General features: G+C 39.4%; 1 protein-coding gene across 2 annotated transcripts; it reads right to left on the bottom strand.

The window, feature by feature from the left end:
- Positions 1-1,796: 1,796 nt before the first annotated feature.
- LOC139458168 (uncharacterized) lies at positions 1,797-38,814 on the bottom strand. Of its 2 annotated transcripts, none has more exons than XM_071239502.1 (7): positions 38,705-38,814; positions 33,894-33,966; positions 20,463-20,750; positions 17,576-17,869; positions 17,006-17,139; positions 16,567-16,589; positions 1,797-2,932 (listed from the first exon to the last, which is right to left on the bottom strand). In XM_071239502.1, exons 2-7 carry the CDS (start codon positions 33,964-33,966, stop codon positions 2,833-2,835), a joined length of 912 nt encoding a protein of 303 aa, XP_071095603.1. In that variant the 5' UTR covers positions 38,705-38,814; the 3' UTR covers positions 1,797-2,832. The 2 variants fall into 2 exon arrangements, with proteins under 2 accessions (XP_071095603.1, XP_071095601.1); XM_071239500.1 differs by having other exon boundaries at positions 17,006-17,145.
- Positions 38,815-72,089: the final 33,275 nt, after the last annotated feature.

Consider the following 72,089-nt stretch of genomic DNA (forward strand, 5'->3'; position numbering starts at 1 on the left):
ATAGACAACTGAACATCGTATAATCACGTCCTTACATATAGGTACATGTATGACCAATATAAACTTGAACATCACATAATTACGACATTAAACATACAACATGTTATATTGGTCCTGCAAACATCCAGAAAAATTAGAATTTATTCCAACGGTTTGCGGTTAAAATCAAATAGGAAAATACAGTTAATGTGTAACGAGTACAGTCGTATGCCATGTCGCAGTTTAACATGGGCACCCCACTCAGACACAGTCTGCTGACTCCGAGTCGACCAGTCCTTTATCCCCCTTATACCAAGCGCCATGCAGGGTCAAGTACCACCTTTTAATGTGTTTTGGTATGACGCGACCGGGTATTGAAACCCCGACCTCCCGCTGTCCAGGAAAACGCTCTTTCCACTGGACCACGGATGCGGTCTAACGATAATCAGAAACATATAAACAGAGAGAGAGAGAGAGAGAGAGAGAGAGAGAGAGGAGAGAGAGAGAGAGAGAGAGAGGAGAGAGAGAGAGAGAGAGAGAGAGAGAGAGAGAGAGAGAGAGAGAGAGAGAGAGAGAGAGAGAGAGAGAGAGAGAGAGAGAGAGGTTATTTTTTGTGTCACAAGCACAAGCAGTTATGGTAAAAACATTTGACATAATATGTGTTTCAAAACAAAAGCTTATAATAATAATAATTATTATTTTATATTTATATTATTATAATAATACTAATAATAATACTAATAATAATACTACTACTAATAATAATAATAATTCAAAAAAAATTAAACATATAAATAAATGCATAAATTGAATATTCTACATGTATATCTACAATACTAATAAAAATAAAAGTGGTGTTTTACTTCTTTTCATTTATTCAAACCAACTATATTACGCGGAGAGTTGCTTTGTCCGTGACGATATCCGTCGATCGAGGTAACTGAAGCGTAAAAATGAAATACATATGCATGGAACATTAGTCACACCGTTCCTAAGAAACTTTAAGAATTTTTTGCAAGTTGAGCATTAAATCTGAAACACTCTTTATATTACGGTGATACAAATACTGATACAAGTACAAAGAAAGCTTTCGCAGTCGCTGAAGTCTCCATAACGATTGAATTAGGTCAGGTGTCCCAGAAGACATGGATTTGTCGTTACAACACTACAATGTGACACAACTACTAATGTGTTCTGGAATAGAAAATATGCATCGATTTTTCCGCTCAGGTATAATGGTGGTAACACTATAGCATTGGCGTTGACGCAGGTTCGACTGTATGTACAGATCAACTTTAAAAACTCCCAACTGTTCGTGATTATTATGATTCTAAGAAACAAAAGCAATATTTCTTTAAATCACGAATATTAATAATTAATTTGATGATATAACACAGTTAAATGTTATTTAAAAAATATACGCTTGGACATCTCCTCCTCTCGATCCTTGTACAAACGCATATTTTCTAATTTCAATGTTAAATTCTTTCAAATAATGTTGTGTAATATCATTAACATGAGCCAAAGGCAAATATTAATTGTGTTTACATGATGGTGCTCGAGATCACAGGAAATGTTCATGAACATTTAGATTAGTCTGGATATTGATGAATATAATTATAATGTAGCTGTGAAGTGTACATCAAATCCTATACGCGAGAGTAGGTATTACCGCACGATACGGTAGCTGTAGATGACGCAATACAATTTGATAAACATATAGTCCGAAAATTAGATCACAGCGAACGACTGTATTGAACCTTATGGTGTCTAATTGTTGTACAAATATCATAAACAATTTTTTGTTTAGGCTCTGCTTGTGCTATTCATAATCGAAAAGTATGCAATAATTTAATTATTTTCAGTATACCAATTATATGAACGGATAATATTTATTTTCAGTAATCAACATTACTTGATTGACATAACCGAATGTTACACACTATTGACAGTTTGAGCATTCTAAATGCAAGATAACACAAATATAAGCTATTAAAATTAACACCAGTTGAAATTACCTATCCCTGAAATATTATAGATCATAATACGATATCTAATATGTTTATAGGTGCGGTCGGGTAGCTTGGTGGTTAAAGCGTTCGCTCTTCACGCCGAAGACCCCGGGTTCGATTCCCAACCCCGCCGTGATTATAATAGAATATTGCTAAAAGCGGTGTAAAACCATACTCACTCACTCACTAATATGTTTATATGTACATCTTGAACTGAAGCACAACCCCATAGTATATGTAATCATAATTTTGAGATTCAAATTGTTGACATAATTAATAAGATGATAAGTCGATGAGGGGTTTTACATTGAAAAAGAATGGCAATCTTATGCAAAGCAAAACTGCATCCTTATGTATTTGAAGTCACTGTTTGATAAGACAGATTAATATGTCTCTCCAGACTATTTCCATGATTGGACAGCTATAATGTCTCATGGTTAATTGGGTACTTACCATCTTTCACATGGAATAGCAGCGCTGGTTGTTATAATATTATAAATCAATCCATGATTGCTTAGCTGTTATTTCCCGTAGCTAGGTAGATAGATATCATCTTAAACGTGTAAAATTAGCGCTGGTTATCATAATAGTATACGTCTCTATAGACAATGTGCATGATTGGTAAGCTAGAATTTCGCGTAGCTAGGTAGGTACATATCATCTTCAACGTGTAAAACTAGCGCTGGTTATTACAATATCATAAGTTTCTATAAACAATGTGCATGATTGGTAACCTATTATTCCAAATGGCTAGTGATTTATTGTCATGTGATGAGGTATATCAGAGCTAGATATAATGAATTACTAATAAGTTGGAACCATTCAAAGACAATATATAGCTTTACACTTTCACTTCTGGATTGACCTGTGAATGGCCTTGCTCAGTTTGTTCGGGAGCCCCAGGTGTTGGGCCAAGCATCTTTGCCATTGCCGGCTGAATTCTGAAACAATTTGAAAGCGCAGCGTTATGCATTCATAGCGGAATCTTTAAAAAAAACACATGTGAGTTTGAGTATAATATTGCGGAATTATTGTAATGCGGATTATCAGTTCTCAGTGACATCAACGCTATTCAATCATCTATCTTTCATTCAGCGCTTTAAGACCCCGCATCTATAGTACATGTAAACATCGCTCTTCGTTGGAGTCATTGTACAATCATGGCCAATAGGTATTCAGCGCATGCTATTGTACTTCACTCTTTAATCAACACAATCTACAGCATATTGAAACACAAACTGTTCCTTTAAATTAAGTGCCTTTTGGTGTCACGTGGGAGCACGGGTGGCCCAGTCGTCGAAGGCGCCATGATTCGCTCTGCAGAGTTGAGTCCTTCGGCACGCCAGAAACCTATGATTGTTGGTTCGAATCCCCGTTCACCCCGATTACGTTTCTAGGTTTGTCAGCACTATACCCGTGCTCGTGGGTTTCACCGAAGTGGTAAACGTCTAAGACCTGCATCACTTTGGGCTTTCCTCCCACATTCAGCTGACACGCCGTGATATAACTGGAATACTGTTAAAGGGGGCGTTAAACCCAACTCACTCACTCACTCAATTGGGGTCACTTTTGTACAAAGTGACACCACTGACGGGGTGTTCCTGTAAGAATGTGTACGTCGTTCCTTCGAATGTCCAGTGAGACGGCTGGTAGGCATTGGTAATTGCATATCATCACACTACGTTGACTAGTCCGGTTTAGACTATTTACAGGCCGCTATGATATAGCTGGAATATTGTGTGGCGATAAAACAAATTACACCCACTCACTCATTGTGTCATTTTGTCGCACTGCAGTGAAGCATATGTAAATTATTATTCAAAGGTATTAATATGACTTGATAATCGTCTGGTAACTAAAGAATAACAATGTACTACTCACAAAATAAGAGTGAACCAAACCATAATACAATTGCTAATGAATATGAAAATTATAAATTCCTGTGTACCCCATGTTCTAGTAGCACAGAGGACTTGCTTCGATAACAAATATAGAAATGAATCAGGGCGGAAGGATGACAGTGTCATGTGAGTTCCTGTGACTGGATTTATCAGGACGTAGAGGTATACATTATGCGACATACAATCTTCACAAGGATATGCAACTGAATGTTCACATTACGTTTCGAAAAGAATAGTATATTTTATCGTTTCTTACATTTCCTCAAGTTAAATTAAGCTTGACACTTTCTAAAAAACACTTAATTATTTTATCTCTTCAAATACATGGTCATCTTATTCTATTTTTAAGTTTCGGAGATTTGCTCTATGGTTCAACAAGTAGCTGTACAATTATGTTTATGTGTGGTTGGGGGTGAGGGGTGTGAGTGCTCTTAGCTTCCACGAGTAGCTGTACAGTCTTGTCTATGTGTGGCTTGGGTGCGGGGTGGGGTGTGGGTGTTGGGAGTGCTCTAAGCTTCCACAAGTAGCTGTACAGTCTTGTCTATGTGTGGCTTGGGGTGCGGGGTGGGGTGTTGGGGGTGCTCTAAGCTTCCACTCGTAGCTGTACAGTCTTGTCTATGTGTGGCTTGGGGTGCGTGGTGGGGTGTTGGGAGTGCTCTTAGCTTCCACAAGTAGCTGTGCAGTCTTGTCTATCAGTGGCTTGGGGTGCGGGGTGGGGTGTTGGGAGTGCTCTAAGCTTCCACTCGTAGCTGTACAGTCTTGTCTATGTGTGGCTTGGGGTGCGGGATGGGGTGTTGGGAGTGCTCTAAGCTTCCACAAGTAGCTGTGCAGTCTTGTCTATTTGTGGCTTGGGGTGCGGGGTGGGATGTCGGCAGTGCTCTAAGCTTCCACTCGTAGCTGTACAGTCTTGTCTATGTGTGGCTTGGGGTGCGGGATGGGGTGTTGGGAGTGCTCTAAGCTTCCACAAGTAGCTGTGCAGTCTTGTCTATGTGTGGCTTGGGGTGCGGGGTGGGGTGTCGGGAGTGCTCTAAGCTTCCACAAGTAGCTGTGCAGTCTTGTCTATGTGTGGCTTGGGGTGCGGGGTGAGGTGTTGGGAGTGCTCTAAGCTTCCACCAGTAACTGTACAGTCTTGTCTATTTGTGGCTTGGGGTGCGGTATCTTGGGGAAGTGCTCTAAGCTTCCACTCGTAGCTGTGCAGTCTTGTCTATGTGTGGCTTGGGGTGCGGGGTGAGGTGTTGGGAGTGCTCTAAGCTTCCACCAGTAACTGTACAGTCTTGTCTATGTGTGGCTTGGGTACGGTATCTTGGAAGTGCTCTAAGCTTCCACTCGTAGCTGTGCAGTCTTGTCTATGTGTGGCTTGGGGTGCGGGGTGGGGTGTCGGGAGTGCTCTAAGCTTCCACTCGTAGCTGTACAGTCTTGTCTATGTGTGGCTTGGGGTGCGGGGTGGGGTGTCGGCAGTGCTCTAAGCTTCACAAGTAGCTGTGCAGTCTTGTCTATGTGTGGCTTGGGGTGCGGGGTGGGGTGTTGGGAGTGCTCTAAGCTTCCACAAGTAGCTGTGCAGTCTTGTCTATGTGTGGCTTGGGGTGCGGGGTGGGGTGTCGGGAGTGCTCTAAGCTTCCACAAGTAGCTGTGCAGTCTTGTCTATGAATGAATGAATGTCTTTATTTCCTCCAGATAAATCCGAAGATTCTCAAAACATCAAGATTATGTAATTAAATAATCAAATAGCACAATAATCAAACATATATACACACACACACACACATATATATATCAATGTCCCCTCATATTTACAGGCTATAAACAGTGAGAAATATTGGTAAGGTTACCACACGTTAGAGCTGTACAATTTTATGTCCCTCAGCCGTGATTTTTATCCAATAGGTGCCTTGACTGGTTTGATGTAAAATAGTTGAACGGTATTCACCACGATGCACAGAGGTTATCACGCGAGTGTTGGTTTGGATGATAAATTTCCTGTATTAAGAACACTCTTTGTATTGATTTTAGCTTTTTAGCAAACCTTGGCGAGATAAATACAAAGTGTTTATTCCGTATACAGGATACATTCCATCCAGAAGCACATACGTGAGATTACCTCTTATCCTATTACGTCAATCTTTATTACGTCGTCAAAAATATCTTTCACAAACGGTACCTTAGCTTTGCAAGTTTCCTTGGAAGATGTGCATTCATATATTATGTCACAAGCCCGGTGATTAGTCAGTCTGATTGTTTCAATTGAAAATTGTTGTTCAGTTTGTTTGTTTGCTTGCTTATTGTTTAACGCCGCACTCAGCAATACTCCAGCTATATGGCGGCGGTCTGTAAATAATCGAGTTTGGACCAGACAATCAAGTGTTTGACATCATGAGCATCGATCCACGCAATTGGGATACGATGGCATGCATTAACCAAGTCAGCCAGCCTGACCACCCCATCCTGTGAGTCGCCTCTTACGACAAGCATAATAGCCTTTACGTTCAAGCATGGATTGCTGAAGACCTATTCTACCCGGACCTTCTAAGTGCATACCCAGGTACCCAATTGTAAAGACACTGGTGAATCGACGAGTAGCAGTGCAAAAGCTTAGAAGGTGGACAGTGAAACGTTTGAGTTTGGGCACGAAACTATAGATTTGAACTGATACCCTTGGCTTATTAGTAAGAAGTAAGAGACAAAATCTAGTTCCTTGTTAACTGTAGGATATTCTGAAATTAATGTCGAAATTATTTAAATCTATCAATTGTAAGCAAACAACGAACATAGTTACTGTAGAACAATCAGAGCATACATACGCTCAGGGCATTTCTCGTTGTCAGGAGTTATAAATGTACTTCCGCGTTAATGTGTATACATATTGGTATATATTTGTATACACGTTACTGTGTATACCGATGGGTATATATATATACACACACTTTAATGTGCATACAAATTGGTATATATAACTACACTCGTTAATGTGTATACACGTGGGTATGTATACACACACGTTAATGTGTATACACATTGGTATATATATATATGCACACACGTTAATGTGTATATACCAATTCTTTATTCATGTACATGTGTAGGCCAACGGCCCATGGTACAATATTTGGTCCATCATTAACATTTATAGGCTTAGTGTTTGGAGTCTAACATTCATGGCATGGTATATACGTATATACAAGTTGGAATATTTCTAATAACAGTTTCAGTGCTTACCGCCATAAGCATATTGAATTTAGCAAGAGTAGGATGTACAAAATACTTCTGTGGTAAATACTGAAGACGAAGTTCATCATAAGCGTTACAAATTAATAAAAAATGATATTCATTCTCGACATATCTTTGATTGCAACTATTGCACAATCTCTGCTCTCGTGGAGTATTAACGTATCTACCTGTCTCAATGTGGAGAGTGTGGGAGCTACAGCGAAACTGGGCTAGTGCAACACGACACATTGGTATACATGCACACACGTTAATGTGTATAGACATTGGTATATATATCCACACACGTTAATGTGTATACACATTGGTATATATATGCACACACGTTAATGTGTATACACATTGGTATATATATGCACACACGTTAATGTGTATACACATTGGTATATATATATGCACACACGTTAATGTGTATACACATTGGTATATATATGCACACACGTTAATGTGTATACACATTTGTATATATATGCACACACGTTAATGTGTATACATATTGGTATATAAATGTACAAACGTTAACGTGTATACACATTGGTATATATATGGACATACGTTAATGTGTATACACATTGGTACATACAACATGTATATGCACACATGTTAATGTGTATACACATTGGTATATATATGGACACATGTTAATGTGTATACACATTGGTATATATATGGACACACGTTAATGTGTATACACATTGGTATATATATGCACACATGTTAATGTGTATACACATTGGTATATATATATATGCACACACGTTAATGTGTATATACATGGGTGTATATATATACACACACACATTAATGTATATACACATTGGTATATATATACACACACATTAATGTATATACACATGGGTATATATATACACATACATTAATGTGTATACACAAGGGTAATTATATACACACACATTAATATATATACACATGGGTTTATATATGCACACACGTTAATTTTTGAAGTTGAAAAAAATGACACTTTATCACGCACACAGACATATACCACACAGTTTTGGATTCTACGGAAATTTCTTTATCCTGTGACATCATCATTTTAGGAAGAACAAAATTACTGAAAACCGACTACTATCGCTACTTTTGATAGTTTACTCAATCACCATTCACAGCGTTATGTTTCATGTATTTTTCTAAATCTAAATATCGAGTATTCACAGGAGAATTCCAAAACGTTCATTCCTAAACGTCGCCGAAAACCCTAGAATTTGTTACGATGTTTTAGGAAATACGTCAACACAAACGCTGAAGTAAACTTTCCTCCATATTGGAAAGTGTTTACAAAACCACGTTTCCCGCATGCCGACTATGATAGGCCTATTACACATATATTTCACACTCAACTGCAACACACACATCCCTGAATTCCTCATACAGTTGAGCATCAAATATACAAATGTCTTTGTCACTAATACAATTAATATAGATGGAATAAAGAGAAATATATTAGGTGTGAAATCGCTGTGCTATGAAACCATTATTCTTTGATAACGAAAATCGGAGCGACAAAACCCTTTCCATATTCATAAGACATTTCGATTGTACGATTTTTACTATATCATTAGCAAGTCTATGAATCACTATCAGACAGAAATGCGTGAGCCCACCGGAGGCAGCAACATTCAGATTCTACAATGTGAAGCAGTTTCTCTTATATTGATATATCAATTCGTCTATTCATTGCATGAAATGGATCAATATCTTGAGAATATACCTGGGAAGAGTAGCGAAGCACGAATAATATAATTACAAATATATCCATTGCAAAGATTCGGTAAATTCAAAGATGAAGGGAAATATCCACATATTAATGGGCATATACACATCTAATATTAAACTTATATCTGTATGTTTTGAACTATTCTTTGAGTGAGTGAGTGAGTGTGGTTTTACGCCGCTTTTAGCAATATTCCAGCAATATCACGGCGGGGAACTATTCTTTGAGTATGTGATTGAAGTAAAATAGATCGACACTATGCACTATCGACCTAATTGTTTTATCTTATGTGCCTAAAAACTTTCTGTTTTATAAATATATAACAATGTCGTCTTCCTCCGACTTCGCCAAAGACATAAAACAAGCCGTTACTAAAACATTCAAATTTTCAATAAATCATAAATTTTGGAAATAAGGCCGGTGTCCCGGTATAAACTCTCCCCCGTTCAAATTCTCCCTATACCGGTACAGATTCTACCCCGGAGAATCTGTTCTGAAATAAAATCTCCCCCAGGCGGATATATTTCGCGCCCCTCTCAGTATAAAGTCTCCCCCCCACCCTGATTATTCGGTTTGTTGCAATATCTTTAAGTTCTATATTCTTTAAATAGGTATCTTTAATGTAAGGAGGGTTACTTTAAAAAATAGATTATGAAATATGGTCATTATGAATTGATATTTCAGCATATTTTATTTGGTAACTGTACCTTCCATCCTAAAATAATTATAATACATATATCATACCAAACAAATTTGAATGAAATGACTTAATGTGACAAATACATGTACGGTTACTGTTGTAACTGAATTCAGAAATCTTATTAATCCTCGCAAACATTCGGTTTCAACACTAACTACGTAAAAACTGTCAACATATCCACGCGCGCCTCCAGCTCAGGCTGTCCGTTATACTCTGATTTTAGATCTAAAATATATTCCTTAATACAGGCTACGATTTGAAAATGGTATCAGTGTAATATCAGTGGCTAGAATATCCTGGTGCAACCAGGTTTCTGTTAAACAACCCCACACCTACAAGTAACTAAATGTATATTTAGATAAATATATAACCCAGAAATGATAAAGGAGAGAAAACAATAAATAAAAAAAATACATAAACAAATAAACATTAAAACCTTGAGGAATATGAAAAGCCAATGTGTAATGCTAAAGCACGAAGACACGATAAACTGTACCAACATTACAATGTTCCCCCATATGCATGCTTTACCTGGGTTACATACGGGTGATCTAAGTTAGAAATATATGACTGATATAAATTCTTTAAACACGGTTATATCGAATATGCTTGGATTATCTTCTTTTTTCAAATGTACACCATTCAGGAAAATTATATAGAATTATGTATTTACTCTCCCCCATGTATTTTGCTCTTTTATGTAAAGACTTTTTACACCTTACACATTTTAATTACAGATTCCTTTGTTTTGATTTTAATGCAAACAAACCAGGCTTTACAATGTATTTTGTTTCAACAGATTTTTATATATAAGTATATGAATGGGGATTGACAAACAAGCTTTACTGGCTTATGTAAAAGCTGAGTTTCCATTGTGCGCGGTATTTATAGAGGTATCAGGGGTCATTTCAACTTGCAAAATGATTGACATAGTCCTTTATAGAGCGAGGATTGGGCTGTTTTCCAACCCGATTGACTGATATTACAACATTCACATGGTTTAGAAAGGTACAATGAATGGTAAAGCATGCAAATTACACTATTACGCGATATTTCATAAGAAATATCATATATATACATATTGATATAAGACTTTATCACTGTATTCAATTCCAAAATTTTAGATGTAAACTTTCGGACTCTTCAGTTCAAAATTCTTCAACGATTAATACATCACAGGATTTGTAGCTGGACGACGGGAATCTACAAACAGCTGAACGCATTCTTACCACATACACTATCTTATCTAGTATTTAGGTCTATCACAAAATAACACACAGACACTGCATAGCATAGGCATTTAATAAACCTAAAATTATTGAACTGCATGACAAGTCTGTATAAATAATCGGAGGGAGAAAATATTCTAGGGTTTGATTGGTAGCTAACCCTTGAGAATCTACAAATAGGAGAACACTTTTGTACCACTTACATTCCCTTAATTGGCATTTTAATTTTAATACCTCTAGTTAGTACCGTTTTAAGTTTAGGATCCAGTGAAATGCCTAAATACTGCTTTTGCTTACAAAAACAAGAAATCCACTGAACCCGAAACTGACTCACTTAAATTTATGCATGCCAACAGCCATGCACGCAAGTAAAAGTTGTTCAGAAGCTGATATTCTCCATCAAAATAAACCAAAAAGACACCACATAGCAAAAGCATTTTTAAACAATTACAATTGTTGAACTGCATGACAAGTCTATATATATAGTTCAGGGGAGAAAATATTCCGTGAGTCCTCGTAGAAAAGTCAGTGTCTTGACTGTGTGTTTTCTTTGATGAGAATGTTTCTCACCGACCTTAGCGTGTAGGGGTGTGATGTCCTGGGCAGGAAATGACAGTGTTTTGACTATTCGTCTTTCATTAATTAACGTGTTGGGCATCCCTAATTAACCTTTACTAATTCATGTTAATCCAACACAGGATGTTTTCTGGAAGTGGACAATCGCGAATGTCATAGGGCTGACGTGACACGTGTTAATAACTGTCCTAGAACTTCTATAGTTACTAAACATTCTTTATATCTAACGACTAGTATTATATCTACCTATATACCACTTTATTGTCTCATATTGCGGTAGTCAAAGAAAACACAGTGCTCAAAGTGAAGCCCTTTCCACTCCACATTCTCAACATCGTCACTATCAGAAGTGTTTGGCTTGTCTATAGATGTAAACACATTGGTGATACATCTGTGTGTTTAAAGTGGATTTTGACAGTCCGGGCCAAGTCGGACCCAACACAAGCCAAACAAAAGTATTTATAAAACGACCGGGGGGGGGGAAATATTCTGTTGGGAGATTTTATTTCGTAGGGTGGGGAAGAGTTTATTTCGAGAGGGGCGGAACTTTACCGGTATAAATTCGCCGGGGGGGGGGGGGGGGGGATTTTATTCTGGGGGCAAATATATTTCGTGACACCGGCACTCCCTTAATTATGGTGCAACAATAGCAAATTCAATTTCCACGAGCTGGTGAATGCGGAGGTTTAAGCCTAGTTCTACCGGTCAGATAGCGTCATACATTTCGCTATTACGTCCGTTCTAATGTTTGTTTGTTCAACGCCGCACTCAGAAATATTCCAGCTGTTTGACGACGGTCTGTAAATAATCGAGTCTGGAACAGACAATCCAGTGGTTGACATGAGCATGAGCATTGATCCACTCAATTGGGATCGATGACATGCATCAACCAAGTCGGCGAGCGTGACCACCCGATCCCGTTAGTCGCCTCTTACGACAAACATAGTCGCCTTTTACGGCAAGCATGGGTTGCTGAAGATCTATTCTACCCCGGATCTCCACGGTTCCCTTTCTTATATAGTAACATTTCCTATGATTTGTGATTGTACGAAAACGTATACGGTTTCAATGTCCAAATTTGCGCTGGAATAATTCAGTTCCTCGTTATCCACAGCACATTCCATGTGAGCTGAGATGGACTGAGTCTAAACGTAGCGGAGTTATGCCCTCTGTTGGTGTGATTGTCTATTGTCGCCTTTTAACGTCATGGGTAAAAAACCGATTTTCTTCATATATGGCAAGCTATGTTTCGTTTCGAATATATAACGTTATACATACGCATGGAAATTCATTTGATATATCATTATGTCGTTTATTAATATGGCACTAGCTTGTTAACTCATGGTTTCCGTAAAGCCGCATTGTAATGTCATCGGTATACGACGAAAAGCGGTGAGATTTGTTGGGGTTATTTTTTTCAAAACTCGGACAAAACTTAGCTCTGTCTCTTTTTAAACCGGTTTGATATTTGCATTTAAATCTACGCCATCATATAGGAAATATAATAATGTACATCCCTGCATAAATGCATTGTCGGAGGTAGACCAATCGCTCAATGTTAACTTTTCAGATCATATGAAAATGTGCGTTAGAAAAATAACTCAGCATCCAGAGGGTCAAACTGATCACAAAACCGGTCATACATGTTCTTATATCAAGGCTCATTGTTCCGATCACTCCCTAAGGTTCTGGAAATAAACGTTTAAATGAATCATGATATGAATCTCTGCAGCAAATAACGAAATTGTCTCAGGACGCAAACGAGATACACTCACGTGCAAAAGAAACGTCCCCAAACTTAGAATTATATTATAATTGTTGAATATAGTCACAACATCAAAAACAGTTCGGAACACATTGCCAAAACACACCAATGCATGATATCTCAAGGAAATTCACGTGCTGCATGTTAGAAGCGGGTTAAAATGACTTTATTCAAAGAAATTCCCTGCACGTGCTGGAAATCACCCGTATGAAGATCGGTTATAAAATCCGTTTGAAACTGTTCTTTGCAATCATCAGCGTCTGAAAAACCCTCAGAACATGCCTAGATTAACTGTGGAACAGAGACAAAGAGCGATTGGAATGTTGGAGATGGGGGCAACTCACGACCATGTTGCAAGAATCATGGGCAGCGCAAAAAAAACGATTGGCAGACAAGTCACACGTTACAGACAAACTGGCAGGACAGCAGACAGGCCAAGGAGCGGTCGACCTAAAGTCACTACACCACGAGAAGACCGTTATCTTCGTACGCTTCATTTAAGGAACAGATTCCTCACTGTGACGGCATCATCAGCGTATAGCCTTGGTCATCGTGTCAGCAGGAGACGACTCCGTGAGCGAGGAATCAGAGCCTACAGACCGTTCAAGGGCATGACGTTAACGCTGGAATATCAACGTCGAAGATTGGCATCGACAAGACGTGTTCGTCAGTGGCAGCAACGAAACTGGCAAAGAGTCCTTTTCAGCGATGAGAGTAGGTTCCAGTTGAACAGAGCTGACGGCCGAAGACGTGTCTACCGCCGGCGTGGGGAACGGACGGCACGTTGTTGCGTTCAGGAAACGGAACCATATGGCGGAGGGAGTGTGATGGTTTGGGTAGGCATTTGTAGGAACACCAAGACCGACCTCATGATAATCGATGGCAACCTGACAGCCCGTCGGTATTTTGATGAATTTCTGCAGCCCCATGTCCTGCCTTTCCTCCAGTAAAATCCAGGAACCTTGTTTCAGCAAGACAATACCACACCACACACCGCAGCTGTCACAACGGCCTTTCTCAACGCCAACAACGTGCCCGTCCTGCCTTGGCCACCAAGATTCCCAGACATGTCTCCGATAGAACACTTGTGGGACCATCTTGGACGTCGACAACTGCCACACCCTCCGTTGACAAGAAATGCACTGGCTCAGGCACTGCAGAGAGAATGGCGTCAGATCCCCAATCACGTGATCAGAAGACTTACACACTCGCCCCGACGACGTGTTCTGGCATGTATCGACCCTAGGGGTGGACATACGCGGTATTGAAAGTCTGCATTCCAATTTCAACCTCTGTGTTTTTGTGATTTGCCGCTTTGGCTTGTGCTCGAATACTGGACAATCGACCCCTTGTGATAACATTGACTCTACAGCTGTTCCATTTAACATGTTCTTTTTACTTCTGTCACACATGCTTTACATACCTTTTTGTTATTCATATACAACGTCATTATCTATTCGTGTTTGTGTTTGTGTTGTTTGTTAGTTGAAAAATGTTTGGAGAAGTCCCTTTTGCACGTGAGTTTATATTCGAACAGGTCAATCAGTACCCTTAATAACAAAAGGAATCATATGTCACAATGTCAAAGGTAATGTTCTCTAGAGGCGCAGTCTGTGACAACAATGTGGTCACTAGAAATTCGTTTGATTTTAACTGAATCTGCCTCCTGCCACCTTTCTACATGTTTATTTCAAATAACGTGTAAGTCCGGCCCAATGGTGACACTTCCCGTCCCGTCCCCTCCCGAAACGCATGCTTAATTCAACAGTAAAACGTCAAACCACTATAAATTGAAATGAACATCGGTCTGTTTCTGAACGTTTCTGATTTGCATGTGTAACATGGTCCAATATCGATATGAAAAGAGGGTAATCCACTGACTAAACATACTTACACCATTTTAATGACTCGAAACAAATGAAAGTACGCACGCAATTAACAATAAATGCTTAACGCTGACCTTGACCTTTGACATCATACCTTAATTTACGCAATTATCATTTACATAGTATATACTTTATTATTTCATTCTTTACAATTTATTTTGGTGATTCCCGTTTTCCACCAATGTCTAAGGCTACTAGAAACTCGGTCACGAGACGGGATTCATTCCCCCTGTCTGCGGCCAAATCGCGAAAACGCACCACATTTTCATGCTTGAGAAATACTCTGATAAAGCCAAATAAATATGTTTTTATTCAAGTTAGCGTCTTGTACCTGTTAATGTTGGCCTTCTCATGGCATTCGCCAAAAGCGCTACACATGGCATTGTGAAAGGAGATTAAGCACTTAATACCCATGACCTTTGAAGAAGAACATCGTCATCAAGCTCCGAAAAAAGAACTTAAATGAGTTTACGTTTAGTTGCGCACGGCCTCGAACAGGCTCCACGTGCGTCACTAATCGGATAATTTCGGGCATTCTCGGACACATATGTGTATTCATTCAAATTAAAAATAGAAGTCCAACTGACGGCGATATTTTGCTTGACAACGCATTGCATCAACGTTACTGATGCGCTCAGGACTCATCAAGGATGTTGTCCGTGCATCATCCTGCTACGGAAGGGTGTACCAACCAGTGGACATCAAATTCCACTCTAAACACGGGTAATATGAGGTAATAATATCCTACACACTCGCGACTATTAATCTGTATTCGGTAACTTCTGGGTACAACGAAGCGAACATGTTCTGCTTTTATACCAATCTATATCGACGTGGCATTTGTGTGTTCATATCTTTCGGCCATGGGAGCCGTACCATTTTACACTTGTCAGAGGGGTACACAAAGAACAATATCTAGACTACCATTTTTGTAGAAGCCTCGGTGGCTGAGTGGGTTAGATCGCTGCCTTGTGTGCTTTCAGCGTGGGTTCGAAAACCCCCATGAGACTCAACCCCCAAAAGTAGGAGAATCTGTACTTTACGGTGAAAGTGAGGTCCCAAAATATAACATTTGTTACATGAATCTAGCTCTATAACATTTGGAACAAGGAATGATTGATATTAAAACAACAGTTTGCCACTAACGTGGCCATATCCCCCGCCCCTGTTGCAGAATTTATGACTTAATTAAATCTAAACAAACCCTAACTTTTTTTAACCGAGGTGGAACTTCTCATGGAAATTGTAAAATAAAGAAGAGTTTGGAACCTGAGTCCATCTTGCTGCCATGGAAACGTAAAAGAATAAAAAATTCTAAAATTTATAAATAGCAAAAGGCCTCCAGTTCAGCATGTACCTGACAAACCTGCAAAGTTTCATGAAAAAATATTGAACGGTTTCTGAGTTATGCTCCGGAGACGAAACGTGACAGTCGGACGTAAAGACGGACGTACGGACGAAAGGAGCCCGTTTCTATATCCCCCGCCAACTTTGGGGGAAAATAACACGTGAGGTTTGACATACAAATTGCACCAACACGACATTTTGAAACTTGTCTTACCTTCCAATGAAATCCCTCAATTCCTGAAAGAAGAACGGGATGCATTAAATCACACTACATCAAAAAACAGTTCACTGCACTGAAGTTACATTAATGAAAACGCATCATTAATTATTAATTATGCTTGAGCCACTAACACGCGGTGTATGGCCAGGACCGTTACTGTTACAATGCACATGTGGTGATGATCAAGAGGCTTTATAGATAGGTGTCTCTGACGAGCTGTGTGGGCTTGTACACAATGACGTCGAGGTGTAGGACAATTAGATCTATCCTGTGACTGACAGGGACACGTATGACGTAACAAGCAAGTGACGTCACATCAGACTTTATGGCATGATGTCTGTACTGGCAGAGCAGCCGATTGGTAGTATTGTTTTACAAGACGGTGACTAGCCAATGAGATGTGTCAACAAGAGATGAACAACTTTTCATTTACCTCTCTTTTGAACACGATAACCCCCAGAAGAATGCATAGGAAGCTGGTGACGAAGAAGGTACCCACGACTGCAATGGCGATCTGTTCCCGATTGTCTTGAGGCAAGGGACACTTTGGAGGAGTTGGAGGAGTATCTGGAACTAGGTAAAATATTCCGTTTATTACCTTAATCACGAATAAGGAAACGCACATAACACGCCAGGTCATATTAAACGTGTATTAGAGAGAAATACATGTGATTTTCTGGAGATGACGGACCCCTGGCCTGCATGTTAATGAAATGAATGTAGCACGTGCAATATGTGTGTGACCAAATTGTATTGAACTGTAAGCATTCTCTCTGAATTACACGTCTCGGGACTTTCTCTTAGACGATAGATATTAAAACTATTATAACTTATGAATCAGAACAAACAATCGTGTAAGAATGTTGGACCGGCAGATGGTCAGTCTGTACCTATGGGGCGGTAGAGTGAAGCCCATTTCTGGTGTCCCCCGCCGTGATATTGCTGGACTATTGTTAAAAGCGGCGTAAAATCAAACTCACTTACTTATTCACTCTGTACTTACGGCCAGGGAAAGATGTAATGCCTTCACAGAAAATAGTCTCTTTCCCTTTGCAGATTAATTCCAGTTGTACATTCCCAAAGTGTGCTTTTGTCATATTGATTTCTTTGGTAGAGGTGATATTTGTAGGGCAAGTCACATGTAGAGCTGTAGACAGTGTCTCCCGAATGCTCCCGACAAGGAGTGAAACGTTGGAAGCTACAGAGCAATAGTAGTTCTGGATGGTAACTGTCAGTGATATCTTCCCATGCAGGAGAACTGGGCAGGTGTCAACGGTTATGCTGCATGTCGCGTTCTCTGAAAATTATGATACATAACAATCTAACATAAAACTTTCTGGAAGGAATGTTATCGGACGTTCACACTTTACAACTAGTTTTATACAATTTGTTGCATACAACACATGGTATGCCACTTGTTGTACGCGAGTGGTACAAAAAAAGTACATGCTCTATTTGCATACGACAAATTGTATGAACGCAGCCAATCAAAACGCCTATGAAATCACGTGGTATGTACACGTCCATTTGTAAAAAAATGGCGACTCCGATACACGTCGAAAACTTCGGCTTTTCGGTATCCAAAGAGGTACTACTCAGTAAAGGGCCTATTAAACTTAGGTACGTAGAATAACACTTTAAGAAATTATATATTTTGACATTTTCAACGGTCTAATTCTCAGGTTCAACTGTTCACAGAGTTATTTGAAACGGCAGGCCATGTGACTGTACACTGTGGGCCCAGATGAGATTAGGTCCATAATACGTTCTAATATTTTAAATACACCGCACACACAAATATAGGTCACAGTTTTTGGATTCTGTGGCACAGTATTTATTATGCGATGCCTTTAACATCTATTTTAATGGAAAGATATGCCTGCATGTTTATGAAATGAATGTAGTACGTGCAATATGTGTGTGACCAAATTGTATTGAACTGTATGCATTCTCTCTGAATTACACGTCTCGGGACTTTCTCTTAGACGATAGATATTGAAACTATTATAACTTATGAATCAGAACAAACAATCGTGTTAGAATGTTGGTCTGGCAGATGGTCATTCTGTACCTATGGGGGCGGTAGAGTAGTCTTGTGGTTAAAGCGTTCGCTCGTCACGTCGAAGACGCGGGTTCGATTACCGACATGAATACAATGTGTGAAGCCCATTTCTGGTGTCCCCCGCCGTGATATTGCTGCACTATTGCTAAAAGCGGCGTAAAATCAAACTCACTTACACACTCACTCACTGTACTTACGGCCATGGAAAGATGTAACGCCTTCACAGGAAATAGTCCTACTCTTTTGGCAGATTAATTCCAGTTGTACATTCCCAAAGTGTGCTTTTGTCATATTTATTTTTTTGGTAGAGGCGATACTTATAGATTGAGGCACATGTAGAGCTGTATGCAGTGTCTCCGAAACGCACCCGACACGGAGTGAAACGTTGGAAGCTGTAGAGCAATAGTAGTTCTGGATGGTTACTGTCAGTGATATCTTCTCATGCAGAACTGGAGAGCTGTCAACGGTTATGAGGCATGTTGTCTTCTCTGAAAATTATGATACATAACAATCTAACATAAAACTCTCTGGTAGGAATGTTATCGGACGTTCACACTTTACAACTAGTTTTATACAATTTGTTGCATACAACACATGGTATGCCACTTGTTGAACGCGAGTGGTACAAAAAAGTACATGCTCTATTTGCATACGACAAATTGTATGAACGCAGCCAATCAAAACGCCTATGAAATCACGTGGTATGTACACGTCCATTTGTAAAAAGAATGGCGACTCCGATACACGTCGAAAACTTCGGCTTTTCGGTATCCAAAGAGGTACTACTCAGTAAAGGGCCTATTAAACTTAGGTACGTAGAATGACACTTTAAGAAATTATATATTTTGACATTTTCAACGGTCTAATTCTCAGGTTCAACTGTTCACAGAGTTATTTGAAACGGCAGGCCATGTGACTGTACACTGTGGGCCCAGATGAGATTAGGTCCATAATACGTTTCTAATATTTTAAATACACCGCACACACAAATTTAGGTCACAGTTTTTGGATTCTGTGGCACAGTATTTATTATGCGATGCCTTTAACATCTATTTTAATGAAAATATATGTACAGCAAGCGACATAGGAAAATAGCGTATTGGTTTTTCTGTACTCTAGGTCATATCGCATATAACAAACATCATGACCTTCTTATTAACTGAAAATGTACAGGCTGAATATGTGGATGGAATATGACAATAGTATGTCACAGCCTATGTACTGCTTCTTATTTTTAGCACGTGACAGAAGAATATACTCATACATGGAGGAATATTTTTTTCGTTGAGTAAAATAATCTTCTGAACTCACCAATTTTCGTAACGCCACCACAGGTAAAAAGCGTACTATGTGAGCTGATAAATTCCAGTCTTACATACGAAAAGTCTGTTTGTGTCATATTTACTTCTGTAGAAGCGGTGACGTTTCTAGGTGTGTACACGGTGGCTCCTGAACGCTCCCGACAATAAGTGAGAATATAAAAGCTGCAGAACTATAGTAGTCCTGGATACTTGCCGTAAAAAGCGACTATGATCGATGCTCAGGATGTCAATCACTACATTTTCTGGTCCAGACTCGATTATTTACAGACCGCCGCCATACAGCTGGATTATTGCTGAGTGCGGCGTTAAACAACAAACAAACAAACAAACTGTACATATCAGGGGTATCGCATCATGTAGATGAACTGACCATGTCTCCCTGGTTATGCTGAATGATGAGTTCATCCTGAAAAATTAGATGTATTTGAACGCAATTTGTACATTTTGAAAAATGTCACGGTCATTCGTTCACCCCAAAATAAACATAAACCTTGCAAAGTACTTACTTTCAGCAACAACAAGCTTGCTATACTCAAAGTTATTGTCGCCATCAGCACATCCCCATTGTCCTGCATGTCTCTGTTGTACGCTCAGTATCGTTAGTTGAGTGCAAGATGAGTTTATAATATCTGCCTGGAATCCGCTGACAGGTGTGCAGCCCGTTTGTGAACACTGTGGACTGTTCCCAGTTGGAGCCTTGTAAATGATGTTAGAGTAGGCTTGAGATGTAGAGCAGGTCAGACTAGTAGTCTCATTCAGGTAGGATTCCACGGGGCACTGGATCTCAACCGTACCTGTGAGAAGGAACAGGAATATAACAACATAAACACGGACAGCTGGTCACTTGAATGCCTCATGTGATGCCAGTAATGTATAAGTGTGAGTGACTTAACGTTTACCGTCATTAATGTATATTGAGTGTGAATGAGTTGACATTTAACATCACTAATGTATTGAGTGTGTTAGTAAGTTAACATTTAACGTCTCTTATGTATAATGAGTGTGAGTGAGTTTACGTTTAACGTCACTATTGTATAATGTGTGTGAGTGATTTTACGTTTAACGTCACTAATGTATAATGAGTGTGAGTGAGGTAGAGGTTAACGTTACCTACGCATAATGAGTGTGAATAAGTTTAATTTTAACGTCACTAATGTATAATGAGTGTGAGTGAGTTTACGTTTAACGTCACTAATGTATAATAAGCGTGAATAGATAGGGTTTTACGTCACTTATGTATAATGAGTTTGAGTGAGTTAAAGTTTAACGTCATTAATGTATAATGAGTGTGAGAAGATGAAATTTAAAGTCACTAATATATAATGTATATGAGTTAACTAATAACGTCACTAATGCATATTGAGTATGAGTGAGTTAGCGTTTAACGTCACTAATGTATAATGTGTGTGAGTGAGTTTACATTTGACGTCACTTATATATAATGAGTGTGAGTGAGCATAAGTTTAACGTCACTGATCTATAATGGGTGTGAGTGAGTTAACGTTTAAAGTCACTTATGTATAATAAGTATGAATAGATAAAGTTTAACGTCACTTATATATAATGAGTGTGAGTGAGCATAAGTTTAACGTCACTGATCTATAATGGGTGTGAGTGAGTTAACGTTTAAAGTCACTTATGTATAATAAGTATGAATAGATAAAGTTTAACGTCACTTATGTATAATTAGTGTGAGTGGGCTAAAGTTTAACGATACTTATGTATAATGAGTGCGAGTGAGTTAAAGGTTAACGTCACTAATGTATAATGAGTGTGAGTGAGTTAAAGGTAAACGTCACTAATGTATAATGAGTGTGGGTGAGTTAAAGGTGAACGTCACTAATGCATACTAAGTGTGAGTGAGTGAAAGGTTAACGTCATTAATGTAAAATCAGTGGCAATGACTTAAAGGTTAACGTCACTAATGTATAATGAATGTGAGAGAGTTAACGTTTAAGGTCACTTATGCATCATGAGTGCGAGTCAGTTTAAGTTTAACGTCACTAATGTATAATGAGTGTGAGTGAGTTAACGTTTAACGTCACTAATATATAATGAGTGTGATTAAATGAAGTCTAACGTCACGAATGTATAATTAGTGTGAGTGATTTAAAGTTGAACTTCACTAATGTATAATGAGTGTGAGTGATTTAAAGTTTAACGTCACTAATGTATACTAAGTGTTTGTGAATTAAAGTTTAACGTCACTTATGTAAAATGAGTGTGAGTGTTTCAAGTCAATAATGTATAATAAGTGTGAGTGAGTTAAAGTTCAACGTCACTAATGCATAATGCGTGATGAGTGTGAGTGATTTAAAGTGTCAAGTCAATTATGTATAATTAGTGTGAGTGGGTAAAAGGTTAACGTCACTAATGTAAAATCAGTGGCAATGACTTGAAGGTTAACGCCACTAATGTATAATGAATGTGAGTGAGTTTCAGTTTAACGTCACTAATGTATAGCTAGTGTGAATGAGTTAATGTTTAACGTCACTAATGTATAGCCAGTGTGAATGAGTTAAAGGTTAACGTCACTAATGTTAAATGAGTGGCAATGACTTGAAGGTTAACGTCACTAATGTATAATGAATGTGAGCGAGTTTCAGTTTAACGTCACTAATGTATAGCTAGTGTGAATGAGTTTAAGTTGAACGTCACTAATTTATAATGAGTGTGAGTGAGTTAAAGGTTAACGTCACTAATGTATAATGAGTGTGAGTGAGTTAAAGGTTAACGTCACTAATTTATAATGAGTGTGAGTGAGTTAAAGGTTAACGTCACTAATGTTAAATGAGTGGGAATGAGTTAAAGGTTAACGTCACTAATGTATAATGTGTTTGAGTAGATAAAGATTAACGTCACTTATGTATGATGAGTGTGAGTGAGTTAAAGTTTAAGTTAAGCCTCATTTATCTATAATGAGTGTGTGATTTAAAGTTTAACGTCACTAATGTAAAATGAGTGTGTGGGAGTTTAAGTTTAACGTCACTTATGTATACTGAGTGTGGCATGCTGGGAAGGTGAACGGACGTGGCTGTCTGAGCTGTCACAAGAGAATGTGAAAAAAAAAGCTTAAACCTCCAAAAAGTGAGAGGGGATAATAAATAATTCAACAGTTATTGATATAAATATCGGATGAAGGTGGATTATCACTTGGATGGCATACTGTATTGGGATAAGAAACTGGATTGTGTTTGTCATTGTGACATTCGGATGGGAGGCCATATTGAACACGTCAAAGTGAGTACTATTTGAATACACTGATCATCATTCTAATGGTATTATCAACTAAATATCATATCTACACCATGACATTACTGTGAAAACGTGTGAATAATAACATTGATGTCAGACTCCCCATACCCAACAAAACGTCGACGTAGTTCGCCCGACTCGCCCCAAATTGAAGTGACAGACTCGTGCCAGATCACTGTCTGAAAGTTCTGTTTTTCTTGAAAACATTTGTGACAGTTCTGTTTTCCTGTATAACGCTCCCGACCTGGACACTCCAGTGATGTCAGGTGATCTCAAACCTCGCATTAATTCAGCTCACCTGAACTATTATCAAAGCTGGGTCAAGCTTTAGTCACCATACTGCTACCGGAGATTAACGCAAGTCATGATGACAAATTTCAATTAATGTGTGAGAAATACGTTCAGAGTAAAAGCAAAGTTAAAGATCTCGAAGAAAAAGTAACTGATCTGACCCAGTGGATGACATCAAAAGACGCTCAAATTGATGAACTGTACCAATATGGTCGACGTAACAACATCAGAGTGTCCTGCATACCACAGAAGCATGGTGAACATACAGACACTATAGTGCAAAACGGATTTAGAGATCTCGGTGTTAAGGTTGATCTTCGAGACATCGACCGTTCTCATAGAACTGGTGACCCTGCCAAATTCAACGAAAAGCCTCGCCCAATCTTGGTCAAGTTCGTCTCTTATCAGACAAAACGCGATCTAAACTGAAGGGTCGACAACCAAAGGTTTTCATTCATGATGATCTAACCCACGAGCGAACGAGTGTAGCTGCAGAAATCCGTAAGCTTGTAGCTGACAAACGCTTATCTGGAACATAGGTCCGTGACGGAGTGATATGTGTGGAGAAACTTGACGATAAAGTAGTCCTAATCACCAGGAGGTCCCAACTCACTACTTTAACCCAATCACTCAAACTTAATATGCGGTTCAAACTCACACAGGGAAACACAGGACCACCGGAATACTACACCGATGCCGACGACGACGATAATGATGATGCTATGATGTGATTGCCTGTTGTCAAATCAAACTCGTACCATTTTCAAGTATAAATATGGGTTATCAAAATCACTGAAAATGGCTAATGTGCATGTAGTCTTCGTAAACAATGATTATTTTAGCCATTGGAAGTAAATGCCTGAACTCATGATACAGGGATTCTGACATATGTATGTGCGTAGCAGGATGTCAGGGTGTATAAATACTCATTGGAACTGACTTAGTTGAGTGCCTTTCCATGCCATGCCATTCACGATATCACTTACACATAGGCCAGCGGCTAATATTGTGTGACATAGTATGACAATGTGTGACATTGTGTGACATGGAATAACATGTGTGACACTGAGTGACAATGAGTATGTGACGGGATGACCCCATACAACAAACTGTTGACCTAGAATATCAACGTTTATATATTACGATGTATACTGTGAGACTACCATTGTACTCGAACGTGTGACATGTTAACTATAAAATCAACGTTGATATATTACAATGTATATTGTGAGTTTACCATCAAACTCGAACGTGTGATGTGTTACCTATAAAATCAACGTTGATATATTACAACGTATATTGTGCGTCTACCATTATACTCGAACGTGTGATATGGTGACATGGTGACATATAAAATCAACGTTTATATATTACAATATATACTGTGAGTTTGCCATCATACTCGAACGTGTGATATGTGACCTTTAATATCAACGTTGATATATTACAATGTACATTGTGTTCTTACCATTGTGCTTGAATGTATAGGTCAACATTGTGTGCGGATGGGACCCACCTATATGACACTCACATGGCTTATGCGTTATGGCAGTTGGTACAAGTGGGCTACTTCTCGGTATGTGTCGTTATTGCCCTTCACTAGCCCTTCTTACTCGGTACAGCTATGCATGATTAACTATGTATACAATGTGCGTCGTCAACCCATATCATACTACAAGGGCCATGTGTATCTTCAAACGCAGAGCATTGCATAATTCCTAGTATTCTGGTCTTATTAGCAGATTAACTCTTAACTTACCTGGATATGGTCCGCCTGAACATTTGCTCCATCATGTCCTTAATCTTTAATTTGGTGCATATTCCTTGATATTTGAAGGATATCCCAACCTGTTAGAAGGCTAATTTTGATCGTTGTGGCTCGTTCATTTCATATGCACGTGCCGAGTCCGTGCAAATTAGCCGGGTGTGCGACACACAGTAGTCAGTCCATGTGCACGTGCCAAGGCCGTGCAATTAACCCAGGTGTGCCAGAACCTACTACTTCCGTTCACATTATCTGTTATGAAAACATATTTTATATTATTTCCCTCTCTCAGTTAGTTTCTCATTACTCTACACCAAACTATGGTGACTTTGATTTTATCCTTTCTTCTTATTGTTACCCAATTAATCTGCTTTTTTATTACTTTTCTACAACCGACAATTTCGGGTGATGTATATAGATTTTGTTTATGTTTCGAAAGTGCATTGTGTGTTGTGAGTGAGTGTTGTGACATTCTTTCTCTCTGTAGTTTTCATTCAGCTTTCTGTTGCCAGTTTTTGGTTATATATAGTGCACTTCAGCATTGCAAATTTATACTTCGCGCGTAACCTCCCCGCCTACCTCTATAGAAAACAAATATATTCTGTTAAAAAAAGATGCCGGTAGATATAACGCATTATAGACTGGCGGTCGGATTAATTGCTTCTAGTCATCATAGCAAGGCATCTTGCAAATTTACAAAGTACTTGCTGTTTCTCTCTTCCTGTTGTATCTATAAGCTGAGAACGTCTACTATAGTAGTGATACTTCTCTTATGTTGCGGGGATGTTCACCCAAACCATGGGCCAGTAAAATATGATAATTTAAAGATTGTTAATCTAAATGTAAGGAGTTTAAAGGACAAGGTAAATCTACTCTGCACTGAATTTCATTCATACGATATTATTTGCTTAACCGAAACTTGGCTGCATGACGGCATGCCTATTGTTGATATTTCAATTCCAGGTTTTCATTTGCCAATTAGAAAAGATCGACCAAGTCGAGGCAGGTGTGTAGCTGTATATGTAAAAAAACAATTGATATGTTAAAAACAGGGATCATCTGTGCGTAAATGACCTCGAAGCATATGGGTACAGGTAAGATGCAAGACCAGTAAATACGTAGTAGGGACATTCTATAGGGCAGATAAAAGCGAGGCTTACTGGGAGTTGATAGATCAGTCAGTTGATATTTATAGATTTGAATATACCAACTATTGTAGCTGGGGACTTTAATCTAGATATTCTTAGGGAAAATAAGAGTAAAATAGATCCTTTACAAGCAATATATGGGATGACCCAAATTATAACTGAGCCCACCAGGATTACACACCTACCTCCAGAACTCTGATTGTTTTACTGTTCGTAACTGATGCAGACAGTGTGTGGAGTTCGGGTGTATCCGATCCTATTTGCAGTGATCATTGTCCTATATTCGTAAAAAATAAGGCAAACATACCTAGCAATGCAACTTTTAAAAGAAAAATCTATAATTACAACATGGCTGATAATGAAAAAAATATTGATAGCTTAACTGAGGCAAAGTGGGATCATTTGTTTTCATCCAGAAATGTTGACGTTATGGCAGAATTTTTTACCCGTACAATTATTGACGTATGTAATAATCATATTCCTAACAAATGTGTAACGATTAGACCTAATGATCCACTATGGATCACTAGTGAGATACGTCGATTGATCAGGAAACGTAACAGAATTCATAAGGTTGCTAAAAAGCGTAACTTAGATTCTGACTGGACTAAATTTCGTCAAATAAGAAACCATGCTTTCTCCCATGTTCGCACTCCAATGATAAAATATGTACTCAAGACTGATAATAATATTAATGATGCGTACGGTGAAAAAGTATGGTGGCGGCTTGTTAAAAAATATCTGAGAGGCACCAGTAATACAAAATGTCCTACCATTAATTACCACGATATACTATATGATGATACAAGAGATATTGCAAATGTGATGAACAATTATTTCTCTGAGCAGGCATCTGTTAAATATCCTGATAAAACTCTCCCTTATATTAAGCTTAAAACAGAAGAATCGGTCTCTACTATCATTCTAACAACAAAGGAAGTTCAAGATGTTCTCCTGTCTGTTACTGTAACTAAAGCAACAGGGCCCGGCGGTATCGGCAATAGATTATTGAAATTAAGTGCTTCAGCGATATCGTATCCACTAGGTAAATTGTTTAATGTATCCCTGGATAAGTCTACTTTTCTGGTAAGTTGGAGAGAAGCTTCCGTTGTGCTTATTTATAAGAAAGGTAATATTAATGAATGAAGTAGTTGTAGCCCTATAGCTCTCACGTGTTGTGTGGCTACAATATTCGAAAAATGCGTTTTCAAATATGTTTTTAATTACTTATAAGATAATAATTTATTTACAAATCTTCAATCAGGTTTCATGCCAGGAGATTCTACCGCTAACCAGCTGACTTACTTATATGATTTTATTGCTAGAGAATTGGATAAATCAAGGAAATCAGAGCAGTCTCTTCCGACATTAGTAAGGCCTTTGATAAAGTCTGGCACAAAGGCATTATCCTATGGTAGTGAAGGAAAATTATTGAGATGGTTTGAAAGCTACCTCAAACATAGATGCCAACGGGTTGTTATCAATGGGTATAGTTCAGACTTACGGCCAGTTACGGCCGGAGTTCAACAAGGGTCGGTTTTAGAATCGCTACTGTTTTAATTTTAATAAACGACATTATAGACGATATTTATAGTAATATATGTCGTGGTAAATGACCCGAATACAGCAGCACATTGTCTGAATAATGATCTAAGTAGAATATCCTCTTTAGCAGAAAACTGGCAGGTCGATTTCAATCCTAATAAAACAGTATCTATCCAATTTTCCCGGAATATTCTTCGAAATGTAAAGCCTGTTTTGAAAATAAGTTACACTACTGTTCAGGAAGTTCATTCTCATAAACATCTAGGACTTACTCTCCAAGAAGATTGTATGTGGAACGATCACATTGATAGCCTAGTCAAGAAAGTCAGTCCAATGATTAACTGTCTCAGGAGTTTCAAGTATCGTTTAAATAGAAAAAAATTGGAAACTATGCATAAATCTTTCATATTACCGATATTTGATTATTGTTGCCACATATGGGACAACTGCACAAATGAACAGGCGTTACTACTTGAAAAATTAAATCTAGATGCACTCAGAACTATTTGTGGGGCTGTTCGTGGCACAATTCACGGTAAACTTTATAAAGAAACAAATCTTACGTCATTCTAAAAAGAAAGAAGGCATTTTCAAAATTTTAAATATGTTTTATAAAATGGTTAACAATCTAGTACCGGACTATCTCTCATCCTTAGTTCCAAAGAGAGTGTCTGATGCAAGTGATTTTAATTTGAGAAACTGCTCACAGCTGCAAACCACAAAGTGTAAATCAAATAATTATGCCAAATCATTTATTCCAGATGCAGTTAATATTTTGAACTCACTACCTATTGAATAAACCAATGCCAGTAGCTTAGGAAGTTTCAAAATTTTATAAAAACCAATGATATGAATGGTATACACTTTGATACAAGTTATGGATCAAGATTCTGTCAGGTATACACTCTCATCTCAGGCTTGGCTGCAGTGATCTAAACGCCGATAATTTTGACAGATTTATATCCGACAGCCCAAGATGTTGTTGTGGCTATCATACGGAAGATGCACTTCATTTCTTTCTTACGTGTCCCTTAAACAGTACAGTAAGGCAAAACGTGTATTATTTCGTAAAAAGCTACGATTTAAATTCAATTCTAAATGGTAATTCAAATGTAACGACAATAACAAATCTTGAAATTTTGAAATCGGTGCACAGTTTTATTCTATCTTCTTGCTGATTTAGAGATTTTGTCTGAGATGATGGCTTTGCTATATGATACTGCGATGGTGTTGTGCTGAATGTAAATAATAATGTAACTGTAGTTATGGAAAATTATCCAGTAATTAAACACTTACAGAATAATATTTACCTTAAATGCCAATTATACAATGTACGCTATTTCTCATGTCACTATCAATACATTGCTATTTGTACATGTATCATGTTTGAGAGAGGCATTCAGATAAGCAAAATTTGAGTGTTTGCCAATCCCTCCACTTCATGGAAATAAATATGTATATATCATGTATACTGAGTGTAAGTGTGTTAACGTTTAACGTCACTATTGTATAAGGAGTGTGATTGAGTTTATTTTAATATCACCAATGTATAATGAGTGTGTGTGAGTTAACGTTTAACGTCACTATTGTATAAGGAGTGTGAGTAGATAAAGTTTAACGTCACTAATGTATAATTTGTGTGAGTGAGTATAAGTTTAACGTCACTTATGTATAATGTGTGTGAGTGAGTAAATGTTTAACTTTACTTATGTATAATGAGTGTGATTAGCTTTAAGTTTAACGTCACTGATGTATAATGTGTGTGAGTAGATAAACTTTAACGTCATTAATGAATAATGAGTGTGAGTGAGTTAACGTTTAACATCATTTATCTGTAATGAGTGTCTGATTTAAAGTTTAACGTCACTAATGTATAATGAGTGAGAGTGAGTTTAATGTTAACATCACTAATTTATAATGAGTGTGAATGAGTTAAAGTTAAACGTCACTAAATTATAATGTGTGAGTGAGCTAAAGTTCAACGTCACTAATGTATAATGTATGTGAGTGAGTTTAATGTTAACATCACTAATAATGAGTGTGAATGAGTTAAATTTTAACGTCACTAATGTATAATGTATGTGGGTTAACGTTTAACGTTGCTTATGTATAATGAGTGTGAGTGAGTTTAAGTTTAACGTCACTAATGTATAATGTATGTGAGTGACTTTAAGTTTGAACATCACTTATCTACACTGAGTATGAGTGAGTTAAAGTTTAATGTCACTAATGTATAATGAGTATAAGAGAGTTAACGTTTAACGTCACTTATGGATGATGAGTGCGAGTGAGTTTAAGTTTAACGTCACTAATGTATAAAGAATGTGATTGAGTTTAAGTTTAGCGTCACCAATGTAAAATGAGTGTGAGAGAGTTAACGTTTAACGTCAGTTTAACGTCAGTTGTGTATAATGAGTGTGAGTCAGTTTCAATTTAACATCACTAAATTATAATGTGCGTGAGTGAGTTTGATTTTAACGTCACTTATCTATAATGAGTGTGAGTGAGTTAACGTTTAACGCTGCTTATATATAATGAGTGTGAGTGAGTTTAAGTTTAACGTCACCAATGTATAATGTATGTGAGTGAGTTTAAGTTTAACGTCACTTATCTATAATGAGTGTGAGTGAGTTAAAGTTTAACGTCACTAAGGTATAATGCGTGTGAGTGAGATTACGTTTAACGTCACTATTGTATAATGTGTGTGAGCGATTTTACGTTTAACGTCACTATTGTATAATGAGTGTGAGTGAGGTAAAGATTAACGTTACCTACGCATAATGAGTGTGCGTAAGTTTAAGTTTAATCTCACTAATGTATAATGAGTGTGAGTGAGTTTAAGTTTAACGTCACCAATGTATAATGTATGTGAGTGAGTTTAAGTTTAACGTCACTTATCTATAATGAGTGTGAGTGAGTTAAAGTTTAACGTCACTAAGGTATAATGCGTGTGAGTGAGATTACGTTTAACGTCACTATTGTATAATGTGTGTGAGCGATTTTACGTTTAACGTCACTATTGTATAATGAGTGTGAGTGAGGTAAAGATTAACGTTACCTACGCATAATGAGTGTGCGTAAGTTTAAGTTTAATCTCACTAATGTATAATGATTGTGAGTGAGTTTAAGGTTAACCTCACTGATGTATAATGTGTGTGAATAGATAAGGTTACACGTCACTTATGTATAATGAGTTTTGAGTGAGTTAAAGTTTAACGTCATTAATGTATAATGAGTGTGAGCAGATGAAATTTAAAGTCACTAATATATAATGTATATGAGTTAACTATTAACGTCACTAATGCATATTGAGTATGAGTGAGTTTACGTTTGACGTCACTTATGTATAATGAGTGCGAGTCAGTTAAAGTCTAACGTCACTAATGTATAATGAGTGTGAGTGAGTTAAAGTTTAACGTCACTTTTCTATAATGGGTGTGAGTGAGTTAACGTTTAACGTCACTTATATATAATGAGTGTGATTAAATTGAAGTTAAACTTCACTAATGTATAATGAGTGTGAGTTAGTTAACGTTTAACATCAGTAATGTAGAATGAGTATGAGTGTGTTAACGTTTAACGTCAGTTGTGTATGATGAGTGTGAGTGAGTTAAAGTTTAACGTCACTAATGTATAATAAGTGTTAATGAATTAAAGTTTAACGTCACTTATGTTAAATGAGTGTTAGTGATTTAGAGTTTCAAGTCAATAATGTATAATAAGTGTGAGGGAGTTAAAGTTTAACGTCACTAATGCATAATGCGTGATGAGTGTGAGTGAGTTCAAGTTTAACGTCACTAATGTATAATAAGTGTGAGTGAGTTCAAGTTTAACGTCACTAATGTATAATGAGTATGAATGAGTAAATGTGTAACGTCATTTATGTATAATGAGTGTGAGTGTGAGTGTGAGTTAGTTACCTTTTAATGTCACTTATGTATAATGTGTGTGAGGGATTAAAAGTGTAACGTGACTAATGTATGATGAGTTTGAGAGAATTAACGTTTAACGTCACTTATGCATAATGAGTGTGAGTAGATGAAGTTCAACGTCATTAATTTGTTATGAGTATTAGAGAGTTAACGTTTAACGTCACTTATGTATGATGAGTGTGAGTGAGTTAAAGTTTAAATCTCACTAATGTATAATGAGTGTGAGTGACTTTACGTTTAACGTCACTTATTGACAATGAAGACAAATGTTTGAGTGTATACATTCAAATGTTCTGAACCGTTATGTTCGGGTTGTTACACCGCTAATATAGTGCCTGTATTTATGTATTGATTTCATAGCATTTGATTGACTACATATGCAATTTCGTTTGCCTACGCGTTTCTATAAAACCTTGAATAAAAAGCCCCATCCGCTAGCGGACTAATGATTGGCTGATAATCGGGTGTGGCTACAGTTTTTGTGTGCATTTCAATGACAATAGCAATCTGTGAAGTTAGTATTGTTGAATTGTTCTTAAAAAGTGACTTGAATATGCTGTTTCGATTCTAGAGTTACGGACAGAAGGATGTACACAAGTTGCATTATCCGCTAACTCCATAAACATCTAAATACCTTCCCAAAATTATCTCTCCTCCAAAAATAATAAATAAATAATTTGTCTGCAGGTTTTATCAAAAAGGAAATGCTGGATTTCCAAGAAAAATAAATATTTTGGGCTCCTTTCACAGAGCTATATGGCGTATTTTGAATTTCTGCGCGATAGAAATTTCTCGTCTCCAAAGCTACAATAAAGTTTCATTGAAATAGTGATGGTCAAACGTACAAAGCGTACATATAATGGGACAGTACTGTACCGAGGCGTATTTCTGCGGATGTGTCAATGATCTTGAAACAAGAGTCCAGTTTGAAATGCCAGCAACGACGTTAAATTCAAAGACGTCATATCAAACTGGATAGTGTCGATGATATCCTCAGTAAGTATATGGATTTACTGCCTATAGATAGTACATGACCATCACTGTAATATCATTTAATCTCCTCCGTGAAATACTTTGCATGCGTTTCATTTAAATTTGAACCAATGGTAATAATTTCCACAGATTCATGTCGAATCAACAAAATAACAATATTTGAACAGTATTTCAGTTATATCACGGTTATCAGTCTAACGTGGGAGGAAAGCATAAGTGAGGCAGTTCTTAATACCAGTTTACTACTTTAGTAAAATCCACGAGCACGCTTTTAGACCTCACAAACAGAGAAACACACTCAGGGCGAATCTGGGACTAGAATCCACATCATAGGTTTCTGGCACGCCTAGGGGATGCAACTCTAGACAGCGAATTGCAGTGCGTTAGACGTCTTGGCCATACAAGAAGGTATTTTGAGAGCCAGGTAATGTATGGCATCAGAATAATATGTCATATTTACAATAAAAGTCTGAAATTATAACCCCATAATATACTTATTCTGCAGCCGTAGCGGGGACCGTCTATATAGCAAGAACATAAGCCTGTTGTGTCGAATGTTTTAGGGATGATTTTTGTATCATATTTTGTCAATCGATTGGAAATATGGCTACAGTTTTGCATTCGGTAATCGAAACGCCTGCTGCGCATGCAAATTGATGATAGTATAACAGTTCAAATCAGACAAAATAAAATTTTGCCAAAGTATTGATGCATTAAAGAAAATACAATAACAAAAACCTGTGCGACCTTTGTGAGATGGTTGTTTTGTTGCTTTTCCCGTGCAGGCAAAAACAACGTTCTCGTCGTAATCGAAATACGAACAAGGTGAAACTAGTCACATGCAGGATGAGGGAACAAGATAAAGCAATGCATGGTAAGTGCGTGAGTGAGTTGGGCTTTACGCCGCCTATGACAATATTCCAGCAACATCACGGCGGGGAAAAAATGTGATTTCGTGATTTGCCATAAATTAGTTATACCATCATATAAACAAAAATAGAAACCTACTGTCTGCGACATGCTTTGTGAGGTTTGCCAGGACGTAGAGGACACGGACAAGTCTGCTGATGGAAGACTTCATCTGTCAACATAAGACACGTGATATGTATTAATTTACTGCCACCATGCGAACTACCATGCTTTACATGTACACAAAACGCTCACATTGCCAGGATAATATCATTTTCAACCAGGCAAATAAAGACTACACGGAATTATTCATGTTGAAGTGAATTACAGGTATCTCAAATACGTATAATTATAGGTATCTGCAATTACTGATATCTTCCAAATACTTGCTGAGAACCAACATTCGATTTTTGATATGTTATATGACTTAAAGATATCAAACACTCATAATATCAGTCTCTTAATTCCTGAAGAGCGAGAGAGAGAGAAAGAGAGACAGATAAGGAAAGAGAGGGGGGGGGAGAGAGAGAGAAATCTGGGGAAAGAGAGAGAGAGGGGGAAAGAGAGAGAGAGAGAGAAAGAAAGGGGAGATAGAGAAAGAAGGAGGGGAAGAGAGAGAGGGGAGAGTTAAAGAGAGAGAAAGTTAGGGTGAGGGACACAAAGGAGAGAGATGGAGTAGGGAGAGATAGAGAAAGTGGGGGAAAGAGATAGATGAGTGAGTTACAGAGAGAGAGGTAGAGAGGTGAGAGAGAGAGAAAGAGAGAGAGAGAGAGAGAGAGAGAGAAGGAAAGAGAGGGATACGGAGAGAGAGAAGAGAGAGAGGGAGATATAGAGAGAGACGGTGAAAAAGAGAGAGAGGAGAAGTTAGAGAGGGAGAAAGAGAGGGCGAGGGAGACAGAGAGAGGGAAAGAGAGAGAGAGGAAGAAAGAGAGAGAGCGGGTGGGGAGAGGATGAGAGAGAGAAAGAGAGGATGAGGGAGAGAGGGGGGAAGAGAGGGGAGAGTTAAAGAGGGAGAATGAGAGGGTGAGGGAGACACAGAGAGAAAAGGAAAGAGAGAGTGAGAAGGATAGAGAGGGAGAGATAGAGATAGAAAGAGAGAGAATGAGAAAGAGAGAGATAGAAGGAAAGAGAGGGAGAGATAGAGAAAGGGAAATAGATAGAGGATGGGGAGAGTATGAGAGAGAGAAAGAGAGGGTGAGGGAGACGGGGGGAAAAGAGAGATAGAAGGAACGAGAGGGAGAAATAGAGAAAGAGGTATAGAGAGGGGAGAATTAAGGAGAGAGAAAGAGAGGGTGGGAGAGATAGAAGGAAAGAGAGGGAGAGATAGAGAAAGGGAAATAGATAGAGGATGGGGAGAGTATGAGAGAGAGAAAGAGAGGGTGAGGGAGACGGGGGGGAAAGAGAGATAGAAGGAACGAGAGGGAGAAATAGAGAAAGAGGTATAGAGAGGGGAGAATTAAGGAGAGAGAAAGAGAGGGTGGGAGAGATAGAAGGAAAGAGAGGGAGAGATAGAGAAAGGGAAATAGATAGAGGATGGGGAGAGTATGAGAGAGAGAAAGAGAGGGTGAGGGAGACGGGGGGAAAGAGAGATAGAAGGAACGAGAGGGAGAAATAGAGAAAGAGGTATAGAGAGGGGAGAATTAAGGAGAGAGAAAGAGAGGGTGGGAGAGATAGAAGGAAAGAGAGGGAGAGATAGAGAAAGGGAAAGAGAGAGAGGATGGGGAGAGTATGAGAGAGAGAAAGAGAGGGTGAGGGAGACCGAGAGAAGGGGGGGAGGGGAGAGAGATAGAAGGAAAGAGAGGGAGAACTAGAGAAAGATATATAGAGAGGGGAGAATTAAGGAGAGAGAAAGAGAGGTCGAGAGAGACAAAGGAGAGAGATAGGGAGAGAGAGAGAAATAAGAGAGAGAGAGGGGAGAGGTAAAGAGAGAAAAAAAGAGGTTGGGGAGATAAAGGAGGGGGACATAGAGAGAGACACAGAGAAAGAGAGATAAGGAAAGAGAGGGAGAGGAGAGAGAGAAGAGTGAGGGAGGGGTAGAGAGAGAGGGGGGAGTTAAAAAGAGAGAAAGAGACGGCGAGGGAGACAACGGAGAGAGAGAAAGGGGAGATAGAGAGAAGGGTGACAGAGAGATAGAGATAGAGACAGTTAGAGGGGAAGATAGAGAGAGGGAGAAAGAGAGATATGGGAGAGTTAAAACGATAGAAATAGAGGTTGTGAGAGAGAGAAGTAAATAGAGGGGCACAGAGAAGAGAGAGGGAGAGATAGAGAGAGAGGGGAAGAGAGATAGATAGAGAGAGTTAGAGAGAGAGAGAGGGGGAAGCTAAAGAGAGAGAAAGAGGGGGTGTGAGAGAGAGAAGGAAAGAGTGGAGAGAGAGGAGGAGGAACTGAGAGAGAGAGAGAAGGCAAGAGAGGGAGAGATAGAGAGAGGGGACAGTTAAAGAAAGAGGAAGAGAGGGTGAGAGAGACAAAGGAGAGAGAGGGAGAGAAGGAGGGAAAGAGATGGCTACTGTACAGGTCACAGATATGTTATCATGTAGTCCTTGATGGCTACTGTACGGGTCAGGGATATCTTATCATTTAGTCCTGGTTGGCTACTGTACAGGTCAGGGATATAGAGGTTATCTCGAGTGTCTGTTTGGGGATGGTAAATATCCTGCATTAGGAATAAACATTGTATTTAGACAGACAATTAACTCAGCTGCGACCAATTAGCACCCGAGTCAATTAACTCAACGGTCTAATGAGTGAATTGTCTCAGCTGGGTTAAATAACGTGAAATAAACACAGAGGCCCTATCCCTCAAATACGCCATTTGGACAAATAAAATACAGAACAACGTCTGAATGTCAAACTATTCCAATAGACTAAAGACTCAACGACTTTGACTGTGAAAGGAATTTTAAACTTCACCCAAAACTAGACAATCACGGGAAGGTTGGTTATCCACGGATTACTACAAAACGCAGTATGAAAAACCCTAGCCCAAGTTTTAGGTTCGTAGTAATTCAAGTCTGCCCCGTAATCATTTCGAATGACCCGTCAGTATTAACCCGTTAACGGTCTAACGAAGCCTGACACAACACATGTATTCAAATAATGTCGCCATCTGATGAGAACGGTATGTTAAGAACTACCTGAGTAAGTCAGTCACTATGACAGGACGTCGCAATAGATTTACATCAAGTACAAGACGTCAAAATGCCAGACACGATAAAAGTGAGGGAAGAAGTCCGTCAGTGTTTACGTCATTTCAAGGACATTGTCTACCTCTCGCCGAGTGGAAAAAACAGGTTATTGTGGAAACTTAAAACTAAACAAATATTCATGATTAAACGTAGAAAACAGAATAGAATAACACTGTATTGCATCATTAACAAAAAAAAACAGCGTTATCGCTATGTGTTAACAAGTGGAGGACATTTCCTTATTTGCCAAATCAGTGACACAAATCCATTATTTTGACCATACGTTCCCGTGTTTTTGTCCAGGTGAACAATTGCCTTTGCATGTGACCTTGGCCTCGTACAATCGACTCTGCTTCTGGCAGATATATCTTACGAAAATAGAAAGGTTTTGCCGCTTTTATTTGTGCTGGTTCAATAGTTTTCGAAGACACCTATTTTTTTCCTATCGAATGCAGTGTGTACCAAGTTCATTCACATGACGCAAAGGCCATAACAATACTAAATAGACAATACTACACGCATAATTAGAAAGTTCACGCGTTTCCTAATAATGGTATCTTACGAGAATGAGTGTGGTATTTTATTTATTACCCATGTTAACTATGTATTAAAGTGTAAATACATAACAGCTTTCGTTCGTTAACAGATCAAACTGAAACCGGTTGCAAATCTTGTTGCGCATGGATATTGACATATGCCCATATATGGGCATTGTTGACATGTCTATGCATACGCCTTCAGAACATGTTCCTGCTGTTGTGTGAGCAAATATGACAGCACCAACGCTGAAGTTTGTTTTAAAAGAATATCTTCAAGTTATGCAAGCGCATTGTACACAGGACAACTGTAAAAAAACTTAAAAAGTAAATATTCGCGCCGCGCTTTGAATCTTGGACCAACAGTCGGTCACTCCCACCGACAGGGTCCCGGCTGTACAATCACAATGGTTCGGATTCCTTGATCAATCAGCAGAATGTATATCCTGTCCGTATCATTTTGGAAGAGGGAAATCAGAGTGTTCGCCAAAGACGTTTACATGTATGTTAAGTATACGACCCTATGCTGAAGACGTGAGAATCCACAAACTCAACTCTAATCTTGTGTCAGTGACAGCTTCGACCGAAGGACAAGGTCATCATCGGAATATGAAAAGACAACCGTAATCAACCCACTGCGTTTTACGATAATGTTTAGGATGGTTTGTATCAGAACTTTTCACTTTAACTGATCTGGTCGTGTATGTTCATGCACACTCAATGTTACAAAATGTCACAAAATACGCTTCGAAGCGGACACTGCTGGTACAACCGGAGCATCTAACGTAACTCTAAATATCTGTCAGGATAGTTTAAACTGACTTCATTTCACAACACTTTTCCTTTTACGTTAAATCAAATCGGCGGACTATGAATAATCGAATCTGGACCAGACAATCCAGTGATTGACATCGTGAGCATTGGTCTATGAAATTGGTATACGATGCCATGCGTCTACCATTTCAGCGAGTCTGACCACCCGATCGCGTAGTCGCCTCTCACAAGCATAGTCGCCTTTTAGGCAAGCATGCGTTGCTGAAGACCTATTCAAACCCCCATCTTCATAGATAGATTCATTATGAGACGGGTATTATTTAATTATTTAATAAATATCGACATATAACACCGCTCACATACGGATGACATGTGTAACAACATCGCGACAGCATAAACACAAATCTTAACATACCTTTTTGTCCAGAAAAGTGCTAGTTCCTCGACAGGACTGACGACTTACTTATTCCAACAAAGATTATAAAGTCACCAGCTGAGCATGAGCTCAGTGCATAAAATGCATGCCTTATCTGCTCACATCTACGTCACAACACTTTGATCAATCGTATAACTCATTACCATGAGCCTGAATAGATTCTGACGTCCCATTCTCGAAGAAACGTAATCCAACGTAATCGCTTAGAATATTGTCGTCCAGACACCTTGCCTGTGAAGTTAAAAATAGTCTCTCGTACAAGTTGAATCACATGGATCCGGGCTTTTCAATTCTGTCAATGTATTCGCGAGAAACCCGACCGAACGCCTATGTTACTGTTGTCAATGCGAGCATACGCTATTTGTTGCGGAATTAGCCACGCACACCGCACCCTTTCTGCTCACGCGTATCGTCATGCACAGGGCATTTAACGACTTTCATGCATATTCATTGTCCAAACTACCCTTTGAAACCGAAGGCCGAGAATGAATGAAACAGCAAACGTGCAGGCTCGCTCGCCTGTTTTTTTCCCGCTTGCCTCGGTTCAACTTTCATGTCTTCGGGTTTCTTTCTAACTTGCATTTCTCCAACTGTTTTACCGTAATCAGGGAAGTAATGTTTGAATCACGCAGTAAATGACCATGTTATTTGAAACAGCCGCCTTCTCTCGGACATATTTCTTCCGGTTCGTTACAGTCTGACTGTTGCAGTTATTTTCGCCTCTTGCCTTAATTGACAGGTTCAATAAACATTGTTTTGATCCCACTCTCCGTTGATTGGTTACTGACTGTGTAGGCGCGTCAAGTTATGTGCATAAATTAAACGATCATCTGATTCATGTCACGCCACTGTATGTATTCCTACACCTGGAATGTTTATCAAAGTCGTCATTTTTCTCTGTTTTGATATTTGCAACTGTTCTGGGTTAAACTATTGTAGATAAAACGTGTTTTACGTTGTCGAAGTTAATTATAAGCATTGACTGTGTATTTGTTTCGGTTCATTGAGGTGTGAATCGAAAAACCGATGTGCAAACTGTATGAATCCGCGTAGCGGATTCTTACAAAAGTTTGCACAGCAGTTTTTCGATACACAGTCAATCCTTCAATAATAATTGATTGGAAATCATCCAGATTTCCACACATTTATAGACATACTGATGTGAATAGATACTTACTTCATAATAACTTCATTAGCTGCCACAATGCTACCAGCACGTCTAGTGTACCCCCGGCTTAGTGATGTCACATGACTTTGATACATTTAAGTTTACTAGTCACATTTATCACTAACTTCAACCCATGACCATGTGTAGATCGTTCATCATCCCTGATTCCCTGCCTCGCCAATCTCGGAACTTTAACAGCTGCCGGCGCTGGGTGAATATAGTGCCATTGGCATTGCTGTAATTTGTGATGGTTAGCCAACATGATGATTTTTTGTAATACATTTGTTGATTGTCTATCACGACCACTTGTTTTTAATTCTGTATTTACGTACAGATTTATTGGTTGACATATTGTTTCAATTTGGTATTCGATACGTAACACTGTCCCAATTACGTAGATCGAAGCTCATGATGTCAAGCACCTGATCGTCTTGTCCAGATAGTTTAAAGACAGCCGTCATTGCAGTTTTGGTAATTAAATACCTGAAGTAAAGCGAGTTCTATGGATGAACAACTTCTTTATTACAATCGGTGCGACGTTTCAAGCAAGTGCTGAAGGTGTTAGGATCTACGACGAAACGTCGCACCAATTGTAATAACGAAGTTGTTCATCCATAGAACTCGCCTTACTTCATAACACCAACTTCTAAAAGCCACTGACAGAAATTAAATACCTTCTGTTAGAAATGAAAATGTCCGAACAAACTTTAACTATGTTTTAACTCACATAGACAGTATATATTCATGATGCATCGGGAAACAAATATGTAAATCAGTAAAAATATGTACGCGTAATTCACACAGGAAGAGCAATACTATACTGGGTTCCTGCGTAAAATATATACGAGTAGATGGACACTTTCTCGCCGGTGTCATGGTTAGACAATAGTTACGGTATTTTAATATTAATATAATTCCTAGAATGTGAATATAATGTGCGAACTGTAACTGCCCGTCTGTCATTCATTGCAAATATTTTATATTGTTCTCAATGCATTTTAACTGTAAATCTCTTATTAAGTTAATCAAGGACAGAAGTAGGCTTGAAAGGGATTAGTCTGTCACAAAAACATTATTTTTCAGGCAACGTTTGTCGGCGGTGAATATTTCAGGGTAGTCGCTGCTATCATCACCAGTTCATAGTGAATTACTGACACATAGACACATGCTCATGATCTAGTCGGAAACGTCCAATTGATTCTTTTTTCGGGAGGTATTTAGAAGATAAATACTATGTGTGTGTCTATTTCCGGGATTTTATCGAGTATTTGCATCTAGGGAATTCATCTCGAGACCCGAAAGCGTTAGCGTTTATTAGTCTTTTTTGTATTCGTAAATATTTAGGCATGAAGAATTCAATATTGACAGTACGTTCTGCAGTATGTTTTACGAAAGCATCTATAGGTAATGTTGTTGTTTTTTTATTTTGTTTAGCATATTATTCATGTATATATATATATATATGTAATCCACCTTATTATTACAGAGTAATTTATCTCATTTAGAATTTCATTGCAATTATTTTTAAAAAAGGAATTGAGGTCGTTTTTCTTTATTTTTTGGCAAACGGGAAGGGCCATACCTCTAATTTGTTGTCATCACTGTAATTGTAAACAATCTTACGCCGGAAGATTTTCACGGCCCAATTAGTACTTCTTTATGTGTTTTTTGCAGTTGTTTCTGTCATTAATTGTTGCAGTTTGGTGTCATCAGTTTGACAAATTCGTCCAGTGGGGGCTTCACATTTTGGAAGAGCCAGGGGAACATCTGGCTGACGGGACGCTGAACCGGGCAACGTAGCGTCATCATATGCTGTGTTCAAGACGTTGTCAAGACCTTCAGAGTCTGTAAATATATTCATGTTTTAATAGAATAAAATTTTCATATCGTTAAAAAGAATTTTTATCATTTATAGGGGTGGAATGGATCCATTATGATTAAAATTGTTTAGGAAAATGCCAGCACAGCAAGATGACAGATGACTTTTGACAGGTGTCAATCATGGTTTTGTGAAAAAATCCAAATAGGCTTTTAAAGTGAAACAAAAATATGAATTTTACAATCATACGATAAGAGTTGTTGCAAAACAGATTCATCCATTTCTGCAAATATTTCTTCTGCTGAAGGCAGCGAGAAATTAATTTCCTGAGTCAGCTGAGCCATGGCATCCATTGTTAATTAGTATGCAAAAAATGCTGAGTAATTATGTATTCCTACACAGTGATTCGGTCGCTTGCTTCAGGGAATGCGAATCACATTTTCACCCTTTGACATTTTGTCATGTGACCAAAATTAGCCAATCACATCACAGAACACACTTTCTATAGGTTTACAATTCAAATTATATTTAATTTACATTAACTTTATATGACATACTGTGCATCCTCACGGGATATTCATCTCTTTCCCTTCATCAGACGAAGGGAAAGACAAAGGGAAAGACGTGACAGGAAGATGAATTGCAAGAGATGACAGAAATCTGAAGGGAAAGATATGACGGGAAGATGAAAGGACAAAGATGACAGGAAGATGATGGGAAAAGGAAGACAGGAAGATGACGGGAAAGACATGACAGGAAGATGAAGGGACACAGATGACAGGAAGATGAAGGGACAAAGATGACAGGAAGATGAAGGGACAAAGATGACAGGAAGATGAAGGGACAAAGATGACAGGAAGATGAAGGGACAAAGATGACAGGAAGATGAAGGGAAAGACATGACAGGAAGATGAAGGGACAAAGATGACAGGAAGATGAAGGGACAAAGATGACAGGAAGATGAAGGGACAAAGATGACAGGAAGATGTAGGGAATGAGATCACAGGAAGATGAAGGGACAAAGATGACAGGAAGATGAAGGGAAAGGCATTAATGAAGAAATGTATGAAGAAAAATAGCTGATATGAAGATGAAGGGAAAGAGATGACAGAAAGATGAAGGAAAATATATTATAGGAAGATGAATGGACAAAAATAACATGAAGATGAAGGGAAAGATGACTGGAAAATGAAGAGATGATAGAAAAATAAAGGGAGAAAGATGACAGAAAGATGAAGGGGAAAAGATGAAAGAAAGATGAAGGAAAAGAGATAACAGAAACATGAAGGAAAATATATACTCTTCATCAAAAGAAAGATGACTAAGAAGAAGGAAGATAGATTACAGGAAGACAAAGGGACAGAGATGATAGGAAGGTGAAGGGAAAGATATGACAGTAAGATGAAGGGAAAGAGATCACGGGAAGATGAAGGGACAAAGATGACATGAAGATGATGGGAAAGACATGAGAGGAAGATGAAGGGAAATATGTAATGGGAAGATGAAGGTAAAGATGACAAGAAGATGAAGGGAAAGAAATCACAGGAAGATGAAGGGAAAGAGATGACAGAAACATGAAGGGGCAAATATGTTAGGAAGATGATGAGAAAAAGATGACAGGGAGATGAAGGGAAAGAAACGAAAGGAAGATGAAGGGAAATAAGACAAGAAGATGATGGGACAAAGATGACAGGAAGATGATGGGAACAAGATGACATGAAGATGAAGGGAAAGACATGAGAGGAAGATGAAGGGAATGAGATCACAGGAAGATGAAGGGACAAAGATGACAGGAAGATGAAGGGACAAAGATGACAGGAAGATGAAGGGAAAGACATGACAGGAAGATGAAGAGAAAGAGACGAAAGGAAGATGAAGGGAAATAAGACAGGATGATGATGGTAAAGAAATGACAGGAAGGTGAAGGGAAAAAGATGACAGGATGATGAAGGGACAAAAATGACAGGGAGATGAAGAAAAATAGCTGATATGAAGATGAAGGGAAAGAGATAACAGAAACATGAAGGAAAATATATACTCTTCATCAAAAGAAACTTGACACTGACTTTTAAAATGTAATATAATGCGATTGTTTCAAAATAGGACACAGAAACCATAATTGAAGCACTGTTTGAAGATCAATGTACATAATGTTCAAAACATTAATCGTGTCACCTAGACAGACACACGTACACGATACAGTTAATGTCACAGGGGTACAGAAAATGTCAGTATCGGTTGTGCCCACCACGTGCATCAATCACCGCTTGACACCGACGACCCATAGATGCAATCAAGTTGGCAATAACACGCTGCTGTATGTGCTGCCATTCATGCTGAAGTGCATCAAGAAACGCCGGAAGTGTTTGAGGCGGTGGATTCCTTCTGCGAACGCCTCGATCCAACTCGTCCCACAGATGCTCAGTCGGGGACAAATATCTGGTGACCGGGCTGGCCAAGGTGATGTCTGGATGTTGTTTTGCTGTAAGAAGTCCTGACAAACACGTGCGTTGTCCTGCTGGAACTGTCCGCCATGAACGTTGACGTGAGGAAGAACGTAAGGCTGTAGGATCAAGTCTCTGTAACGCAGACCTGTCAATGCACCTGCCACATGCACGAGAGGCGTCCTACCACCGTGATGAATTCCGGCCCATACCATGACACTCCCGCCCCCTAATGGGACAACCTGCTACACACAGTTGGGGGTGTAACGTTCACCCCGACGTCTGTAGACACGTGCGCGCCCATCAGAGTGTGAGTAGGAAACGGGACTCGTCAGTAAACAGTACATTTCTCCACCTTGCACGTGCCCATCAGTAGATAACATTTAATAACTACCCATCCACAAATCCACATTTGATGACGTCACAAGTGCACCTAGTAACCTCACGTGACTGATGACGTCACATAACCTTGACCTTGGGGGTGGGGGGTGGGGGTGGGGTGTTGTCAATGTCATTGCCTCATTAATATGCAGAATAACTCATTAATATGCAAATGTATGCATGACGTCACAGGTCAATTAGGTTAATAAAGGGTCAACTGACCAAATGCAATCATGCAATTAATGACTTGATCATTCGTTAACCGTAGAACACGGGATAGTAATGAATGTCCCTATATGGACATGATACTACGACCGGGGTTGGGTTGGGTCTTGACTCACGCGGAATGGAATGTCATTGTGAGACCATTTTGGCGCGAGAACATGTGGTGAACATTTGAACCTTTTGCTTTGAAGACATTTCTCTGTGTACATTCGGTGGCCGGCTATGTGTGGTAGGATTAAAAAAATTGCCCAGGAACAGGTTCATGTAGAAAGATCTCCCGACATTCAATTACATTCATTAAGGGTCAACTGACCGGATGCAATCATGCAATTAATTACTTGACCATTCGTTAACCGTAGAACAACTCGTGTCTAAAAACAAGATGGCGGACGTTGCCATGAACGCTCACGGGCTGTCACGTGTCCTCGGTTTGAATCTCGCGCCTGACCTACAAGTCAGTTCTATGAGGTCCCCTTCCACATCTCAGGCTACGTTGATCCATAAGTGCCATAACTCATTCATTGTGAAATATAATCATGACGTCACAGGTCAGAAAGAGTAATGAGAGGTCTGTTGTTCCAATGCACGAAGGAAATGTGTTAATGAGTCCTTCATTAAGTGAGAACAAAGCATAGTAATGAGTGTCCCTATATGGAAGAGGCTACTACGAGGTTCAAATGTGATTCACGGGGAAAGGAATGTCATTGTTAGACATATTCCATTGATGCATGTATTTCGTGTAGTTATGACTGTCACATGTGGCAAAGAGGGGTGTGAGTTGAATTTCCATAGAAACCACATGTCCAGTTCTTAACTCTTCTAGTGTTACCTCTTATAAGTTCCTTTTAACATTCAGTTGTCATGACAACTAAATAAAAAAATAAGGGTTAACAGTCTTGACTCCAAGAGGTCAGCTCTGAGAAATATAGAGTCGGTATCGCGAAACCCGTGTGTTGAAGACTGCAAAGTATGCCAGTCTGGTCTGAGACGTTTTAATACTGTAAAATTACATTCTTTTTCTAAAAGATGTTTGGAGTTCAAAATGTCCATTCAGTTTCCTTTTTTCAATGGAAAAATACTCGTTTAACCCATACCCAGAATCATTTTCATGAGAAAAAATAGAGTGAAATAACGTAGTTTAGTGGATAACTTCTAAGAGATAAGATTACTTGAGCATTCATTAACAAAGAACAATGAATAGTAATGAATATCCTTATATGGAAACTTAGGTCACCAATCCCTCATTAATATGCAAGATAACTCATTAATGTGTAAATGTATAAGTGATGTATCAGGTGAATTAGATGAATACAGGGTCAACTGACCAGATGCAATTTACTTACATTAACAAAGAACACTCGATAGTAAAGAATATCATCATATGGAAAACTTGACATCGCACGCGAAATGGAATGTTATTGCGACTGAATTTTGCCGCCTTTTTGCACCTTTTCTCCATGCTCATTCGGGGGGCTGCGTCTGCTGAGATTATCAGCCCAGGAATAAGAGTGTGATCTATGTCCATATGTGTTATAAAACTCAACGGTCGTGTTGAGTGACTGACATTTACACTCTAACCTTGCTGACAGATAAGACGTCCGTTTTCAAAATGAAGAGAGTTTCAGAGGATATATTTGGACCTACAGTCATTTTCACAAAGCATAGCAAGACCAAGTCGAGAAAAGTGTGCACCACAAATGACGTCCCATTGAAGAACCATCATAATTAAGAGACATAGTGATGTAGTTACCTTTACCTATGTGCTCTTTAATAAAGTCAGACATCGATCAATGTATTCTTAAATTGTCTTTTTTTATCTCTTTTTACAAAACAGTTACGATTAATCTTAAGGTTTTAAAAAGGTGATCTTAGCATAGTGTTAGTTAACCATTCTCATGATACATTTCTATGACTCGAGATAAAGTTAGAATATTCTGAATTTAGCATGATTAGCTTTTTAGAACCTTAAGATTAATCGTTTGGTGTATTGTGTCCTCTATCAGTGGTCAGGAAGATAACCCGATGATCAATTCAACGCAAGCTTCACCAAGTACATATTCGCTGGGGAGTCACGTGATCACCTTCTTTACAACGCTCAATGGGCATAGTACTATTTCCATATTTAGTTAGTGTACTATGTACACAGTTGACGACGCATCTAACAGTAGATCATATTACTTATATGGTAACAAGTGAGGTTTATTTTACAACACTCCGAATGAGTTGGTATATGTTATACACATAACACCTTGTTTTGTCCGTGTCGCTGTTTTGTGATATACTGACTAGAGAGCCTCCTGAGATTGAGGTCACCACATGCCATTTATCGTGAGCCTGCTTATGAATGGAGGGGGTTGGTTAACCACAGCTCCACTCCGTTGTAGAAAGTTCACATATGGTATGAGTTACTATACACATGCTATTCAATAAAGGCATGATGAATACTAAGAATATCAGGATCTAATTTTGTAAAAGAACAACACTAATTATATGAAAAAACACCAATTCGCCTGTGTGAAATTTACAACCATATCCTTTAACTCTGCAAAGCATGAATTTGCAAAATCATTGTGTAATATTTCATGATAGTTTTAACTGACCATGTAACCATTGTTTGCTAATTACATATTATAATACCGCGATAGCTAGCCAACGGAATGGTCGTTGCCTGATAACTTGGAAGTCAATTTGATAATTATTGGAAATTAATTCAGAGCATGGGGTGTTAGCTGGAAACTTCACCTCTGTGTGTTATAACAAAATCAAGTGGGAAACATGATATTCGGTGGGAGAATACTGTGTTTTGCACGAGAAATTAAAGTCGGAGAGAGGATGTCTTCCAAAGAATGTGTCTATTATGCCTTATTCAGAGTAGTTGTAATTACAGGAGAAACCAACGAACGACTATTTCACGAGTTGAAATTCGAGCATTTTACTTCAAACACTGCCCGAATGCATCTGACCCTTGACCTACTTACAGTATGATTGTATATTCGTGTTAATTTGCAGTGATAAGAATAATTTTCGTTAATTGTGTTTATGTCTAATATCGTCCAAAGAGTAAGTAGAAGTCAGGAGATCATCTCAGCACACATGTGCATGATTTTCATATGCATCTTTCCCTAGTTTAGTTATCGAATAGCACTTGTACATCCGTACATACCTTTTGGATTTAATAAATATATCCATTTCGATTTTGAACGAAAAGACTAATGCGAATTCGTCTGCGAGTCGGCAAATTTTAAAAATCCATGCTAAGTGTTATACATTGTATTTTACCAAATCAAAATTTCTTAAGTTTATTGATACCAATTATTGCATATTTTTTTCTATTATTTCACCATGTCAAATCACAGCGTTCATTACCTTTAACTCAAAACCTCTTGCAGCGAATATCACAAGGTTAATTGACTGTTTTGTATCAGGTTGGGTATATGTTAAAAAAAGAAACAAAATGACAATACACTCACATCAATAATATTTATTCGTTGCGTGTATACAAACGTGATTAAACAATAATATTTAACACTAAACCGTTTTACAAAGATTCCAATTTTCTAACGTCTCCGGGCACGCAAGATTCTCATTTACATATAGTTCCAAAAGTTTAACCCCTTGAGTGCCAAGCTGGACATTTGTTCGTTTTAACAATCAAATTTCAGCCTAAATAGGCTATTGAAAACCTATCCTGTGACAATTTGTTGAAAAGAGCTCCTTTTTTTTTGTAAGTGCTGACGTCAGAGCACCTCGAATTGAAGTTGGATAGATCTATGATGTGAATCTGTACGGAGGGGCGGTCGGATAGCTGATTGGTTAAAGCGTTCGCTCGTCACGCCGAAGACCCGGGTTCGATTCCCGACTTGGGTACAATGTGTGAAGCCCATTTCTGGTGTCCCCCGCCATGATATTGATGGAATATTGCTAAAAAGCAGCTTAAAACCATACTCACTCACTCACTGTAGGTTCACAGTTCTCGTTGAATTGAAGTGTTAACAGTGTGGTTTTACTATAGACAAGTTCTTGTTAGTAACTGTATGATACTAAAAAAAAAAATAACCAAAAAACCACAAGCGAACTGTCGTGTGATCGGCTTGTAGAGATAATTGCTTTCCAGAGGCATATTGACCATATGTATGACATCATAGAAATATGAATTAAAACAACAACAAAATGTAAACTGTAATGAAGCTTTTATTAACAGCACAGGGTGTTGACTTTACAAGTGTAGAGTTCGAGTGATTTCAACGATTTACAAAATGATTAAAAACCTTGACGGTTCAATGATTTTAGAAAAGTTTTAAGTGTTTAATCTCGACATGAAATACACCACTCAGATGCACCTGATGGAGACGACCATCTTTGTGACATTTATAGATGTTTGCGTCCCGGAGGTCCCAACTTGACCGGTCTCCTGATGTATACGACCAGGCGTTTCTTTGACGCCAGGGAGCTGTCATTTAGAGAAATCTGTTTTGACTTAATGACAGGTCCTGTTTTCAATACATGGATAAGTCCAAATCTTCTTCCTTTACCTTCCTTTACCGATTCTTCCGTGTCATTGCTGTGGGTAACACAAAATCTCAACTGAAGGGTTGTAACACGAGAGCAAGGTTTTTATTCTTGCTCGCTCTGCTCGTCATCGCCATCATCGGCGGCTGAGATAGATTCAGTGTCACTATCTGCTTCAGGTATGTCTACACGAGTCAGAATGTCTTTCATCACAGTTTTCGTGAAACGAGCGATCTTGTTTTTGATAATAGATTGATCAGTGCCAGGATCCATATCGCTCAGGCTGTCTAGGATGGGTTGAAATAGAGGCGCCTGTCTAAAATATTGGGAGAACTCTATGACACTTTTGAGACTGTCGGTCAATTCGCTTTCCCACATCTGTTTCATTTTTCTGTCAATCCATTCTTCTGTTCGACCCTGTTGTCTGTATGGTTGTGGTGGAGGGTGTTTATCCAGAGGAGGAGGAGGAGGAGGGTGTTTATCCAGAGGAAGAGGAGGAGGAGGAGGAGGAGGGTGTTTATCCAGAGGAGGAGGAGGAGGAGGAGGAGGAGGGTGTTTATCCAGAGGAGGAGGACGGGGAGGGTGTTTATCCAGAGGAGGAGGAGGAGGGTGTTTATCCAGAGGAGGAGGAGGAGGAGGAGGAAGAGGAGGAGGAGGGTGTTTATCTAGAGGAGGAGGAGGAGGAGGAGGGTGTTTATCCAGAGGAGGAGGAGGAGGGTGTTTATCCAGAAGAGGAGGAGGAGGAGGAGGAGGAGGGTGTTTATCCAGAGGAGGAGGGTGTTTATCCAGAGGAGGAGGATGAGGAGGAGTAGGAGGGTGTTTATCCAGAGGAGGAGGAGGAGGAGGAGGAGGAGGAGGGTGTTTATCCAGAGGAGGAGGAGAGGAGGAGGAGGGTGTTTATCCAGAGGAGGAGGAGGAGGGTGTTTATCCAGAGGAGGAGGAGGAGGAGGAGGAGGGTGTTTATCCAGAGGAGGAGGAGGAGGAGGGTGTTTATCCAGAGGAGGAGGAGGAGGAGGAGGGTGTTTATCCAGAGGATGAGGAGGAGGAGGAGGGTGTTTATCCAGAGGAGGAGGAGGGTGTTTATCCTGAGGAGGAGGAGGAGGAGGGTGTTTATCCAGAGGAGGAGGAGGAGGAGGAGGGTGTTTATCTAGAGGAGGAGGAGGAGGAGGAGGGTGTTTATCCAGAGGAGGAGGAGGAAGAGGAGGAGGAGGAGGGTGTTTATCCAGAGGAGGAGGAGGAGGAGGGTGTTTATCCAGAGGAGGAGGAGGAGGGTGTTTAAGAGGAGGAGGAGGAGGAGGAGGAGGGTGTTTATCCAGAGGAGGAGGAGGAGGAGGAGGGTGTTTATCCTGAGGAGGAGGAGGAGGAGGGTGTTTATCCAGAGGAGGAGGAGGAGGAGGAGGAGGGTGTTTATCCAGAGGAGGATGAGGGTGTTTATCCAGAGGAGGAGGAGGAGGAGGAGGAGGAGGAGGGTGTTTATCCAGAGGATGAGGAGGAGGATGAGGGTGTTTATCCTGAGGAGGAGGAGGAGGAGGAGGAGGGTGTTTATCCAGAGGAGGAGGAGGAGGAGGAGGGTGTTTATCCAGAGGAGGAGGAGGAGGAGGGTGTTTATCCAGAGGAGGAGGAGGAGGAGGAGGGTTTTTATCCAGAGGAGGAGGAGGAGGAGGAGGAGGGTGTTTATCCAGAGGAGGAGGAGGAGGAGGAGGGTGTTTATCCAGAGGAGGAGGAGGAGGAGGGTGTTTATCCAGAGGAGGAGGAGGAGGAGGAGGAGGGTGTTTATCCAGAGGAGGAGGAGAGGAGGAGGAGGGTGTTTATCCAGAGGAGGAGGAGGAGGGTGTTTATCCAGAGGAGGAGGGGGAGGAGGGTGTTATCTAGAGGAGGAGGAGTAGGATGGTGTTTATCCAGAGGAGGAGGAGGGGGAGGAGGGTGTTTATCCAGAGGAGGAGGAGGAGGGTGTTTATCCAGAGGAGGAAGAAGAGAAGGATAGTCTTGAGTTGACCTGTGCACCTGCTTCTGATGTCTCTGTAGATTATCTTTTCTCGCAAAACTCTTGTCTCAGTCTGAACAGGTGGTAACATCCATAGTGATCAATAACAAGTGCCCGATGAGAGGGTCTGAAGCATTCTTTTATTTCCTTCAGCAATGCGACGCTTCAAGGCAGGTCGGATTCGTTTCACAACAGCCTTTACTTTCGACACGGGTTGCATTTTCAGTATAGTCATTTTCGCTTTCTTGGTTGTCATCTTTTTCTTCTTAGATGCAACCAGTCTCTTCGGCGACCCCTTTGATGCCATTGATTTTCTCCGACATGTTTTTCTCGACTTGGTCTTGCTATGCTTTGTGAAAATGACTGTAGGTCCAAATATATCCTCTGAAACTCTCTTCATTTTGAAAACGGACGTCTTATCTGTCAGCAAGGTTAGAGTGTAAATGTCAGTCACTCAACACGACCGTTGAGTTTTATAACACATATGGACATAGATCACACTCTTATCCAGGGATCTCAAGCAGGACTTCAGTTTCTGCAGCATTATGTACAAATATTTTAGCAATCAAAAAGAATTGTTGCCACATGTACTTACAGATAGATGGCAGCAAAATCACTTAAGTTATCATATGTGAGTCTTGTTATATGCCAAGCATTTAAGATAATCACATCTCAACCAGACAAACCAGTGATTAATGTTATGAACTCGGTCCAGACAAACCGATGATAACTGTAATGGACAATATCCCACATCATTGTGGTATGATGCGATCAATGCGATCAGTGAGCCTACTCGATCACTACCTGATCTATTAATTAGGCTTGTATGGCAAGCATAGACTGCTGGGAATAGTTTTAAGAGATGTCATTTAATTATTGTTTTAACTCATCAACATGGAAAAATATATATTTACAATCCTTGTCATATAGCCAAACTATTGCTGGATGTGGTGTTAAATAAATGAGTTTAACACTGCTTTGAACAGTATTCCAGATATATCACCGCCTGTTAGCTTGATGTGGGAAGAAAGCCATAAGTGATGCAGGTCTTTGATGAATCCCACAAGCATGTGTATAACGCTGACAAACCTAGCAACATAATCGGGGAGAACCAGGATTTGAACCCATGACTAGAGGTTTCTGCTAAGCCCAAGAGATGCAACTCTGCACAGCAAATTGTAGTGCTCTTCTATGGTCTTTCTTTGCATTGATGCTGCACAGATGACTGTCTCTTTTATTCATCCGGACATTCTGCAAATATAAGTAGCATTCACATCACGAAAAATTTCTAACTGTACATTTTGTACATTTGATTCAAATGAAAAGACCCCAGTTGTGCCCTAATTATAATAATTCATGTCAACCATCCAGAGATGACATTTATCCCCATATTTAACAAATGTCAAAACAATATTTTGACAACAAAGTCAGGGCCATTCAACACATACATTACATAGTGAGTGAGTGAGTTAAAGTTTAACGTCACATCGGCAGTATTTCAGCCATATCGTGACGAAAAAAAATTTGATATGAACAATATATGTTAAACTGTATAAAATTCTGCTGACAAAGAGCAGTACAATAACTAGAACATCACAGAATTTCATAAAACTAGTTGGAGAACAAGTAAAACTAGAGAACTAACTAATTATTTAACAACACATTATAAAAACAGGCTATAGATCGCCACCAACTGAAGGTTGATCACCGCGCTGGGGACCATGGGGACTTACAGTACTTTTGCTACCTGCATGGACCCCAGTCGGATTTACATCATCCCTTCAGTTGTTGACGACGAGTGATAAATTTAGCCAAACAGTAAAATAACACATATACTACTATTAAAAGCGTGGAAGAAATAAATATACCTTGAAAGACGTGGTATTACATACCCTCTAAGGGGGACAATAATTTTACACTACTTTAACCCCCTTCGAGGATATAGCCACTAACAATCTCAGTTATTGATTAATTCAACCAATTATAAAATGCATTTATTTATTTACAAAACATAACAATCAAAACTTATGGAGCAATTCAATTTCCTTTAAAAAAGCAATAATTAAATGAGAACTAATAGTGTTAAAAAGATCCTTCATAGATTTAACCTTGAAATAGTTATCCCTTGTGATGGAAAAGTCAACACAGTCAAGCAGGACATGCTTGACTGTGATTCTTTCATCACAAGGGATGCAAAATGGAGGATCTTCACCATTTAAAATATATTCATGAGTGTACCTTGAATGGCCAATACGACATCGTCTTAAAATGACCTCTTCAAATCTGGACTGACAACCCAAGTAGGTATAACCGATATTTGCTTTTACTGCATGTAATTTATTTATACCCACTTGGGTGTCCCACTTCTTCTGCATTAGATCAGTGATGTAAGATCTAATGACAGGTTTATAATCACTGTATGGTATCAGAAGTGGTGTCACAGATTTGTTGAGTGCTGCTTTTGCAGCAGCATCAGCCATTGTATTACCAACAATTCCAACATGACTGGGTAACCAACAAAAGACGATGTCATATTGGCCAGTCGCAAGGTTATTATGTAGTTCTATGATATCGAGTAAAATTGGATGCTGACACGAATTATTTCTAATAGCCTGAAGACAGGATAAGGAGTCTGAAAATATAATGAATTCTTTATGTTTAGATTGTTTATTTATATATTCTAAAGCAGTTAATATTGCTTTTGATTCAGCTGTAAAAATTGAAGATTCATCCGGTAATCTAGTTGATAAAGTTCTGGATCCAATGACGGTGGCGCTGGCAACAGCATCACCGTCCTTGGATCCATCAGTAAAATTAGATTTATAAGTATCATAGTCACACCTTAACTGATTGTATTCTTGTTGATATTGTAATTGATTAGTGTCAGACTTCTTTAGTTTAGATAAGGTAATATCCACCTGTGGCTTTACCAATTGCCAAGGAGGAGACGAAAGCTGGCGAAAAGGAGATATTATTTCAAGTTTAATATCGGCAGCAGAAATGAAAGGTTTTATTCTTATTCCGAGAGGCGGAATAAGAGAGGACTTCTTACCGTACAGATCCTCATAAAGAGGATTAAATACACAACTGTATGCAGGGTTAGACTGATTAGAATATAATTTTGTGATGTACTGTAGAGATAGTTTGATACGGCATTGTTTCAGGGATGGCTCATCGGCCTCAACATATAGACTCTCAATTGGAGAAGTTCTGAAAGATCCAAGGCAAAGCCTCAGACCCTGATGATGTATGGGATCAAGTAATTTAAGATTACTTTTACAGGCTCCACCATAGATGATGGAGCCATAATCGAGCTTAGAACGGACAAGTGATCTATATCAGTGAAGGAGGGTCGTTTGATCACCTCCCCACTTGGAATTAGAAACAACCTTTAATAAATCTAGTGCCTTCAGACATTTAGCTTTCAAATATTTAATATGTGGTAAAAAGGTAAGGTGATGATCAAAAATAATTCCTAAAAATTTAGCTTCTTTGACAACTTTAATTGGTGTTCCAGCTAGATGTAAATCAGGGTCCTTATGCGGTTTATATTTTCGACAGAAATGAATACAATTTGTTTTAGATTTTGAAAACTTGAATCCGTTCTGCTCTGCCCAAACATTGATTTTATTCAGACAAAGTTGCAATTGTCTCTCAATCGTGTGCATATTTTTACCTCGACATGATACATTAAAATCATCAACAAACAAAAACCCGTCAATAGAGTCATTTAAAACCTTAGCTAAACTGTTAATTTTTATGCTAAACAACGTTACCGATAATATACTACCTTGTGGGACACCTTGATCTTGATCGTAAAAATCAGACAAGGTGGATCCCACACGAACCTGGAAATTTCTATCTGTTAAAAATTGAGACACAAAATTTGGCAAACGCCCTCTCAAACCCATGTCATAAAGATCTTTTAAAATTCCATGTTTCCAGGTGGTATCATACGCTTTTTCTAGATCGAAAAATATTGATACCGCATGTTGTTTATTTATTAAAGCATTTTTCACAAATGTTTCCAGTCTAACCAAATGGTCAACTGTACTTCTATTTTTTCTAAAACCACATTGAATATTTGTTAAAAGATTATTAGTTTCTAAATACCATATAAGTCGGTTATTTACAATTCTTTCCATGGTCTTACAGACACAGCTAGTAAGCGATATCGGCCTATAATTGGAAGGATCAGTATGATCACGGCCAGGTTTTGGAATTGGAATAACAACGGCATTTCGCCAAGATGAAGGGAAATTCCCAGTTGTCCAGATGTGATCAAAAATAGTCAATAAAGTTTCTAAGCATGATTCGGGTAAATGTTTGAGTAACTGATAATGAATATTATCAGCACCCGTGGCAGTATCATGAGCTTGCCCAAGGGCGGTATGCAGCTCATGGATGGAGAAAACTTCGTTGTAATCCTCACCATTATTAGAATTAAAATTAATTTTCTTTTTTTCTTGTTGGTCTTTAAATTTTTGAAAATTCGGTGCATAATTTGATGAGGAAGAATGTAGAGCAAGAGTTTCTCCCAATTTATTCGCTATATCTCTTTTATCGGTTAATAATGTGTCACCCTCCTTAAGATGATGAACACTAGATTTTAAACCTTAATCCGTTGTACCATATTCCAAACCTTAGATATTGGAGTACGGGAATTTATTTTCGAGACATAGCTTTGCCAAGATTGGCGTTTATTCTGTTTAAATGCTCGACGAGCTTTCGCATTTAACATTTTAAATTTATTTAAATTATGGACAGTAGGGTGGCGTCGAAAATATTTCTCTGCCTTTTTCCTCGCTTTTCTAGCCTGTTTACATTCGATGTTAAACCATGGTTTGCGTATATGTGGAATTGTAGAGGATTTAGGTATGCATTCATCAGCAATTTTATTTAACACGTCAGAAAAATCCTGAATAGGATCCATAGCATCAGTAAAACATTCGGGTTGTATTTTAGTTAGGCACATTGTTTGAAACAAAGACCAGTTTGCCTTTGTAAAATTCCATCTTGTAGAAGGTGGAACATCAGTCGGATTAACGGTTGATAGAATAGTTGGGAAGTGGTCACTTCCACAAAGATCATTATGGACAGACCAATCGAAATCGTTTAGAAGATTAGAATCAGTGAGGGACAAATCCAAAGAAGAGTAAGTGCCGCTTGCAGGATGCAGATACGTATGGGAGTCATCATTAAAGATACACAGATCATTATTAGATATAAAATCTTCAAGTATTTTACCTTTGGTATTTGTAGTTGTACCACCCCAGAGTGGGTTGTGGCCATTCAAATCACCCATGATTACACAGGGCTTAGGGAGCTGATCGTATAGAGTCTGAAGATCAGACTGCTGGAGAGCTGATGACGGCGGAATATACAGAGAACACAATGTAAATGCAACGTGCAAAGTAAGTCGCACTGCAACGGCTTGCAGATTAGTGTTGAGAACAACAGGACTGTGTATAACATTCTGTCGCACAATGATTGAAGATCCTCCAGTGGCCTTATCCCCTGGAGGAGAAAACGAATGATACGCACTGAACTGACGTAAATTAAAATTGTCTGTCTGCTTTAAATAGGTTTCTTGTAAGCAGAATGCTGATGGATTAAGATCCTGGACTAATAGATGTAGTTCATTAAAATTAGTCTTTAATCCTCTACAATTCCACTGTACTAAATTTGTTGAAGACACTATCTTTTAGGGGGATTGACTGGGGACCTACCCCTCACCTTCCTTGAGGGCGACAAGCTATGTGCCCTGTGATGGCTCATCTCGGACACATCCATGTCCTCAAGAGATCCGAACTTATTAAAAAGTTGGATCTTGTTATTAGCCCCCTTTGAGGCTCTTCCACTTTGATACTTTTTACTTTGTTCTGTTTTTGGTCTAGATTTGTACTGTGCATGTTGTTTGACAGGGATTTCTGATTTAGACTGTTCAGATACTTTAGGTGATGACGTCGACTGATCCTGAGATGAAGCTGCAACTTCATCACAAGATGCCATGGACTTACTCAATACTGGTGATGTTTGAGAGCTGGAGTTCTCCTGTGGGTGTCTCACCTGGGCTGCTGCAGATAATAAAGTAGGACCAGATGTTTTGGTCCACGTATAATCGGTCTGGCAACCTGTGGAATGAGAGGTAACATGTTTGGTCTTGGAAACCTGCAGTGAGTGAGTGAGTGAGTTATGATTTTACATCGCATCGGCAATATTGCAGCCATATCGCGATGAGAACAAGTTTATTATGATAAAAATACCTGTCGACAAAGGACAGTAAAACAGTAAGGTAATTATCACAGTGTAGACATAAAACTTACCTGAGCAATATTAAAACAAAGAAGTCTTCAGTGTATTAGTTATTAGAAAGTAAAACCAGGCTATAGACCACTGGTAACCAAAGCTAAACCACCTAACTGGGGATCATGGGGACTTACAGTACTTTTGCTTCCTGCATGATTCCCAGCAGGATTTATGTCATCACTTTGGTCACGTGTGGTTGTATGAAATATTAACCAATATTAAAAATCAAAACACAATCAAGGAATTAAAACACTAGTTGATATTAATTACTTCAATATAGATGGAATTATGTGCCACAGTCAGGGGGACAATAATTTTACACTACTTTAACCCCCTGAGTGGCACCGCCTTCATACATTTCAGTTGACAAGAATATCCAACTATTCTAAAACAATTCAAAATTTATCAAATAATAATATTTCTTTTAAAAATCCGAGTATTAAATGAGCACTGGTATTATAAAAAAGATCCTTTAAAGACGTTGAATGATAATAATTGTCCCTTATGAGAGAAAAATCAACACAGTCAAGCAAAACATGCTTGACTGTGATTCTCTCATCACAAGGGACACAAAATGGAGGATCCTCACCTTTTAAAAGATACTCGTGTGTACATCGACTGTGTCCAATACGACATCGTTGCAAAACAACTTCGTCATGTCTCGAATGGCAACCCAAGTAGGTATACCCTATTGTTGGTTTTATAGCATAAAGTTTGTTTATACCTACTTGGGTGTTCCACTTCTTTTGCATTAGATCTTTGATGTAGGATCTAATTATTGGCTTGTAATCACTGTAAGGTAAAAGAAGTGGTGTTACTGATTTGTTGAGTGCTGCCTTTGCAGCAGTATCAGCCATAGTGTTACCAGCAATTCCAACATGACTGGGCAGCCAGCAAAATACGATGTCGTATTGGGCAGTGGCGAGGGTATTATTCAATTCTAAAATATTAAGAATCAGCGGATGATCTGAAGAACAATTATGTATGGCCTGAAGGCATGACAAGGAATCAGAAAAGATGATGAACTGTTGAGATGATTGGTTTTGAATGTATTCCAATGCTATAAGAATAGCATTGGCCTCAGCTGTAAAAATAGAGCTAGTACCAGGAATTCTCGAAGATACTCTTTTAGATCCAATGACAGTGGCACTTGAAACTTTGCCACCATCCTTTGAACCATCGGTAAAAATAGATCGATGAGAATCATATTTGGACCTTAATTGGGCATATTCTTGTTGATATACCAATGGGTTGGTGTCAGATTTCTTTAGGGTAGTTAGAGTGAGGTCTACCTCTGGTTTAACTAGTTGCCAAGGAGGTGTAGACAGTAGCCGGGAAGGTGAGATAATAGAAAGATCAATATTAGCTGCTGTAATATGTGGCTGAATTCTGAACCCCAGAGGAGGAACAAGTTTTGGTTTGGAGTGAAATAATTTGGCATACATGGGATTAAACACACATTCATATGCTGGATTCGAAGGGTTTGAGTACAATTTAGTCACATATTGTAACGAAAGTTTGATTCGACGTTGTTTGAGAGATGGCTCATCTGCCTCTACATATAGGCTATCGACTGGTGAAGTTCGAAAGGCTCCAAGACAAAGTCTCAGGCCTTGATGATGTACTGAATCTAATAATTTTAAGTTGCTTTTACAGGCCCCACCATAAATGATAGAGCCATAATCGAGTTTGGAACGGATGAGAGAACGATATAAATGAAGGAGTGTTGTCCGATCCCCTCCCCATTTTGAATGAGAAACAACTTTCAACAAGTCAATTGCCTTCAGACATTTAGTCTTCAGATATTTGATATGTGGTAAAAATGTTAGATGATTATCAAATATAATACCCAAGAACTTGGCTTCCTTAACAACTTTAATAGGAAAACCAGCCAAAAATAGTTCAGGGTCTTTATGCGGCTTATATTTGCGGCAAAAATGGATACAGTTTGTTTTGACTTTGGAAAACTTAAACCCATTCTCTAGACACCATTTCTGTATTTTATTGAGGCATAGTTGTAGCTGTCGCTCAATAGTGTGCATATTTGTACCACGACAAGATATATTAAAATCATCTACGAAAAGTGATCCATCCACTGCATCACTTAGAACCTTGGAGTGAGTGAGTGAGTGAGTGAGTTGGGTTTAACGCCGCTTTTAACATTATTCCAGTTATATCACGGCGTGTCAGCTTAATGTGGGAGGAAAGCCCGAAGTGATGCAGGTCTCAGACGTTTACCACTTCGGTGAAACCCACGAGCACGGGTATGGTGCTGACAAACCTAGAAACATAATCGGGGCGAATCGGGATTCGAACCCACAATCATAGGTTTCTGGCGTGCCCAAGGGACGCAACTCTGCACAGCGAATCGCGGCGCCTTAGACGACTGGGCCACCCGTGCCCCCTAGAACCTTGGAAAGACTATTGATTTTAATACTAAATAGAGTAACTGACAAAATACTTCCTTGTGGGACACCCTGCTCCTGATTATAATGGTCAGACAGGGTTGAACCCACTCGGACTTGAAATTGCCTGCCGTCTAAAAACTGTGATATAAAATGTGGTAAGCGGCCTCTCAGACCAAACTCGTGTAAATCTTTTAAAATGCCATGCTTCCAGGTAGTGTCGTAAGCTTTCTCAAGATCGAAAAATACTGACACTGCATGTTGTTTGTGGACAATAGCATTTTTTACAAACGATTCCAATCGTACTAAATGATCAATAGTACTACGATTTTTGCGGAAACCACACTGAATAGTTGTTAGTAGATTATTGGTTTCTAAGAACCAGACTAATCTATTATTTACAATTCGCTCCATGGTTTTACAGACACAACTGGTTAAAGATATAGGACGGTAATTTGCAGGATCTGTATGATCCCGACCAGGCTTTGGTATAGGGACTACAATGGCAGTATGCCACGAAGGAGGAAAATTCCCCGACGTCCATATTTGGTCAAAGATAGCCAATAGTGTTTCTAGACATGATATAGGCAAATGTTTCAGGAGCTGATAGTGAATATTATCAGCACCAGCCGCTGTATCGTGAGCTTGCCCTAGGGCTGTATGTAGCTCATGGAAGGAAAACACTTCATTATAGTCTTCCCCGTTATCAGAGTGAAAATTAACATTTTTCTTTTCCTGTTGTTTCTGATATTTTATGAATTCAGGGGCATAATTAGACGATGACGAATGTTTTGCCAATGTTTCACCAAGTTTATTTGCAATGGCTGATTTACCAGTTAATAACTGATCACCTTCCTTAAGATGGTGAACAGTAGACGTTGATCCTTTGCCTTTAATTTTTTGTATCATGTTCCATACTTTGGATATAGGAGTACGGGAATTTATTTTGGAGACGTAGTTCCTCCAAGAACGACGCTTATTTTGTTTATAAGCCCGCCTGGCTTTTGCATTTGTAATTTTAACTTGATCTAAATTATGAACTGTGGGATGTCGGCGGAAGTACTTTTCCGCTTTCTTCCTACACTTTCGTGCCTGTTTACATTCGTAGGTAAACCACGGTTTGCGAATATGAGGATTTGCAGAGGACTTAGGAATTGTTTGATCAGCTATTTCATTGAGCTGATCTGAAAACAATTGAATGGGATCTTCAACATTTTGAAAATGATGAGGGATTAATTTTGCAGTACACAATGTTTCATACAATGACCAATTGGCCTTTGTAAAATTCAACCTGGATGTGGAGGTTTCAGGATTTGGATGTACAGCTTTTAGAATGGTGGGAAAGTGATCGCTTCCGCAGAGGTCATCATGGACCAACCATGCAAACTCATTAAATAGTTCTGAATCTGTGAGAGACAGATCAAGTGCTGAGTATGTTCCAGTGGCAGGATGTAGATAGGTGTTCGAATCATCATTACAGATACACAAATTATTATCAGAAATGAATTCCTCAAGTATTTTCCCTTTATTGTTTGTGGTAACACTTCCCCACAGGGGGTTGTGCCCATTCAGATCACCCACGATGATACATGGCTTGGGAAGCTGATCATACAGATTTTGAAGATCAGATAGTCGAAGCAAAGTAGATGGAGGAATATACAAGGAACATAGCGTAAAGACAACGTTCAAAGTTAAACGAACAGCAACAGCTTGAAGATTTGAATTGAGAGCAACAGGGCTGTGAATCACGCCCTGTCTAACCAAGATAGACGACCCCCCAGTTGCTTTGTCACCTGGGGGGGAATATGAATGATGACAGTTATACTGTCTGATATCAAATTGATCTGTACTTTTAAGGTACGTCTCCTGAAGACATAAAGCAGACGGTTTAAAATCCTGTATCAATAATTGAATGTCATTAAAATTGTTTCTAAGTCCTCTGCAATTCCATTGTATCATATTGGACAATTGAGTCATGGAGGCTCAATTGGATATCTCACACGTGAACGTGAGGACGAATTACTCCTACTGTCCTGTACAGACAGAGTTACCTCCATGTCAAGAGGCTCAAAGGAGTTGTGAAGAGATAGTTCTGGGGGCGAGGCTGCCGGAGATGATTGTTTTCTATTTAATTTCTTTTTTTTCTTTTTGTCAAGTGAGCTGTCAAGTAGTTCAGTGCTTTTGTTCTTTTCTTGGACAACTGTGTCAGGCTGACTAACAGTTAGAATATCAGTCTGAGTGTCAGACTGAGTAGAAGTCTGGGTTGCGGAACTGGTCTGATTATCAGAAGTTGGTGGACTGATTCCAGCGGTATTAAGGGGCTGATCAGAATGGACCCATGACAGATCCGTTTGGCATGTGATTGATGCAGTGGCAGTAGATATAGTTGCAGAACGTGTAACTGCGGCAGAGTAAGTAAGATGTGATGGAGTAGTGGATTGTTTAGTGAACAGTTTTCTTGCATCTGCAAAAGAAATGTTATTTTCATATTTCATTTTATTGATTTTTGATTCAAGCTGCCAAACAGGACACGACTTAGAAGAAGACAAATGTTGGCCACCACAGTTAGCACAAACAATGTCCTCCTCACAGTCGTTACCCTCATGGCTGCCAGCACAACGATGACATTTGACAGGTTTAGCACATGATTTAGAACCATGGCCAAAAGTTTGACATTTATAACATCGGAGTGGATTTGGGATATACATATCCACTCCGATATTAACATAACCAGCTTTGATTGATTGCGGTAAGGAAGAACGCGCAAAAGTGAACAGGTAAGTATGCGTATTGGTGACAACTCCATCGTTGATTCTGGTGAAACGTTTGACAAACGTAACACCTTGATCCTCCAGTTCAGACACAATTTCTTGTTCTGACATATCAGACAGGCATCGAGCTCTGTCCCGAACAATTCCCCGACACGAGTTCAGTGTTCTGTGCACGGACACAGCAACATCAACATTGGCAAACTGAGTAATTGATAAAAGGTTCAGAGATTGCTGTCTCCGTGCACACTCCACAAGTAAGGAGCCAGACCGAAGACGGGTTACATTTTTTACTACACCACAAATTCCGGAAACAGCTTTTGAAATAGCAAAAGGGTTTAGTTTTAACGGTTGATGATCAGCAGCCTCGATTACCAAGAAGCGAGCCCAAGAATCATTGTTTTGAAACACATTTTCAGTTAAACTGTCATTTTCGAGTCTTCTCTTTTTTTCACGATTTGAACCAGGGTTTTGTTGCGCCATAATGACAGGAATTTATTCGGCACCCCTGTTCCCCACCCGCCATCGAGTGTCAAAAAGGACGATGCCGAAGAGGAAGCCAGTCTACAACACCAGGGTTACAGGGGTGGTATACTCCAGTAAATACAACACGAAAAGCTACATTTATCTACCAAAAGAAATGCCCAGCTGGTTCGGCCCGTGACAGAACATTGGAGACATATAGAATTCGGAGGTTGACATCACCAGATTGGCCCATGAGCCACCGCCTTCTGGCATAGGACTCTAGGCAATAATTACATTGGCATAGTTATGAACATATTTGATCATCATAAATTATTTGACATCATGTTTCTAAATTGACACATATCCATGCACAGGGCATGGCGTGACCAGCCGATTGATAGAATCGGGCCAATTCTACCACCCGTCTAGGCGAAGTAAGGGTCGAAGTGGTGTGTTGGGCAATAGGAACACTTGTTCCTGGCTCCAATGCCCTCAACCACCAGAATCCCGTCCTCCGCCGACACAGGGGCGCAACCCACGGCAAACGGGTTGCCCAATTTGGTCGCCTTTTACGACCAGCAATGGGGTGCTGTGGACAAATTCTACCCCGAGTCCACACGGGGGAAGAGCTATTAGCGTTACCCAGCACTCACCACGGGGAGGTTGCTCTTCACGAGTGCCAAACCTGCAGTGAAGCGGAAACAGCAGAAGCAAAAGATGGCCCTGGTTGTTCCTCAGCAAGAACAGCCTTCTTTGCTTAGAAAAAAGATATGTTTCGCTCAAATTTTACCCTTGAAATTTTTGATCGAAGTTTCCAAGTAGGACATTCCTTGGATGAAGACGGATGGTTACCAGCACAGTTGACACAGTGAGGAGTTTTGCTACAGAGGGCACTGTCTACGCATGTTCCAGCACATCTATGACATGCAGCTGGATCATGGCATGACTTTGAGCCATGTCCATACTTTTGACACTTGTAACATCTCAAAGGATTAGGGATAAATGTAGCCACCCTTAAACTGCAGTAACCAGCTTTAAGGGATTCTGGACGCAGTGGAAGACAAAATGTAAACAAATATGTGTTTGTTTTTATCACCTCATTATTTCTCTTTGCTGTAAAACGTTTGACAGCAGTTACTCCTTGGGAGTGTAACTCTGTCACGATTTCGAGTTCCGTCATATCGGAAAGGCAACGTCCCATATCACGAACGATGCCTTTACTACTGTTCAGTGTCCTGTGAGGGGATACCTCCACAGGAACAGTAGCTAGTGATTTCGTCGAGAGAAGAATTTGTGACTGGATTTGTTTATTGCACTGAATCAGGAGAGAGCCAGATCGTAACTTTTTGATTTCCTTAATTTGGCCAACTAAACCTTCAATACCCTTTGATATAGCAAAGGGGTTAAGTTTAAGTGGATCACCATTTGGAGCATTCATCACTAGAAAACGAGACCATGCCTCAGGATTGACTAGAGGTTGAGGAGTATCTTCATCTCCAGAAGAGAGCGAATCATCTGATTCGTGTGAGCGTTTTTTGAGTGGGGGTGCCATGGTAGTTTTAAATGTGATTCGCCCTCCTAGCTCCCCACCCACCATGGAGTGTCTACATGGACGATGCCACACGTCTGTGGATCTCCAGCAGACGGCACCAGGGATACCAGGAGGGTATACTCAAGCAGAAGAACCGATCGAAGATCAATAAATCCACCGGATTGGCCCATGAGCCACCGCCTTCTGGCACTGGCATCTAGGCAAATTTTGAATTTATAAAGTATTGCAAAATTCAATAATCATGTATATTCAAACAATTCAAAGACAGATATAAATTTCCAAGCCGGAATAGTGAGAACTGTGAGCAAAAAAGTAAGGTGCTCAGGGCTTGGCATGACCAGCCGATTGATAGGACCGGGCCCATCCTACCACCCGTCTAGGCGAAGTAAGGGTCAAAGTGGTGTATTGGGTAAAGGAACACTATTCCTGGAACCAGCGCCCTCAACCACCAGACTCCCGTCCTCCGCCGACACAGGGACGCAACCCACGGCAAACGGGCTGCCCACTTTGGTCGCCTCTTACGACCAGCAATGGGGTGCTGTGGAAATATTCTACCCCGGTTCCACACGGGGGAAGAGCTATTAGCGCTACCCAGCACTCACCACGAGGAGGTTGCTCTTCACGAGTGCCATACATTACATAGGGAATAACGTGTTCCAGAATGCAGAAAGATCCTCACCGAGGTCAATATCATTCCATGAATTATTGCTAAATTTTCTTGAAATGCAGATTAATGCAATGCAGTATTTACTTTTATTTCTAGGCTATTTGTTTGGCTTTTCCATGGCACTGTTTTGACAGAAATCGGACCTTGATATGACACTTTGTTCAGAAATGATATGAATAAGATACTACTTTATTATTCCCAAGGAAATTTGGGTTACATTGTAAAAGCACAGAAAAACAAGTATAAGATTCATGATTTAAGTTAAATACACTCCTACATACACACACAAACACAACATCCAAACCCCAGGGTTAGAAATTGGCACTAGTCCTATAGTCCTTGCCAAACTGCCCAATAGTAAAGGTATCCTAAGGACAAGAAGAATTTTGACATTTTTAAAGGTTTTGCTATATGCTTTCATTTTAACGACTAAAGGACTGAAACTGTTAGTTTATACCGCTGCAAACACTAATCAACTAATGAATTGGGGGTCACACTAGGTTGTCATACTCTGAGGGCATGGATCTCTGCTGATAATAACAATCACTAGATTGCCTGGTCCATGTTAAATTATTTACAGGCCGCCATCACAGAGCTGGACTATTGTGAGTGTGATGATTTCATTGACATATACCATGATGAATACATGTAGTTTGTAATTATCACACACAAAGATACTCACTCAATACTTCGTATCCTCCCTGAAGATGTCTGTGAACCTCCCAACAAACCCTGAACATGCTGAAAAAGAAAACAACTAACTTGTCTTTATTCTTTCAAAGTTTCAGGGTGAATTTGTTGAAGATTGATATGCTGTCATTATTCATTGTAATCCATATCTCACTTTCAGGTGGGTCAGGTGGCAACACATGATTGGAATTGAATGCCAAATTTTGTATGACATGCACTTTGCCAGATTTATACCCTTATATATCCTCTGACGTTAATTTGGACACCTTCAAACGGTTGTATTTCCCTAACGACCCATTATATGTCTGTCGGATTTGGTATCAAACGTCTCAGAATTTCAAGAGCTTTCCAACGAGCCATCATGCACTAAAATCGCTTAATATTTAAGAAAAGTGTGTTTTTCACCTGTCCAGCAAAAGGACTTCCAAGTCAGCAATCGGACGAGCCATTGATCTGCCTTGTGTGTTTGAGAAACGCGCCAATTTTCGTTTTTGGAGTAAATGTGCAGGTCTTTTAAAACACTTTGCAGTGACTAAATCTCTTGAAATCTTTTGGAAACCTTGAAAGGGTTACATTGGCTATCCAACTATGTTCAAATAACCACGATGGTGTCGCGCATGCGCGTGCGGCATCACATTAACAGAGGCCTCTGACGTCAATTCGGACACCTTCAAACGGTTGTATTTCCCTAACGACCCATTATATGTCTGTCGGATTCGGTATCAAACGTCTCAGAATTTCAAGAGCTTTCGCACGAGCCATCATGCACTAAAATCGCTTAATATTTAAGAAAAATGTGTTTTTCACCTGTCCAGCAAAAGGACTTCCATGTCAACAATCGGACAAGACATTGTTCTGCCTTGTGTGTTTGAGAAACGCGCCAATTTTCGCTTTTGGAGTAAATGGCACAGATTTTTTAAAACACTTTGCAGAGACCAAATCTTTTGAAATCTTTTGGAAACCTTGCAAAGGTTACATTGGCTATCCAACTATGTTAAAATAACCACGATGGTGTCGCGCATGACCGTGCGGTAGCACCCTAACAGAGGCCTCTGACGTCAATTTGGACACCTTCAAACGGTTGTATGTCCCTAACGACCCATTATATGTCTGTCGGATTTGGTATCAAACGTCTCAGATTTGCAAGAGCTTTCGCACGAGCCATCATGCACTAAAATCGCTTAATATTTAAGAAAAATGTGTTTTTCACCTGTCAAGCCAAAGACTTCCAAGCCAGCAAACGGACAAGACATTGTTCTGCCTTGTGTGTTTGAGAAACGCGCCAATTTTCGTTTTTTGGAGAAAATGTGAAGGTCTTTTAAAACACTTTGCAGAGACCAAATCTTTTGAAGTCTTTTGGAAACCTTGAAAGGGTTACATTGGTTATCGAACTATGTTCAAATTAGGACGATGGTGTCGCGCATGCGCGTGCAGTAGCACCCTAACAGAGGCCTCTGACGTCAATTTGAACACCTTCAAACGGTTGTATTTCCCTAACGACCTATTATATGTCCGTCGGATTTGGTATCCAACGTCTCAGAATTTCAAGAGCTTTCCAACGAGCCATCATGCACTAAAATCGCTTAATATTTAAGAAAAATGTGTTTTTCACCTGTCAAGCCAAAGACTTCCAAGCCAGCAAACGGACAAGACATTGTTCTGCCTTGTGTGTTTGAGAAACGCGCCAATTTTCGGGTTTTTTTTGAGTAAATGTGCAGGTCTTTTAAAACACTTTCCACTTAAAAAATTACTTGAAATCTTTTGGAAACATTAAAAGGGTTACATTGGCTATCCAACTATGTTAAAATAACCACGATGGTGTCGCGCATGCGCGTGCGGTAGCACCCTAACAGAGGCCTCTGACGTCAATTTGGACACCTTCAAACGGTTGTATTTCCCTAACGACCTATTATATGTCCGTCGGATTTGGTATCCAACGTCTCAGAATTTCAAGAGCTTTCCAACGAGCCATCATGCACTAAAATCGCTTAATATTTAAGAAAAATGTGTTTTTCACCTGTCCAGCAAAAGACTTCCAAGCCAGCAAACGGACAAGACATTGTTCTGCCTTGTGTGTTTGAGAAACGCGCCAATTTTCGTTTTTGGAGTAAATGTGCAGGTCTTTTAAAACACTCTGCAGTGACTAAATCTCTTGAAATCTTTTGGAAACTTTGAAAGGGTTACATTGGCTATCCAACTATGTTAAAATAACCACGATGGTGTCGCGCATGCGCGTGCGGCATCACCCTAACAGAGGCCTCTGACGTCAACTCGGACACCTTCAAACGGTTGTATTTCCCTAACGACCCATTATATGTCTGTCGGATTCGGTATCAAACGTCTCAGAATTTCAAGAGCTTTCGCACGAGCCATCATGCACTAAAATCGCTTAATATTTAAGAAAAATGTGTTTTTCACCTGTCCAGCAAAAGGACTTCTATGTCAACAATCGGACAAGACATTGTTCTGCCTTGTGTGTTTGAGAAACGCGCCAATTTTCGTTTTTGGAGTAAATGGTACAGGTTTTTTAAAACACTTTGCAGAGACCAAATCTTTTGAAATCTTTTGGAAACCTTGCAAAGGTTATATTGGCTATCCAACTATGTTAAAATAACCACGATGGTGTCGCGCATGACCGTGCGGTAGCACCCTAACAGAGGCCTCTGACGTCAATTTGGACACCTTCAAACGGTTGTATTTCCCTAACGATCTATTATATGTCCGTCGGATTTGGTATCCAACGTCTCAGAATTTCAAGAGCTTTCCAACGAGCCATCATGCACTAAAATCGCTTAATATTTAAGAAAAATGTGTTTTTCACTTGTCCAGCAAAAGACTTCCAAGCCAGCTAACGGACAAGACATTGTTCTGCCTTGTGTGTTTGAGAAACGCGCCAATTTTCGTTTGTTTTTTTTGGAGTAAATGTGCAGGTCTTTTAAAACACTTTCCACTTAAAAAATTACTTGAAATCTTTTGGAAACATTAAAAGGGTTACATTGGCTATCCAACTATGTTAAAATAACCACGATGGTGTCGCCCATGCGCGTGCGGTAGCACCCTAACAGAGGCCTCTGACGTCAATTTGGACACCTTCAAACGGTTGTATTTCCCTAACGACCTGATATGTCCGTCGGATTTGGTATCCAATGTCTCAGAATTTCAAGAGCTTTCGCACGAGCCATCATGCACTAAAATCGCTTAATATTTAAGAAAAATGTGTTTTTCACCTGTCCAGCAAAAGACTTCCAAGCCAGCAAACGGACAAGACATTGTTCTGCCTTGTGTGTTTGAGAAACGCGCCAATTTTCGTTTTTGGAGTAAATGTGCAGGTCTTTTAAAACACTTTGCAGTGACTAAATCTCTTGAAATCTTTTGGAAACTTTGAAAGGTTTACATTGGCTATCCAACTATGTTAAAATAACCACGATGGTGTCGCGCATGCGCGTGCGGTAGCACCCTAACAGAGGCCTCTGACGTCAATTTGGACACCTACAAACGGTTGTATTTCCCTAACGACCTATTATATGTCCGTCGGATTTGGTATCCAACGTCTCAGAATTTCAAGAGCTTTCCAACGAGCCATCATGCACTAACATCGCTTAATATTTAAGAAAAATGTGTTTTTCACTTGTCCAGCAAAAGACTTCCAAGCCAGCTAACGGACAAGACATTGTTCTGCCTTGTGTGTTTGAGAAACGCGCCAATTTTTGTTTTTTTTGGAGTAAATGTGCAGGTTTTTTAAAACACTTTCCACTTAAAAAATTACTTGAAATCTTCTGGAAACATTAAAAGGGTTACATTGGCTATCCAACTATGTTAAAATAACCACGATGGTGTCGCGCATGCGCGTGCGGTAGCACCCTAACAGAGGCCTCTGACGTCAATTTGGACACCTTCAAACGGTTGTATTTCCCTAACGACCTATTATATGTCCGTCGGATTTGGTATCCAACGTCTCAGGATTTCAAGAGCTTTCCAACGAGCCATCATGCACTAAAATCGCTTACTATTTAAGAAAAATGTGTTTTTCACCTGTCCAGCAAAAGACTTCCAAGCCAGCAAACGGACAAGACATTGTTCTGCCTTGTGTGTTTGAGAAACGCGCCAATTTTCGTTTTTGGAGTAAATGTGCAGGTCTTTTAAAACACTTTGCAGTGACTAAATCTCTTGAAATCTTTTGGAAACTTTGAAAGGGTTACATTGGCTATCCAACTATGTTAAAATAACCACGATGGTGTCGCGCATGCGCGTGCGGTAGCACCCTAACAGAGGCCTCTGACGTCAATTTGGACACCTTCAAACGGTTGTATTTCCCTAACGACCTATTATATGTCCGTCGGATTTGGCATCCAACGTCTCAGAATTTCAAGAGCTTTCCAACGAGCCATCATGCACTAAAATCGCTTAATATTTAAGAAAAATGTGTTTTTCACCTGTCCAGCAAAAGGACTTCCAAATCAGCAATCGGACAAGACATTGTTCTGCCTTGTGTGTTTGAGAAACGCGCCTATTTTCGTTTTTGGAGTAAATGGCACAGGTCTTTTAAAACACTTTGCAGAGACCAAATCTTTTGAAATCTTTTGGAAACCTTGAAAGGGTTACATTGGCTATCCAACTATGTTCAAATTAGCACGATGGTGTCGCGCATGCGCGTGCGGTAGCACCCTAACAGAGGCCTCTGACGTCAATTTGAACACTTTCAAACGGTTGTATTTCCCTAACGACCTATTATATGTCTGTCGGATTTGGTATCCAACATCTCAGAATTTCAAGAGCTTTCGTACGAGCCATCATGCACTAAAATCGCTTAATATTTAAGAAAAATGTGTTTTTCACCTGTCCAGAAAAAGGACTTCCAAATCAGCAATCGGACAAGACATTGTTCTGCCTTGTGTGTTTGAGAAACGCGCCAATTTTCGTTTTTGGAGTAAATGGCACAGGTCTTTTAAAACACTTTGCAGAGACCAAATCTTTTGAAATCTTTTGGAAACCTTGAAAGGGTTACATTGGCTATCCAACTATGTTAAAATAACCACGATGGTGTCGCGCATGACCGTGCGGTAGCACCCTAACAGAGGCTTCTGACGTCAATTTGGACACCTTCAAACGGTTGTATTTCCCTAACGACCTATTATATGTCCGTCGGATTTGGTATCAAACGTCTCAGAATTTCAAGAGCTTTCCAACGAGCCATCATGCACTAAAATCGCTTAATATTTAAGAAAAATGTGTTTTTCACCTGTCCAGAAAAAGACTTCCAAGCCAGCAAACGGACACGACATTGTTCTGCCTTGTGTGTTTGAGAAACGCGCCAATTTTCGTTTTTTGGAGTAAATGTGCAGGTCTTTTAAAAGACTTTGCACTTAAAAAATCACTTGAAATCTTTTGGAAACATTGAAAGGGTTACATTGGCTATCCAACTATGTTAAAATAACCACGATATTGTGGCGCATGCGCGTGCGGTAGCACCCTAACAGAGGCCTCTGACGTCAATTTGGACACCTTCAAACGGTTGTATTTCCCTAACGACCTATTATATGTCCGTCGAATTTGGTATCAAGCGTCTCAGAATTTCAAGAGCTTTCCAACGAGCCATCATGCACTAAAATCGCTTAATATTTAAGAAAAATGTGTTTTTCACCTGTCCAGAAAAAGGACTTCCAAGCCAACTAACGGACATGACATTGTTCTGCGTTGTGTGTTTGAGAAACGCGCCAATTTTCGTTTTTTGGAGTAAATGTGCAGGTCTTTTAAAACACTTTGCAGAGACCAAATCTTTTGAAGTCTTTTGAAAACCTTGAAAGGGTTACATTGGCTATCCAACTATGTTAAAATAACCACGATATTGTGGCGCATGCGCGTGCGGTAGCACCCTAACAGAGGCCTCTGACGTCAATTTGGACACCTTCAAACGGTTGTATTTCCCTAACGACCTATTATATGTCCGTCGGATTTGGTATCCAACGTCTCAGAATTTC

This window comes from Haliotis cracherodii, unplaced genomic scaffold (assembly GCF_022045235.1).
Source record: "Haliotis cracherodii isolate W230 unplaced genomic scaffold, xgHalCrac1.p SCAF_12, whole genome shotgun sequence".
Classification (NCBI taxonomy): domain Eukaryota; kingdom Metazoa; phylum Mollusca; class Gastropoda; order Lepetellida; family Haliotidae; genus Haliotis; species Haliotis cracherodii.

What these genes read in the sequence shown, in the direction of transcription:
- LOC139458168 (XM_071239500.1), bottom strand. Translation starts at nt 33,966, where the DNA reads ATGAAGTCTTCCATCAGCAGACTTGTCCGTGTCCTCTACGTCCTGGCA. An exon ending in CACAAAGCATGTCGCAGACA is followed by an intron (nt 20,751 to 33,893) that starts GTAGGTTTCTAT and finishes TCCTTCTCACAG; the next exon opens with GTACGGTTGAGATCCAGTGC. An exon ending in TTATCGTGTTCAAAAGAGAG is followed by an intron (nt 16,590 to 17,005) that starts GTAAATGAAAAG and finishes TTCTTCTTTCAG; the next exon opens with GAATTGAGGGATTTCATTGG.